General features: G+C 40.7%; 1 protein-coding gene across 1 annotated transcript; it reads left to right on the plus strand.

The window, feature by feature from the left end:
• The first annotated feature begins 27,476 nt into the window (after positions 1–27,476).
• Nuf2 (NUF2 component of NDC80 kinetochore complex) lies at positions 27,477–58,185 on the plus strand. The gene is made up of 14 exons (XM_055624585.1): positions 27,477–27,549; positions 32,400–32,537; positions 33,796–33,870; positions 34,844–34,920; positions 35,427–35,488; positions 40,641–40,738; positions 42,244–42,317; positions 43,912–44,008; positions 45,166–45,228; positions 46,839–46,976; positions 49,780–49,920; positions 50,746–50,921; positions 51,905–52,040; positions 57,769–58,185. The coding sequence occupies exons 2-14, from the start codon at positions 32,415–32,417 to the stop codon at positions 57,901–57,903; spliced, it is 1,395 nt and encodes a 464-aa protein (XP_055480560.1). The 5' UTR covers positions 27,477–27,549; positions 32,400–32,414; the 3' UTR covers positions 57,904–58,185.
• The last annotated feature ends 13,904 nt before the right edge of the window (positions 58,186–72,089 follow it).

The following is a 72,089-nucleotide window of genomic DNA, read 5'->3' on the forward strand; positions in this document are numbered from 1 at the left end:
CCTGGGTCTATGTGTATAAACACAAATGATCAATGAGCAAAATAGCAATAGCTTGTAGTACCCTAGGACCTGCCACACAACCATGGGGCTTTGATTAGAATTATACAGTATCAGGTATGAAATTTCTGCCTGTGGGGAAGGTCTCAAATATAATCAGAAAGCAGTTAGTTGCCCCATAGAATATTCAAGCCTGTGTTCTTAGTGCTTATTGCTCATTGCTATACAGCTTAATGTTGAGCTAAAGATTAACTTAAGTAGCTAAGGTCAATAAAATTTCTCAGTTTTTGCCAATGAACTTATTTATGGGTTGATGAGGATAATAATTTAAATTTAAAAACTGTTTTTTTTCCATAACTCCTGGCACAGAGTGCCCATACCCTTGGATTTCCTTCAGTATAGAATATGCCTTTGCCATCCAAAAATAAACCATCTTGGGAATCACAGCTGAGCTTACACTAATGAGGCGATAGATGGTTCCTAGAAACCCTTAAGGCAGGGCTGGTTACCCAAAAGGACAAGCAATTTGAAGACTGGAACTTTCAGCTTCATTAATCCATTCCCAAGAAATGAAGTGGGACAAGAGGCCTTAGCTTAGGTTTATAAAACTTGCTGAAAATGCAGTCCAGAGATCTGGCTTGGCAAATGTGCCCATATGTCAGAAGGGGGTACATCCCAATTCCTTGTGTACAAGTTTTTGTGCTTGAATTCCTTTGTAGCAAACTGGTAAGGTAAATCTAGTTCTGTAGGCCGTCTTAACAGAGTGTTAAGCATGAAGACAGAGCTTTTGGGAACTCCTAATTTATAGCTGGTTGATCAGAAGAACTGGTGGTCTAGAATGTACAACTGGAATTTGAAGTAGAGATAGTTTTACATGTCTAGACTCTTTAACTTGTAAGGATTGATGCTGGGGTTTTCTTGATATTGGCAGAATCGAGTTGAATTGCTGCACATCTAGTTTATTGGAGAACTGGGTCATGTCAGAAATCATACCTCAGAGTTGGGGAAAGCGCTCCACATGCAGGTTGTTTGCAGGTCTTGGCTCACTTTGACTGACAGTCAAACCACATTCTTTTTGTTTTAATTCTTTATTAATTACACTTTATTCACTTTGTATCCCCCCTGTGGTTCCCTCCCTCCTCCCGTCCCAATCCCTCCCTTCCTCCACCCTCTGCATTCATGCCTCTCCCCAAGTCCACTGATAGGGGAGGTCTTCTTTTCCTTCCTTCTGATCCTAGTCTATTAGGTCTCATCAGGAGTGGCTGCCTTGTCCTCTTCGGTGGCCTGGTAATGCTGCTTCCCCTTCAGGGGGAGGTAATTAAAGAGCAGGCCAATCAGTTCATGTTAGAGACAGTCCCTGTTCCTATTACAATGGAACCCACTTGGATACTGAACTGCCATGGGCTACATCTGTGCAGGGGTCTTAGGTTATCTCCATACATAGTCCTTGGTTGGAGTATCAGTCTCAGGAAAGACCCCTGTGCTCAGATTTTTTGGTTCTGTTGTTCTCCTTGTGGAGTTCCTGTCCTCTCCAGATCTTACTGTTTCCCACTTCTTTCATAAGATTCCCTGCACTCTGCCTAAATGTTGCCTATAAGTCTCAGAATCTGCATTGATAGTCTGCAGGGCAGAACCTTTCAGAGGTCCTCTGTGTCAGGCTCCTGACTTGTTCCCTCTTTTCTCCTTCTTCTGATGTCCATACTCTTTGCCTTTCTGGATAGGAATTGAGAATTTTAGCAAGAGTCCTCTCTTTTGATTAGTTTCTTTAGGTGTACAGATTTTAGTAGGTTTATCCTGTATTATATGTCTATATGAGTGAGTATAAACCATGTGCATGTTTCTGCTTCTGGGATAGCTCACTCAGGATGATCTTTTCCAGATCCCACCATTTACCTGCAAATTTCATGATTTCCTTGTTTTTTTATAGCTGAATAATATTCCATTGTGTAGATATACCACAATTTGTGCATCCATTCCTCCACTGAGGGGCATCTGGGCTGTTTCCAGCTTCTGGCTATTACAAATAAAGCTGCTACAAAGTTGAGCAAATGACCTTATTGTGTACTTGAGACTCTTTTGGGTATATGCCTAGGAGTGGTATAGCTGGATCTTGAGGAAGCACTATTCCTAGTAGTCTGAGAAAGCGCCAGATTGCTTTCCAGAGTGTCAAACCACATTCTTCTGTGTGTCTGCACTAGTTCTGTCAATTAGTGACATGTGATTGGGTTGGGCCATGTCACTCTTTGCTATTCATGGGCTCCTCCAATCAGTTCAGGATATGGATAATTTTATCAATGGCCCTACATACAGCTCATGTTCCGGATTTCACTGTTAAGTCTGAATTTCTCCTGCTTTGTCTTTCCTTCTTTTCAAGCTTAGTCACTTCACCGTTGCTATCTTGTATTTTGTTTTCTTTGGAAAAATTTTGAGAACAATTATCATTAAGGAATTTGCGCATACAGTCAAGTATCTATACGCACAAATACGTATATGTACATATTCAAATTTATCATATATGTAAATTAATTCACCCAGTCTATTTTATCTTATTTTCTATTGCTCTTTTCTTCTTGTTATCATTCATATTGGATGTCATAATGTAATCTTCAAAATAATCTTCCCAATTACCATTCCTTTTATTCTTTCTTGTTCTGTGAGTCAGTATTGTATCTGGCATGCTCTTCCTACCAATAATCATATTTTTAAGTGACTCAGATTCGTTGTGGAGATTTTTTTCAACTTCTTGAGGAATGAGGTCTTATTTTCCCTTTCATTTTTCTTTCCTTGAATCTCTGCAAGCCCAGTTTTCATTGTCTTTATTCTTATTTTTAGCTCACATCTGCAGCACCACATGCAAATTGAATTTTTATGGACTCTGCTTTCTTGAGGAGAGAGTACCCATTATCCCTCTATTTTTTATCTCTATAGTAATTATGCATATTCTCTTTGCTTTTTATAACTTTTTTTGAGGAGGAAATCTGTTATTTGTAGAAATAAAGTGTAGGGGACGAGGCCCCTAAGAGGGAGAGGAAGGACCAAATGGAAGCATTATCTCAGGTCAATGGAGCTGTTGACTCAGAGCTCTTCTTTGTAGTTTCTTTGTTCTTCTAACATTATCACTTTTCTTTCTTTGCTCTATGATGAGTGAAAAAGTATTATGTTTCATACTGAAACTGACTGTCTCAGGATCCCCTCTGCCTTACCTCCAGGCAGTTCCTCTATGAAGAGGGCCAGGTCAATGAAAATCTAACAACAGTCTCTGCTTATGGCCTTATTCGCCACCTCTTCCTTATGTGGGACTTGGTCTGGGTAGAAACACTCCCCAGCCCTGGCCTGTTCCATCTCCCTAATGCTTTCTGTCATCTTGTCAGCCCTCTTGGGTCATTGAGTTATGGAATCCCAGGATGATGCAGGACCCTGCTTTTTACTTTGTAAATAAATTTATACAGTGGGAAGTGTCAAATATAATGGTTATTATACACTCTGGCCTTTGGAATGGACTTGTGTGGTCCAGGTCCCTGGATCACACGTTACAGTTGAGGGCTACAAACGGGAGGCTGCTGAGAATCCCCTATAAGTCTTTTGGGACACAGATCCACACACTTATTTCTTCCTCTTGCTTTTTAGATGTATTCCAGCCCACACGACTCCTCTAATGTTATTTTAATTAACAGAATATTCATTCTCTCTGCTTACATCTATTTGTAACTTCCCAGTGGTGTCTGTGGACGCCATTCTGCACGCACTGTTGGACACTGCACAGTGATTTCCCGTCACTTTACAGAACTGACTGGAATACTTTTGCGTGGCTTCCTTGGATTTCAATTCATTAAACGTAGGGTTTTCTTCTAAATTTTTTGGTTATCATTGTCGGTGTATTTTCTGAAGGGAAGGCTTTAGTTTGTCACTGTAACTTGAATTCCTCAAAGTGATCTTTTGTGTTTTCTGATTACTCTCATAACTGAATATCATTTATTTAGCATAAATCTAGAAAATGTATTAAGGTTTTCTATAGAAATCAGATGCATTTAAAGGCACACGGTGTCTCTAACTCCTCCCTTCAGCTCATTTTCTTTCCTAGTAACAGATACCGTAGAACTCACAGTTTTAGATCCAAGACAGAACTGGCCCTGTGCACAGAGGTTATCGACAAGAGTTCTCTGTTTTTAAACAAACGTCGGTAGGACAAACGAACTTGTAAATATGTTTTTGGTACTGTGGAGAGAATAGGGACACTCAGGCTAGCTCACATTTGGCAATATGAGAGAGAAGAGCCCTGGCGCTACTCATTTGTCACTCCCTTTCACAAGCTATATGCAACATCACGGGTCTGCTTCTGGGAAAAATGATCACATGATTCTGTCAGTAACTCCACAGGTGCTTCCCACATTTTACCAGCTACATCTCTCTGCAGCAGTTCGCGTCGCTGGTGACTGGCTCACGGAATTAAACTCTGAGTCAGCATAGTTAGGAACACTGTTGCTTATCCCCCTCTGATACCAGCTAAATCTGGGTTTTGTGGGCTTTTTAGTAGGGTCAATATTCATTATTATATATTCATTGTTATATATATTTTTATTTTTTTTTAACTCACTGACTACTTTCTGTTTCTTTTGCTTGTTTGTTTTGTTTTGTTTTGTTTGAAACAGGGTTTCTCTGTGTAGCCTTGGCTGTTCTGGACTCGCTTTGTAGACCAGACCTCAAACTCATAGATCTGCCTGTCTCTGCCTTGCCGAGTGCTGGGATTACAGGTGTGTGCCACCACACCTGCCTTCACACATTATTTTAAAGGCTTGGAGACTTCCATATATAACACCTGTACCTTACTCTGTCACAAACTTTAGGCTCACATGTAATATTTTAACAGGCCATCTGAAGATTCAGACCCCAGTTGCTGGTGCTATTTTAGAAGGCTGGGGTCCCTTAAGAGACTGGAGCCTACTATCTGACCCTAGCCTATCAGGTCTCATCAGGACTGGCTGCATTGTCTTCCTCTGTGGCCTGGTAAGGCTTCCCCCTCCAAGGAGAGGTGATCAAAAAGCAGGCCACTGAGTTCATGTCAGAGAAAGCCCCTGCTCCCATTACTAGGGAACCAATTTGGAGAAAGAGCATCTAGGTTATCTCCATGAGTGGTTCTTGGAGGATCTCCCCTATCAGTGGACTAGGGGAGGGGCATAGGAGGAGAAGAGGGAGGGAGGGTGGGACTGGGAGGAGACAAGGGAGGGGGCTACAACTGGAATACAAAGTGAATAAAGTGTAAAAAAAATAAATAAATAACAAAAAACTCATTAAAAAGGAGAGAGCGAGAGTGGAACCTTGCTAGAGGAAGTGGGTTAGAAATGTGTGTTTAAGTTTCACTGCTGGTTCCTACTTCCTTTCTGCTCTCTGGTGCCCGTGTCTCCAAGATGAGAGATAGACCTTGCTGTTCACTCATGCTACTATGAGGACACCTGATACCAGGCCTTTCTCAGCTGCCACAATCTTAGCACCATGGAGCTGCAGGCCTCCATATCTTCATTTCTTAAATAAGCTGTATAACCTCAGACTATATAGGCCAAGGGGGGGGGGATTACTCTGTCTCCTTAAGTTGTTTCCTGTTGGGTATTTAGTTATCAAGAAAAGTGAGTCATACTCTCCTCATCCCTGATAGGTCTATGTCCTCTTAAAATCTGCCCCTCACTGTCACTCAGATGTTGAAAGCTTCTAGCCTGACTTCTGCTCAAGACTCGGAAGTGCCGCTCACTTGGACTCTTTTATTCACTTTTCTTGCACTTTGGAACCAGAATATCAAGTAAATTCACAAAATATTTTCAGATTCAAAAGTCCTTTGCGCTCCCCACTTCATTGTTTCTATAGGTTAAAGGGCAAGTGCCTGCTAATGCGCCTACAGGATCCTGCTGCTGTCTAGCAAGATGCTTGCTACTTCTCGCCTTTTCCCTGTTTATTCCCATACACGAAGTCCCCTGTGCCTTTGTCCCATCGGTTATCTTTTCTAGAATGTTCTTCATGCATTTCTTAGTGTGGTCAATTCTTGTAGCTACTTTCCCTATAAAGACTCTTTCAAGTCTCTAGGTAGGGGCGTTTATGTAACTCAGTACTTAAAATAACGTACTCAAATTTTATTCTACTTAATTTTTACCTCGTGTTTTCTTTACTAAAAATTTAAAGCTATGAAATACACAGAATGTAAGACTCTCTAGTTAGATGGTAAAATAAAAACATAGGTCTTGCCTCATACCATCTTTGCTCTCAAGCTTTGTGTCCCTTAAATGCCATGTGAATATATCATCATTGTTGCTTTGAAGTCAAAAGCAGTTTTGACAATGTCAGAGTCTTTGCTCAGCCAAACTTTAGTCATTCCGAACATCTTCCACCAGGTTTATCCATGTGCTTCCTGTAAAATCCACCTTTACCAGAAGAACCCTGCTAAGCCATTTCAGCCAGAAATCCTGTCTTTGAAATCGGACTAGGTTTTCATCCTTCACCGTCCCCAGAGTACCATCCAATCACCCTGGACTGTTTGTCGAGATTCCATTTTCTTTGTTTTACTCAGAATATCCCATAATCCTTGAGTTTCCACCCCTCCTCCACCCTACTCCTTACTATAAATCCCCGCTTATCTATACTGTATTCAGAGTTAAGCCCACTGTCCCCAACTGCAAGTACTCACCGACTGCAACCATTCTTACATCTATTCTCATGGTCCTAAAAAACATTTCCTTTAACAAATATCATTGTTTTCTTTAACAACTGTGACATGAAGTAATATGATCTTTAAAAGGTTTATCTTTCTGAATCTGATTTTTCAAAGTCTGAGATTCTATTGTTGGGCTAATTGATCTTTTTTTTTTTTTTTTTTTTTTTTAGGCTTCTCCCTGATATAAAATTCTGACTATGTAATTCCATTATCTTCTGGCTCAGTGCATCTCTAAGCTGTCTCACTAAAACACTGTACGATGCTTGCCAGGAGCTGCATAAAATTAATTGTTCACAAACCCAAGCACACAATGTATTTACAGAGATGTTCCTTTAGAATGAGTGAATTATGCCTTTGTTGCTAGTAGAAGTTTATTCTCATACAACAAATCTTATATTAATTTTATATTCTCTCACCTGACGATCAGTCTCAAAAACCTGTTGTTAGTATGCACACAAAGGAACTTCTCAACAATGTGGAGCTTTAGGGTTTCATAATTAGAGAAACCAATATAGGATTTCAAGGGCCACAAAAGCTGATTTTCCTGATTTTTCTCTTATATTTTCACAGAGCAAAGGTTAGATCTGTTATTCTGATCTAACTTCCACTCTAAAACACTTACTTATAATCAAAGGTGGTCCTAAAATGGCTATGATGATAAGAAATGTCACTCAAGTGAAATTCTTTGAGTTTAGGGTTAGGTAGAAAATAGTATGCAGAAGAGTTTAATGAGGTAACAACAGAGAGCAAGTCATTTGCTGTTCTCACAGTCTGTGGACTTTCTTGTTTAGCCATCATTGTCTATACCAGCTAGGTCTGTGGTGCCACAGAAGGTTTCAAAATGTCTATTCTGAGAAAGGGAAACCAACCCTTTATGAGTGAGGGGATAGGATCATAAAAGTATATACTATCTTATTATAAATATCTAGCATATCTTCATTATTTTTCTTTAATTTATGTGAAGTCCAAAGGTCAAAAATGTAGATGTGCTAATGTAGATGTTTTACATATTTCTCACACTCAAACAAGGCTTTGACACTGAAACAAAGAGGGCTGGGCTAATTTCAGGACGTATTCACTGTTATTCTAAATAAATGGGAATTACCGTTTAGTTCAATACAGAACAACCATCTTACTGGTAAGACTGACACGCAGATTCTTAACAGAGCTGATGGAACCATGTTAGGAACAGGGAGAAGGCCTGTGTTCAAGCTTCGTTAGACAGGTCATTTGGAGAAGATGACCTTTATACTTTTACCACTTAATTTTGGCATTTAAAACTGGCATTTGTAATCTGGGAAGAGTGTCAGAAGGAAAACAGACACTTGCTTTTAATTTACATTTTCCATTTAAAATTAACTGGCATAATTTGTCTTTTCAAATAATACTTTGGGGAAAACAAACATTTTCAACGATATTTTGATTATTAAAGTACCTTAAGCAAGTAAAGTATTGTAGGAAATAAACAAAAGCATAAAAGTGTACCAAAAAGTTGGCTACTAGCTTATTGCCGGAGGCAACTAACTCTATCAGCTGGTAGAAATGTTTTGTTGTTGTTGTTGTTATTTTGTGTGTGTGTTTGTGTATGTGAGCATTTGCTTGAGTAGCCCTGCCTCAGGAAAGGAATCTCATATTTAAAGATGAAAACAGAAAATAGGTGGTTCTCTTAGTGAACCTGGATAAAGAAAGAAATAGATTTTAAGGGAAAGGTGGAAAGGGGAGCTTTTAAAGAGCCATAGCAGTGGTGGAGAATCAGTGGTCTCCAACAGAGGGAAAGCCAGATGCATTCCTGGGCTAACTACAGGTTTGGAAGGCCAAAGAAATGAACTCCGCTTTACCTATGACCATACTATCTGAAGCTTTTGTCAGTTGATCCATATACACGTGTGTCCGTAGGGGTGGGAGATGTGACGTGTGCATGACCCATCCCATCAATGAGCCAGTTTAACAGACTGACTCACAAAATAACAGCTATGATTTATAAAAATGATTACTGCCGGTGAGGCCTTGCGTTAAGCAAATACATGATACAATTTGTTTACCTCTTAAAATATTCTTACAAGTCAGAACTATTGTCTTCCTCATTTTTTCGGGTGTCAGATGCACACTGGGCCATCTGTCCCCAGAGGCTTGAACACTAACGACCACATGAGCTTCCCAGGTGGCTAGATGGAAGTTGTCTCTCCCTGTGTCTTTTGAAGGTGATTATACAGTGACAAAAATCTTTTGCTGACATTGACTGCTGTTAATCCCACCAGGTGAGAATAGGTCAACTACCACAATTTTTGAGCCAGATATGAAGCAAACTTTATATAATACTGTCTAGGACAGTATTATAGACACTGACCAGGTCCTTATTCAGAATTCCCAGAGAAAAGCCATAAATTATGTTAGTCAAATGCTTATAAAGGCAAAGCCCACAAGGCTATGTATGCACTTCCTGCCCTTGTCCAAACGGGGGACAACCATACATCCTGATGTAATTCCTGCCTGTGTACCTCCCTGCCTGTGATCAAGCACATTCTGTGCACTTGGGGCAACCAACCTTGTTTACAGAAGTGAAAACACGTGGCTTGTTATCTTTCATGAACAACAGCTCCCAGCATTCCAGGAAGTTATCTGTCCGCAGGCAGGTGGGGCTTACAGGTTAAAGGCATTTTTGTTTCATAGATCTCTTAAGCACAATAATTTAAAACTTAAAACCATTTTAGCCCACATACTGCCTTGTTATTTTTAAGAATTTCATTATACAGTGCTCTACTCTGACTCTACATCCAGAGACAAAAATCTTTGGCTGATATCGACTGCCTCATTATGTTTCAGAATGTGTGTGTGTGTGTGTGTAGAGGTCAGAGGACAGTTTATAGGAGCTAATTCTCTCCTACCATGTGGATTCTGGAGCTCAAACTCAGGTTTCTAGTATCAAGCAAGTGCATTTACCTGTTTATTTTCTGTATATTGGTGTTTTGACTTCATATATGTCTGTATGCCACATGTACGCAGTGTCCACAGAGCCCAGAAGGCTTTAGATCCCTTAAAACTGGACTTATGAATGGTTGTAAGCCACCATGTGGGTGCTGGAAATTGAACCCAAGTCCTCCAGAAATTCAGCAAGTACTCTTAACCGTTGAGCCATCTCTCCAGCCCTATCCACCACTTTTTAAAAATTACTAAATTTTCCTTTTCAAATAAATAGGTAGAGAAGACATAAAGTAGTAAAAGAAAAGGAAACTGTCACCCCACCATAAGAGCTGACAGCAAGTTCTTGGCCTGGCTTTCTAACTTCAGGAGGCTTTAACTTAAGAATGTGTAAAAAAAAAAGTTGCATTTTATTATTATTTACTGATATTAAACTCTTACTATTCCAAATTTATAAATTGAATTTAGGCATAGATAGGAAAAAACAGCATATAAAGATTTGGAATTATTTGGAATTTTGGGAATTCACCAGAAGGTCTTGAAACCCACTCCCTATAGATAAGAGTATTGAATACTCATTCTGTAAACAAATTGTCTGGTAGAAATGGAGGTGACCGCAGAGAGAAAAGCACTGTTATAGTTGAAAACTACAGTATACTTGTTAAATTTTCTTTATCTTTCTTTATCTTTGAGTTTTTGTTATGTGTCTGTAAACTGGACTAGATGATCCATTTTCTGATATCTGTCTAAGATTCTTCAAACCTTTAACCTTTCTTCCTATTTCTGGCCACTGAGAATAAACACTGTGCCTTTCCCAAAGTCTGTAAGCAAAATCTGGACTACTTGATAAACACTTCAGAGAAATCACAGCAGCTCAGATATGAACACACTACAGACATATAGAGTGATGCTCAAACAGCAACATTCCCTAGAGCCCAACATTAAGAAATTTCCACAACTAAGTTTAGAATTTGCTCCAATTTAGGCCATGGTTTTCCACAGTAATCCTTTTCAGTGAGGTGTAGAAGAATGTAATAATCCATAATGTAATAATATGAGCTCTGGAGATCTTTGCCAAGTTTCAGAGAGGAGAATAAGGTTGCCTCAGGACATACAGCCAAAATATTGGCCACAGAATGCAAGAAGACACTATCTTAAAATATGTCTACTTAATGTAGTCATTATATTTTGGTTAATTTTGTAGAATATTTGGTTTTGTGTGTGGCAGTGTATGTGTGTATATGTGTGTGAGTGTGTGTGTGAAAGTATATGTGTGTCTGTGTGTTTGTGTACATATGTGTACATGTGTGTTTGTTGAGTGTATTATGTGAGAGGGTATATGTGTGTCTGCATGAGTGTGTGTGTCTGTGTGAGTATGTGTGTCTATGTGAATATGTGTGCCTGTGTAAGTGTGTGCATACATGTGAATGTGTCTGTGTGTGTATGTGCATGTGTGTATGTGTTTGTGTATGTGCATGTGTGTATGTATGTTTGTATGTATATATATATATATATAGTGCGTGTATGTGTCTGTCTCTGTGTATATATGTATCTGTATGTGTTTGTGCATATGTGTATCTGTGTGATTGTGTATGTATTGTGTGTATGTGTTTGAGAGTGTGTATGTGTGTGTGTGAGTGTGAATGTCTACACCATAGTGCTTGTTTGGAGGTCAGAGGACAACATTTAGGAGTCAAATTTTTTATTTTTTCTCTCTTCTACTCTGGTTCCTTTTTTTTTTTTTTTTTCTTTTAAGCTACCTGCTTATCTTTGAGATAGGAATGTTAGTCACTGAAGTATTTTTACCTACTATTTTATCTTTCTCTAAAACTAAAAACACAAAGATAAATAATTGTCCCCCTAAAGGGGTCAGCACCCAGGATTGAACATGGGTATTCGGGTATGCATGGCAAGTGTTTCTGGTGAGCCATCTTGCTTGACCTTTTGGGGGACAATTATTCATAGCTCTCTTTTCAGTTTTAAAGAAAGATAAAACTGTTTAGGTAAAATACTTCAGTTACTAACATAACCTACTTCAAAGGTAAACAGGTGTCTCAAAATAAAAAAAAAAAAGTCCTACTTAACAAGCTTTATACTGCTTTGGATGGTTAATAAACCCTGATGAAAAAAATGAGTTGTTTCAAGAAATTTTAGACATATAGGAGTATCTCTAAAAGTTGCCCCTTTGTAGGAGAAATATGTATGTTCATTAACCTGATTTGGGCTCTGATGTACCCTTTTTCTAAAAAGGAATTACCTTACTTGGTTACTTTAGCCTTGTTTCTGTGATTCTTTGTGGGACACTGAGATTATCCTTTTCCAATAACATCACCAACATTGTCTTTTCTTGGAGACTTGGTCTGTTTGTCTGGAAGAGAAATATGTCCGCACTTCAAGTACTGTTAACTAGGACAGGTTTGTAGTTTTAATTATTTTTTGTAATTGGTTGACAATTGTTTTTTGATGAAGAGTTACTATGCTAGGCACAGTATAAGAACTGGAGAAAAAACAGGATTGTGTATGAAGTATATCACTTATTTTGAAACAGACACATAGAAGCTATTTTGAGTGAAAAAAATTTACAGACACCTAGAAGCTATTTTGATTGAAAAAAAATACTTTTTAAAGCATGGATGAGGAAATGGAAATATTATCAAGAGCCAGGGGTGGTAGATGACTACAAAGAAACAGTATTTTCCAGACACAACAGGGGACTGAGGCCATACAAGAGAGTCAGTTTTCTTTAAGAATATGGTTCCTGGTAAATCAATGACACTACCCTGGAAGGTCACACATCCAAAAATATATGCTCAACTCAAATTGGACTTGATGGGGAGAAAAAGAGGACACAAAGTTGGGCAGGTTTTAAAATTTTGGTGCATCTTGAGGGAGTCAGAAGAGGGGAGCAAATATGATCAAAATACATTGTACAGAGAACTAATTTTAAAAAGCCAAAAAAAAAAAAAAAAAGGTATTGACTCCTCATGTGGACCGGCCCACAGGGTAACTGAAAACACTCTTAACTTGATGTTTCTGCTATATTTTCCTTGAATGTACAGAGATAAAATAATTATTTATTTTATTTTATTAATTATACTTTATTCACTTTCTATCACCCCATAAGCCCCTCCCTCCTCCCCTCCTGGTCCCACCCTCCACTCATCCCTCCTTCATGCATGCCTCTCCCCAAGTTTTAATCTTTCCTCTTCAGTCATCTTGGAGCTCTAGAAATGCAAACAAGGGTCATTACTCATGAAAGAAAGCCTGCATGGTGGAGAAGAAATTATCTTGTGGGAGCCAGACTGTCCCTTCAAGGTACTGGTCATACCTTGACTAGTACTAATTAATTATGCAAATGTGTTGACCTCCACCCCAAGTTTTCCTCTGTTTAAAGCCAATACAATGTTTTTTCCCCAATACAACCATATTAAATCTCCTTTCTCTGATTTTCACTATTAATTGATAAACTTGGTACTAGTGGCCAAGCCTTGCCTACTGGGATTGTTTTGCCTTAAGGTTGTAGTGTCTATCACTTCATTTGGAGTGGCAGAGTGATAAGACACGCTTGAACATAGCTACAAAGACACCTAACTATACAAAACAATGATTAAATTCCAAATTATTACAATACCTGCTTAGGTTGGTAATTACTTGCTTGGCTGCTTACAGAAAAAAAAATAATCCATGACAGAGATATACAGTCAGGAAGATGGCCAGTTGTTCCCCTTAATATCCTACCTCTGAAATTCTAGAATTAATAAGACACATGGTATATACTCACTCATATAGACATATAACAAAGGATAAACCTACTAAAAGCTGTACACCTAAAAAAACTAATCAAGAGGGAGGACTCTGGCTAAAATGCTCAATCCCCATTCAGAAAGGCAAAGAGGATGGACATCAGAAGAAGGAGAAAACAGGGAAGAAGTCAGGAGCTTGACACAGAGGGCCTCTGAAAGGCTCTGACCTGCAGGGTACCAAAGCAGATGCTGAGACTTATGGCCAAACTTTGGACAGAGTGCAGGGAATCTTATGAAAAAAGTGGGAAATAGTAAGATCTGGAGAGGACAGGAGCTCCACAAGAAGAGCAACAGAACCAAAAAATCTGAGCACAGGGGTCGTTCCTGAGACTGATACTCCAAGTACCATACATGGAGATAACCTAGAACCCCCTGCACAGAGGTAGCCTAGGGCAGTTCAGTGTCCAAGTGAGTTCCATAGTAATGGGAACAAGGACTGTTTCTGACATGAACTGATTGACCTGCTCTTTGATCACCTCCCCCTGAGTGGGGAGCAGCCTTACCAGGCCACAGCAGAAGACAATGCAACCACTCCTGATGAGACCTAATAGACTAGGATCAGAAGGAAGGAAAAGAAGACCTCCCCTATCAGTGGACTTGGAGAGGAGCATGCATGGAGAAGGGAGAGGAAGGGAGGGGAAGAGGGAGGGAGTACAGGGGGGATACAAAGTGAATAAAGTATATTAATAAAAAATTAAAAAAATAAGCTAACAAATAGTGATTTCTCTTTTGTATCTTGTGCTAAGCACTGGAAGGATGCAAAAATAAATCATATGGTATGGATTTTTGAACCAAACATCTCAGTAGAAAGTTCAGTTGTACAATCTCAGAACCATTGGTTAGACATTTGCAGGGGAAGGGTAGATCTTTGAGTGTAAACCTGGTGTCTAAAATGCCAACCTTCTTTCCTTAACTGCTAAGACTATGGAGAAGCCAGCTGAGAAACAGCAACCAAAGCTCCCCCCCCCATCTTGCACATCTTTCATAAATTACTGCAATACCTCAAAGGAGGGATGAGGACCTCAGAGAGGTCTTTGGCAATGAGTGGGTTAGGTCTCTAGTCGGACTAACTGGCGATAGCTCTTTTCACTTCTGTACTTTCAAGTTAAGTTTATTATTATCAGGATTCCTCAATTTCTGTGTGTCCCAGTTTGCCTCACTGGTAAAATAAAGACAACATTCAAACAGGATTATTAGTACAATAAAAAATAGAAGGGCCTATGGACAGCGCATCGTGAGGAAGCTGGAAGCTCATCACTGCATGTGAGGTATCTCCCTGGGCTGCAGGAACCTGAAAACAAGCACTGGGCAGTTTCTCACAGAGAAAAGCTATTAAAGGAATGAAATGTTCTGAGAAATAAAAATTCTTGTTCTTTGTCTTCCAGTAGCTGGCTCTATGGATCCTGAATAAAAATAACCATGCTATCATTTTGATTAAGTAGAAGTAACTCTTTCTTAGATGAAAATAGGAAAACACAGTTCCTTCCCATTAATGATATCTTCAGTGTTTTAAGGAAAAAATTACTACTACTATTTTCAGAAATGGTAGAAATTGACCTTTCTAACTGAATCGTGGTTTTTTGTTGTTGTTGTTAATATCACACATTACTTGAGAATATTAGGTTCTACCTCCAAGTTTACAGCTTTCAATGCTAGCTTTGTCTTCCATTACCTTGTTTCATAAAAAAGCCAGCAAAATTCCCCCTTTTCTAAAAGTGCAGAATGGTACACAGAAGGGAGAGGGCCATTGACTGGCCACTTCCTCCCACAGTGTGACTCAGGTTTTCTGTTCCATGGAGACTCATCGGAGGCCATGGCCTTGTCATTCTCTTCTGGCTAAGACAAAGTCCCCTTGCAATAGAGGCCACTCACCAATGAGGGCCAGTTCTGATGCAGTCAGCTTCTCACTGATTCCAGACATGGAGCATGAGGTGTTTCTGTCTCAAATATAACTGAGCAGAACTCCAGGCTCTGAGAGTTTGCATCCTTCAGTTGTTCTTAACCTTCAAAATGTACTTAATGTTCAAAATGTCTCTCGGTGTGAAAACCCTAGCCGGGTCTTAGAGTGAAAGCCCTAAAGCAAATCACTGGATTAAAATGCTGAGCAATGGGTGTGAACCATCCCTCCCTCCTCAGAGTTAGTCTTTTTCTTCTGCAGGTATTTTAAGGCTGAAGATGGGCTACCCATTACCAAATGAGACCTGTCATAGGCCTCAACAGGACTCATGAGGCTCAAGGAGAGTCATACTGGCAGGGGGGCAGCCATCTTTATCTTATTGGTGATCAATTTAGGAGCCACACAGACATGAATCCTGAATTCATAAAACAAAGAAAGAAGCAGTGTAAAAACGATACCCAAGCAAATGACTGAAGATCCTGTCTTCTGGGACGGATAGAATTATACATGAACTTTGTAGCAGTAAGAACCCTACTGGGTCATGGCTGTTCTCCAACCCAGTCTACTGACCCTAAACCCAACATGTGAGGATAAAGCAAGGACACAGCTCAAGTTGCTGTGCATTGGAATAACCAAACTGCAAGCCTAGTGGAAAATACAAGGCAAAGGGTACTTTTTCCTTAACTGCCAACTGCTTGTGTGTACTCAGCAAGACACGCTGAGGAGAAATGACAAATAAAGCAGGTACTGGCTATTTATTTTTTAATTTAAAAATGCCAAAGAAGGGAGGTACTGTCTACAAACACACAATTTAAGGCACGGTTATTTCAGACTTTGACTGGGCACAGAACATTCTGGATAACGGCATTTTTACTTGTTGTAGTCTATTTTATATAAACAGGGGTGACTGGGGTTGAGTTGGGGACAGGAGTAAAAGCAGGAATGCTTGCAGTTATTCAGAATGAATCTTCAATAGTTATTGATTGGTTGACTGATTGAGTGATTGATTGATTAAATGTACAGGAGTGTTTTGTCTGCCTGCATGGTATGTGTGCCATGTGTGTGCTCAGTGCCTGCAGAGGCCAGAAGAGGGCATCAGATTCCCCTGTGAATTAAGTTATAGATGACTGAGTCACCACGTGGACGCTGGGGACCAAAACTGACTGTTCTGGAAAAGCAACAAGTGCTCTTCACCGTGGAGCCATCCCTCCAGACCCCAGAATGAGTCTTTACAAATAATCCATCCTGTGTCTATGTGCTTATCATCATTCTGGCTTTCCCAGGTCCTGAGCCCAAATGTTCTGCTAAGCTCATCAGATGCTCAGTTTGTGTAAGACTCTGATTCACCCACTGGCTACAGCCTTCAGATGGTTTAGTCAGACCACATAGAGTCAAGCTGCAATTCTGAAGTTCCCTTCAGAATAAAGTAAAGGCACAAGTTCCTCTCAAAAACTCAAGTCTGACTGTGAAGATTTCCAGTCAGGAAGGAAATCTAGGGGTCTTTGGTGTTGAGCAAATCAATTTAAGGAAATTATCCAGACCAAACATTCTAAATATTTACTTGTGGCTTTCTAGTTTTGTTTTTATTTTTAGTCCAAATAGGTATGCTATACTTCATTCAAAATCTCGTTTCTCCTCCTCTGCCCAGCCTGTTTCCATCTGTTTTTGTCATTATGGCACTGGGATTTAACCCAGGCCTGAGACATGCTGAACACATGCCTACTACTGAGCTATAGCCACCTCCTAAAAACAATCCCTCTAAAAGAGGAATGTGACTATTTTGAAATCAAATTTCTACCTATTAGGAGTACATTTGTTACATAAAGTAAGATTCCCTAGTGGCTAAAAGGGACTGAGGAATACGTAAAATGATAACTCACCCAGTAGTGCAGTGAGCCTCCACTGTGTGCCAAAGGTTACTCATAATTTCCAGGCATAACAAGAGCACTGTTAGTCTCTTTTACATATGAGGTCAATTGCATTTCAGAGACAGGCAATGAAATGACATAATGAGAGGGCGTGGTATGTGATTTGAACTCAGGTTATTTCTACATCTAAGATCATGGTTTCCTTCATCAAATTTCCTTTCTACTTAATACATCTCTTGAGGTATATGTTAAAGACAACACTGATGGCCTGAGGTTTCTAACTCTACGTTGGTTTAAGATGTTAATATTAGGACATTTTAGTTTTCAGTGGCTCTATTCAGTTGTGATGGTTCCTTGACGTTGGTCTCCATTAGATCAGAATGCTCAGTTTCTTGGAGAGATGTTTACTTTTCAAAGAAGTCTCACTCCAGCCCTGCCTTTCCCAGAGTCCTGCTGCAGTGCTTTTCTGGGTGTGTGTCTCTCTTGGTCCTGCAGCTTCATGAACTGCTCTGGGGATTTTGCACCCTCCCCTAAACACTGCATGCATTCACAGGGAGCCTTAGGATGATCAGTTCTCTTTGAAGTATTCTCTTTTTTTCCTAAGAAATTTCATTGAATATTTTAAAGGCAGACATCATGTCCAGCTATTCTTATTTTGATTATTTGAGGTCTTAAGGGTAAGTCATACTAGTAAGTTCCTTCCTGCCTTAATAATATCTAAACAGGAGTGCGGCACTCCTCCATGCTTGCTCGTCTCCCAGATTCTTTGGGAAGCCCTCCTCAGACACCTTTATGTGCTCCAGCAGGAGTTCTGCAAAAGTCTGGAGATCTGGAAGATGAGTACAAAGTAAGATGACAGAGATACATTTTGTTGGCATCTCTACTTATTAAGATTCTCTTGAGGACACTCCTTGACCTTGCTTTTAACCACCTGTTCATAACTTTGGATACTGGTCCTCCATCAATGAATGCATGGTGCTACAAAACTGAAGCATGTGAGAATAGCCTAATGCTGCCATGCAAGTAACTCTGTAACCAAAATGATTAAGAGCAGGCTGTACATCTTAAACATGTGCAACCATAAGGTAATTCTTATGTTATCAGCATTTTTGAGACTTGGGCACATATTTTTAAATTGTTTCTCAGCTGTTAGGCTGGTTCCAACTTTGTATTTTTCTGTGCTCTGTGCAGCTTACAGCTTCATAATTCACAGGCACTGCTGATTAAGTAAGTTAGGAAGGGCCTCCATTTCTGTTGTGCAAGGATTGAAGTGCCACTAATTCAATTAATTTCTGTTTGTTCTCTTTGAACATATCCAGACAGTGTTTTTAAGGAGCTATTTCTAAGAAACATAAAATGATTCACATGTGCCCAGCATGTCAATAAGTAATTAGTACTCAATTAAAGAGAGAGAGATAAATCTAGTGATTTTGCTCTGAGGGAGGCCAGTACATTTGTCCTGGCTTGAACCACCAGGCTATTTAGAGATTCAGCCCGAGAAGACTTGGCTTGTGAATCATGGTTATGGGTTGAACTGTGTCTGCCTCCAAGAGACATGTTGGAGTCCTAAACTTTAAACTCCAACGTGTGATAATATTTGGAATTAGTCTTCCTATACAAGGTAAAATGACATCAATAGGATGGTCCATATCTAACATGATTGATGTCTTTATAAAAGAGGAGATTTAGACACAGACACATTGAACTATAAGAAGATGAGGGCAGAAATTGAGGTGGTTTATCTATCAACAAAGGTCAAAGATTGTCAAAGATGTCAAAGATTGCCAGAAACTCATGAGAGGATTAAAAAAAAAAAAAACAACTGAAAATTGATTTATCTATAGAGTTTTCAGGAGTCAGATCAGCTGATACTGTGGGTTGGGGCTTCTAGTTGTGGGACGATGTGGCCTAATGTTATTCAGGCCACGTAGACTATAGCAGATGTTGTGGCGACCTAGAAAGCGATGCACCATGGGACAGCCTTGAACTTGCCACAAGCCTCCCTCCATTTCTCATGTGTTGGTATGACAGGGGCACATCACTGTGCTTGGTCCTGCCTGTTTCTCAGCTCAATGACTTTTTTTTTTTTCCATTTGGTTCCTTGCAGGTAAGAATGAGAGAAACAAAGGCCTTAAGAAATTACTAGAAGTTAATGGATGGTGAGATGACCTGGGCTTCAAAAGTAAGCGGGGGATTCGGCCAACAGCTGTGGTGAGCACAGGTTCCTTAGTTCTTTATATGGGGCTATGGAAACAGCTCACGGCTAAAACACTCACCACAAAAACATGAGGATGTGAGTTCCCCCTGCGGCTTCCACATAAAAGCCAGGTGTGGTGGCGCATGCTTTTAATTCCAGTGCTGGGAAGGGGACGAAACACAGATACTTGACGCTTGCTGGCTGTCCAGCCTAACCCGGCCAGCCTCTATATTTGCTGGCCAAACGCTTTGTGATGTTTGCCATTTCTGATTGGTTAGTGTCAGTTTGAAGATCTCAGCTTAGCCTTCCATCTGTGTGGTTTGTTACTATGATTTCTGCCAAAACTAAAATGACAGTGTAAGAAGGGTGAATGATCCTCATGTCTGAAACGACTGTGTGGCTAGGTCAGAGAAGAGAATTTTCAATAAGTAACTTGTTGTCAGGGTAGGGACACTTGTAGAATAGCAGGCTTATTGCTGTGAAGCTGGATCAAAGTTACTGTGACTAAGATTCTTCAGGTAGGGATTGGAAGGATGCTTGGTCACTAAGAGCATGTGCTGCTCTTGAAGTTGATCACAGTTCAGCTCCTAGCACAGTCAGGCAGCTCACAGCTGCCTTTCACTACATCCCCAGGACAGCTGGCATACTCTTCTGGCTTCCATGGGCATTCGCATATACACAGAGAGACACATAAATAAAAATGACATGAAACAAACAAAAATAGAGACAATTTCCTAAAGCCAAAAAAAAAAAAAAAAAAAAAAGTCAAGAATTCCTCAGCCAAAGAAAAAGTGGCTTTCATAAGGAAATTAACCTTTAGGGTGGAATAAATATTTATTATTATATGTCTTTGTTTTACATACTTGCAGAAAAAAATCTTTGGAGGGATTCTTGCCAACAAATTGAACTGAAAGAAAATACAAACCACAAATAACTAAAGCTGTTACGTGTTTAAGACAAAAGAAGAAAGTGAGAGAGTCCATAATTTCATTCTTTCTCCTTAGAGTGAAAGTGTGGTCTAGAACAGGGAATGCTTTATCTGACAGTCACAGGGATGTCACAATTTATGTCATGAACTGAGGTGGGCAATGAATGCCTACTGAAGGTATTTAAGATAAACCAAAAAAAAAAAATCTGGCTCTGAATATAAAATATTCCAGCCCTGCACAACCAAGACATCCTGAGCTGGGTGAAGGTCACGTCTGTCAGCAGCTAGAGGTCATCCTCGGGTGCATAGCAAGTTTGAGGCCTACCCAGAAAAATGAGAGAATGAAAGTTAGTAATAACTAATGCAGAAAGTCATACACAGAACACCTCAAAGGCACAGAATATCATTGTGAGATAGCTATGCACCCAGGAGCCAGCGGAAGAAGATTGGGTCACCTGAACAACACAGGAGACTAAGGTGATTAGATCAAAGGATTCAGTCACCACCCCCACTCCCAGCCTGTAAAGTTTCCAGAATAAAGCACAACCAAATTAAAGACTCTATAAGGTTGCTTAACTGATTGGAAGCTTCTTCATTTTTTAACTTATTTTTAAGACATAATCTCATGCAGCTTAGAATGGCCTCCAACTTGCTGGGAACCAGAGGTTGACCTTAAACTATCACTGCTCCTTGCTTCACCTTCCCAAGCGCTAGAATGAGAATTCATTCTGAATGTGTGAGCTCCACACCCAGCTTAGAACTTCATGATTGTGCAGAGCTGAAATATTTTAGATTCAGCGCCATATTACCCTGGTTTATCTTAAATCCCCTTAATAGCCATTCATTGTCTACTTCAGTGCATGCCCTAAGATCTTTGTAACTATCAGATAAAACCTTTTAGAATATACTAATGTAGCATAACATTATCTTCCACCAACCCCAATGCTAAGAATGTCATGACATGGAGACACATAGCAGACTTCTCTTGCTCTGCTGTAACCTATCTGATATTCCCACCAATAAACATGGAAAATACTTTGGTTTATGACTTTCTCTTATTCTGTGTGTATAAAACCTTCATGGCTATGGGCATGTGCAACTACTTCTGACATAATTAGCTTTAAAATTGGAATATATTAATTTTTATTCTTTTTAAATTTGAATTTTTTTAAATTAATTTTTTTATTAATTACAGTTTATTCACTTTGTATCCCAGCTGTAGCCCCCTCCCTCGTTCCCTCCCAATCCCACCCCCTCTCCCTTGTCTCCTCCCATTCCCCTCTCCCAGTCCACTTATAGGGGAGTACCTCCTCCCCTTCCATCTGATCCTAGTCCATCAGTTCTCATCAGGATTGGCTTCTTTGTCTTCCTCTGTGGCCTTGTAAGGCTGCACAACCCCCTCAGGGGTAAGTGATCAAAGAGCAGGCCACTGAGTTCATGTCAGAGAGAGTACCTGTTCCCATTACTAGGGAACCTACTTGGACACTGAGCTGCCACGGGCTACATCTATGCAGGGGTTCTAGGTTATTTCCATGAATGGTCCTTGGTTGGAGAATCAGTCTCAGAAAAGACCCCTGGGCCCAGACTGTTTTTCTCTCCTTGTGGAGCTCCTGACCCTTCCAGATCTTTCTACCTCCCCCTTCTTTCATAAGATTCCCTGCACTCTGCCCAAAGTTTAGCTGTAAGTCTCAGCCTCAGCTTTGATACCCTGCAGGGTAGAGTCTTTCAGAATCCCCCCCCCTTTTTGAGAGAGAGAGAGAGAGAGAGAGAGAGAGAGAGAGAGAGAGAGACTCAGTGTATAGTGCTGGCTGGTTTGGAACTCACTGTGCAGACCAGGCTGCCCTCAGTCTCATAGAAACCTGCTTGCCTCTTTCTGTGGAGTACTGAAATGAAAGGCAAGTACCACCACAGCTGGCAGAATACATTAATTTTAACATTTTACTCAGAATCCTTGTCAGCTCCCTTGAAACACTGTAAACATCACAGACTACCATAAAGTCAATATTGAAAATTTACCAGAATATAAAATTTTAACTAATAATCATATTGAGCAAATATTTTCACAATATCAAATCTATCTGACTGATGATTCAGAAGGGTCTCTACATTAACTACATTAAAATAATATTTCTTCATGTGAAATTAAGGAAAGTATTCTAAGGCGTTAGAGCACAATGTCAAATCTGTTCTTCTTTTCATTTATTTAGAGGTCATCACAAACAGCAAGGGTTAAATATTTTACAGCTTCAGACTATATGGTCCTTAAAACAAATACTGCCTAAAGTATTTCAAATGTATAGCTCAATTTCCAAAACCTCTCATAAAGATGAACATGGCTGAGGAGGCAAGCAGATTAACAAGTCTGGAATGATTAAAGAGAAATAAAATGCAGACAACTATTTTGAATTTAATACTATTTTTTTTTCTGGAGTCAGGACTCTTACTATGTACTTTAAAGCATATAAATTTAGAATCTATTTTTTATTAATCCAGAACATTGTGTCCGATGTTTATCACTGTAGTTCTGATTACTTACATAAAAGGAACTGTAACGAAAGGCTATAAGGTTAAAATCAATACAGCAGCGCCACCCAGTGGACATACTGGACACACAATTGTGTCAACTAGAATTTTCCATGTTAGTATGCTGTATTTTCAGTGTAACTATGCTTCAGCTATTTATATGAAACCTTGCTCTAAAACATTAGTTCAAGAATATAACAATCACACCTCTTACCTACTTATTGAAGACCAACAGGGAAAGATATTCAAAGGATATTATAATACCCATGAATAAAGAGTTCTGTATGCTCTGTGTTACCTGTAATGAGAGCAAGCCTGTAATGGCTCACTGGTGAGATGAACTAGTGATTTCACTCATTTGAGACGTTTGGCAAGTGTAGAATCGTATTATTGTATGTTTATGTATTTCCTCATATTCACTGATTTCTCAAAAATGGTAAAGATTTAAATTGGATGTCCTTACTATAAAATGGGTTTTTGTAACTTACTTCACTTCAGATTTCTATTCATGGCTGGTCATCCTTCTTGAGACATTAGTAAATATTATTCATGTTTCAGGAGTGAGCTGAATGACGTTATCAATGATACCACAACAGCATGAATAAATCAACCACTGATGTGATCAAATGCTAACTGACCAGATAGCATTAGAATATCCTACTTCACATCAAACAGTGGGATATTGTTTTCAAATTGGAAAAACTGAGTGATTTTTTTGTCATCCTTTATTTCTCATAGAAAATATGAACATATGAGGACCACAAAAAGAACCAAAGTACATATTATTTTTTAAAACCTGTTCTTGAGGCTATTTAGTATTTCTTTCCCCTGTCAGAGGCACCATTTTCAAAAAGTGGCTCTTGCGCTGATAAGATGGCATAGTGGCTAAAGATGGTTATCACTAAGCCGAGTGACTTTAAGTTCATCCCTGGAACCCACACAGTGGAAAGAGGGCCAGTTCTTGAAAGTTGTCCTCTGACACACACACACACACACACACACACACACACACACAATAATGAATGAATAAATGAATGAATGGGAAAAGATTTGTTGTATTTTAAAAGCAAACGTCAGTTCAATAACAAACACCTGAGTATCAGTGTGTAGAAGATAGTGTCAGGTGTTGGGGAGCCTTGAGTACTAAGAATAAACTTGAGTGGAGACAGACACAAAATGGATCACAATGATATGAAATAATTCTGTTTTGTTTTTATCTTAAATAGAAAAATTCCACCTCTGATATTCCTTGAGTTTCACATCATTTAACTGATTAACATGATCTGGATAGTGTCAGGTGTGTTTCACAGGCATCCAGAGGTAGATATATTTTTAAAACTGAAACCACCAGTCACCCCCAAGTCTCTGTGTTACCCAAATCAGAAAACGGTACCGCAGTTGCCAAGGTGCTAAAGCAAAGAAAATTCATTCACTTGTGGGTATTTATTAAATATCTGTAATATACAGGGAATTGTGCCAAGCTGTGGATACCTGGTAGCAACCTGGGCAATGGGATCCATCCTTGATTTTTCTCCCACTTTGCATTGGTGTTTATAATTTAATCATCAAATTCATCCATATCCATTGCCTAAAATTTTCTGGATCTGCTTCTAGCCATGTAGGCCCTGACCTGTTATACAGGCTGCCGTTTTCATTTACCTGGTTCATTATACTCATCCTCTAACTGGTTTCCCTCCCCCTACTCCTGCCACTCTTCTACTTTTTGGTAGAGAGGCCTGATCCAACCAAATCTCAAGATGCTAAATCTCTCTGGACTTGGATTACCCTTAGGAAGGTGCTCAAATTCCTTAACAGTACCAGAGCAATTCCTGCCCTGGTCCCTATTCCCTCTGGTTCTGTCTAGAGTCTCTGTTTTTGCAATATCAAGCCTTCCCTAATGTCACCTCCATAAAGAACCCTTGTTTTTCATCCTTTAGTCCTAAGAATCCTCTGCTATTCTCAAACACGTAGCCCATCACAATGAATTGCTTCCCGTTGTAAAATTGTGCTTCTCTTTTCCCCCCTATGAGAATATAATTTCTATCAGAGAAGTTACTGGGTATTACCATATTTGCTTGTTTATCAATACACTTCAGAATTTAGTTTACTCTTCAGCACGAACTGGAACTCAATGAGTATATTTCAATAATGAAATTCATGAAAACATGGGGAAAAGTCAACTAATTCCAAATAAAATATAAGAAGAAGCTTCTTGAAACTCTGTGAAAAATAGCTAAGGATATAGAGGAGTTTGACAGTCAATAAAAATGAGGAAATGCAAACATATCTGGGCACAGGGTCTTTTCTGAGATGGACACTCAACCAAAGACCATAAGAGGATAAAACCTAGAACCTCTGCTCGGATGTGACCCGTGATAGCTCAGTAATCAATTGGTTTCCCATAGTAGGGGAACAAGGACTATTTCTAACAGGAACTCAATGACTGGCTCTTTGACCTCCCCACCTCCCAAGGGAGGAGCAGTACTGTTAGACCACAGAGGAGGACTTTGCAGCCAGTCCTGAAAATACCTGACAAAACGTAGTCATATGAAAGTGGAGGAGGTCCTCCCCTATCAGTGGACTTGGAAAGGGGCAGGGAGGAGATGAGGGAGGGAGGGTGGGACTGGGGAGGGAAGGAGGGATACAGCTGGGATACAGAATTAACAAAATGTAACTAATGAGAAAAATAAAACTTAAAAAAAAATGAGGAAATGTCTCAGAGTATATCGAAAACATTGTCAGGAATAGGTAGGTAGAATGGGAGAAAAGAAGTAAATAGTGCCAAGACCCTGAAGGTCCTATCATAGCAGGCTATAGAGCTGGGCTTTATGTTGGAGGTGAGTAGGGTGTTGTGCTGAAAGGTAATGCCAGGAAGAGAGGCTCAGGCTCTATCAAAGAATAGACAGCATATGTGTACTGGCATAGAGGAAGGGAAAGAAGACAGCCAGGGAGCATACAACTGTTCTCAATTATGAAGCTTTCACTTATGACTTTTCAATAATAACAAAAATACACATTTGATAGAAATGGCTTCAAATTTCAAAGGACACCAATAAGAGTGACAGTACTTTCTCTATAGGCTGGGTTGTGGCAGCCATATGATCAAGAGTACAGCATCTCATACTGTGTAGTGTGTTCGTAGATTTTGCTGCTCGGTATGTTAAGCGTATAAAACAAATTTACACAGAACATTTTTGATTTATAATGTGTTTATTGAGATCTAATATCATCATTTGCTGAAGGGCATCTCTGTGTTGGAATGTAACTTTCCACTATAGTTAGTACCTTTACGGTGACAAACAAACCCTAGAAAGTGTATTGTGAGAATTCTGCCGTTCCATCTTTCACCTCAAAAAAGATAAGTATTGGTCTGCTGAGTTAGTCCAGCCAGTAAGGTGAAATAGATTGCTTCACAAGCACTAGGCCTGCATTAGTTCTCCAAAACAGTCATGGTGGTATGAACTTGTAATCCGAGCACTGAGGAGGTGGAGACAGCGTTGGTAAACTCAGGCCAAGGAAAGACTATAGTACAAAGAACACTTTGTGTCTCCAGGACGAAACCCAACACCTGAGGCGGTCTTCTGCCCTCCGTATGCACATATACACATGTGCTTACACAGTCATTAACACACACACAATTCTAAAAAGGGCCATTTTTAGTTAACTGATTTTGGGAGGGAAAAAAATCTGTCTTATTGTTGTAATTAAGAAATTTAAATAAACCATTAGTTTATTTTGTAAATAATTTAAATTCCAATATAACTTCCATCTGTTAAATTTATAGTATATACTTCACATGAAGCAGCTAGGACTATTTCCTTAATCTGTAGAAAGCACTTGTGGTGTCTGGCTCCAGAGGAGAAATTATAGGAGACAGGAAGAAAATAAGATCCAGAGTCTTAGATTTACTCCAGATCATTCCAAGTTCTCGGAGCCGACTTCTTGAATGTGAGAGAGAGAAAACCCGATTAGACAAACTATCTGGCGCCTCCCATCTCCCATTGCTTACCGAGGACTCCGATCATCTGTGCCCAAATTCTAGCTTTTGAACTACTGTAGGCGGCTTTGGGTCACTTACGCAATCTCTTTAATGCAGAAAGTTCTTTTAAGGCAAAAAAAAAAAAAAAAAAAAAAAAAAAAAAAAAAAGTCTATGCAGCCATTCGCGTTCCCGCCCCTAAGCTTTCATGAACCTTAAGTGAAGTGAGGTGTACAAGTATCCAGTGCAGAACCTGACCCCATCAATGCTTATCAAACAGTGACATTGTTATTACTACTTCAGGATTCGCTATAATGCCTTTGACTCACTTGAGAACAACGCATCCTTTGACCTTTCTCACTCTCTGAGCCTAACAGAAGAGGCCAGAAACCGTCTGCCCCCTAACCGGGACACCATAGAAAGTCTCCGACCACCGGGTAAACACCTCCCGGAACTCCGCCCCCAGCAGCTGCGTCTTCCTGTCCGGCGGAGGGGCAGCTCCGACTAGAAGCCACCTCCCTGAACGATGGTTCCGCCGTCCGGGAGCGCGGAGACGCGCTTCAAGCCCCACCTACCGTGGGTTTTCTGAGCCCTCCGGGCACCCGTCGGGAAGGAAACGCGCTCTGCGGAAAGGGGCGGGCTTCGTCTGCGAAGGCGGCTGTTTTGAAAAGTGACAACGGTCGGTGGTTTTGGATTAGTAGCTCGGTTTGCGACTGCTCTTCCGGGAGCTGCTGGGGCCGCAGGTGAGTGCGAGCGGGCGCGGGAGGACGGGGAGGAGGCCAGGGGTTAGGGTACCTGGGTTCGCTAACTTAAGCTGTGTGTAGATTTGAGGCAGTATCCTGTATCCCAGGTTGGCCTCGAATCCTGTAGGTACCCGAGGCTAGTCTTGACTACCGCTTCCGCCTTCCAAGTGATGAAGTTACAGGTGTGAGCCACAAGAGTGACGTCAGTGAGACGTGTTTGGTTGGGAATGTTTGTCAGTTTTCTATGTATCTCCATTGCTCCACCATCTCTTGATTACACACACACACACACACACACACACACACACACACACACACCATGAATCAAAAAGCAAGAATGTTATACTTCATCCAAAAGTCAGGGATCTTAGTGTATATGGCTCTACACGTGTGTAACACAAGGCACTCCCCCTGATTTCAAGGAACTTGTTAATTTAATTCATTAAAATTGGGAGCTGCTTGCTTAATTTCGCATTGCAAAACCAGATGTATAAAATTTAACAGTTATTCCAGTACACGCTGTGCTTCATTTGTAGTGTTAGAAATAAAGGAGAAACGGAAGTCATGAGCGCTGATGTGTTCTATTTGAGCTAACATGTCACAAAGTCATTTTACTGTATTTAGAATACTTTAGTCTGAGCCAGGAGCTCAAACTATGTAGTGAGGAGAGCTTTTCCTCTGTCTGTACACACGCACACGCACGCACTCGAATGAGTTGGAACTGAAATTGCACTGTAAGAAAAAAAAAAAAGACAGATTTTGCATATGAGAAGAGGGCATTATTACTACCAAGTGCAGGTGTAAGCTTCATGGTAGCTTTAGGTTGGGACACTGGTTCTCAGAAATCCCCAGACAAGTGTAATGAAACATTGGGAGTTTAGGAGAAGCCTTGGAAGAGATTATCTTGGACCAGAAAGAGCATTAGAACATTAAAGGCTTTAGAAACTTAAGCTGAATAGGTTGGAGTTTGTGTGGTAGGTGAGTGGATTGAATGTTTGAAAGCATTTGAATTTGATGTTTTATAAGGATTAGTCTGACAGCAGAGAAGGGTGTGTGATTATATATATAAATAATATATGTATATATAATTTTTTATTATTTGGTTTTTCAAGACAGGCCTCTGTGTGTATAGCCCTGGCTGTTCTGGACTCACAGCAATCCATCTGCCTCTGCCACCTGAGTGCTGTGATTAAAGGCATGCACCACCATGCCTGACTCATGTGATTATAATTTTATGCCCACTCTTCCTACTGTTAAATCCTCTGATCTAGGTGTATCTTGTTTTTGCTAGTAACCTTTGTAATGTTCTTACAAGCCACTTCGAAACTGAGACATACATGAAAAATATTGAATGGTTATTTACTCTTTCCCCCATCTGGAAAGCTTGATCATTTTAATCTGAGAAATAAATTGACCTCGGAATATTGAAAGAAAATGCCCAGAATCTAATATGTGTCTAAACACAAAGGAGGAGTAGACAGGCCAGAGCTTATAAAGAGATAGTTAGGGGATAGGACTATGGCTTCTTAGGGAAAGGAAGTGACTGGGGTTTGGAATTGTGGAGGAGGCACACAGCAAATGAAGGCTGTCTTGTTTACTGATGAAGTCTCTCATGTCATTGCACCTATGGTGACCCGTACGTGGGCAGGGATCAGAAGCAGTCTTTTCTTGTGCAGAGAGCTTTCCTGTGCAGAGAGGAAACTATCCCATAGAGAAGCCTCTGCCTGCTTATACTCTTTTTTAATGTAAATATCTATATATTTCTTTCTACAGAAGAGCCTTGCTGGGCCTTTCCTATGTCTGCAGAGGTTCTATAGCTTCTTGAAACACATCAAACAACTGTACTTAGGGTAGGCTATTTTACTTTCCCATACACTCATGCTGAAATAAATGGCTAATGTGTGAAGGGTCCTAATCTAGATCTGAGGTGATTCTAATTCTGAAATAAAAGTTTGCAGTTATGAAATTCAGTAGTAGAAAATAAGAATCATAGCTGGACGTTCAAATAATTATGTAAGAAGAGTGTGGGGGAAATCCAGGCTTTTGTTGAACTCTTAGGGTTTCTTTCACTGGATTGTAAATATGTTTCTACCTGAGTACAGCAGTTACCCACAGTCAGTAGAGGCGGCTCCTAGACTGACTGTGTCTGCGGTGTTGAATTCATTTGATATTATATGTTTAAAAAGATATTGACTGGTTGGGGAAATAGCTCAGTTTGGAAAGGCAAGACCTGGAACCAACTCCTGGGCCCCACTTTTCCCTAAAGTTCTAGGCATGGTGGTATTTACTTATAATGTCAGCATTGTGGAGATGGGGACAGGCAGAAACCCCTGGTGGTCCATCAGCCTAGCCTAGTTGGTGACTCCTAAGCCTGTGAGACCATATCTTTAAATAAATAAAGGAAACATTGAATACTTGAATAAATAATTAAATTAATGATCAAATAAATAATTAAATGCTATACCTAAATAAATAGATAAATAAAGGTGAACACACCTGAGAAACAAAATTGGAGACTGCCTCTTGTTTCCACATGTACCTGCACACAAGCATAGACTAACACAAAGGAATATATTAACAATGAGTAACAATGTAAGCAGGGCTGTGTGATACTGTGAAGTGCACATTTTGTCATTGTCCAGTTCTTGCTATATAGATCCAGAAATCCTTGGAATCCTCGCAGTGATAAGTGAACTTTTGTATGTTAATGGTTAGCTGTTGCCTGGCAGCCTCTGGCTGCTTTAGGGGAAGGACTGGTTACCACAAGACTAAGGCAGTTTATGGGGTTAGACATTCCACTCCCATCCCCTGATCCTGGGGAAGGGAGAGACCGGAAGTTGTTGGCATCGATAAAATCAATCATACGTACATGATAAAACTTTTTGTAAAAATCCTAAAGGGCTGATTTTTGAGGAACTCTGGGATAGCCAGACACCTTGTGGTTCCTGTGGTTTGCAAGTCCCTCTCTCATACTTGGCCCTGGCTGTCTCTTCTTCTAGTATCATCCCTCATGATATCTTCTGTATTGAGCCAGTAGGTATTTTTTTTATTCCTGAGCTGTTGTAGCAGATGAATCAAATCTAAAGATGGCATGCTAGGAACTCCAGTGTTTATGCGGTAGGCTGTCAGAAGCCTAAGGGAAACCACCTGGACTTGTGACCATTGTGTCAGGAGCAGGGTGAAGATTAAACCCTCAACCTGTGGATTCTGACATTACTGACCTAGTGGTGTCCACTACATAATCGCTGTCTGCTTGATACTTGCCGGAAGCCACTTCCATTTTAGGTACAAATCCGTACTGATTTTTGTTGCACAAGTAGGAAAAGGTGTATTTGTCTCTCACAAATGGTAAGGTTTCCAAAAATAGTGACATGAAGGAATGGTCACGTGCAAGCAAGTATTTAATCTTGTAGCAAAGAAGGCTTAGAAGGGACATCACAGCTTCATGTTTTTTTTAAAGCAGTGTCCTGTAAATAGGGGGCGATGCAGTTGAGTGACGAAGAATAGGGCAGTAGTGAGATTACAGCAGCATTTCTCAGCAGTGTAGCAGAGTCTTCTGATTATTAGAGCCACCCAAAATAGAGGAAGTAGCCTTCAGAGTTCCTGGGGTCTGTGGTGTTTTGAAGGGTTCAAGCAAAATCATGATGATATTTGGCAATCGTGTTTTAAGGTGGCATCCTCCATTTATTGGGAGGATAGACACGTTTCCAGAGCTGCTGTTTTAGCCATGCTTGTTCTAAGAAACATTGAGAGTCTAAAGTAAATTTTGAAACTTGTAAGCCATGAGCCATTTCAGTTTGTTTGCAGAATTGAGTATGTCCACGCTGGGTCTCAGCTCACACTGGGAAGTAATGACCTTTCGGATAGACAACTCTGCAGTGAGAGACCATAGAAGCATTGTGGGGAATTTGGCAGAATGCCTGGCCTCTAGCCATTGGATTTTTGTCCTACAACTGAAATAGCTCCAAACACTGCCAAGTTGTACCCTGGGATGTGTAAGGGAGACAGAATTATGACAAATATTATTTTAAGAAGACACCAGGAGGAATAATCTGTTATCTGGACACATAGGGACACATGGGTTTTTGCTGTCTTAGGTGTTTTAAGTTTTGCTCTGCTGAAAGGGATTTCTGCCTTAAAGTTGGTCTCTCACCCTCTCTCCCTACCTCTTCCTCTCCTGCTCCAGCTCTTTCTCCTTCTTGCATCTTAAATCGTATTAGTCATCTCACTATGTGTGTATTGAGTAGGATATCAATACAATCAAATAAAATCCAGTTTTATTTTCCACTTTGTGTAGTGTTGCTTGTATGTAGCTTCTGCTGCCGATACTGCCTGTCTTGAGCTTTGAGAAATAGTTCTCAGCATCTTGTTAAATGCCCTGGCCCTCATGTAAAAAGAGAGCAACATAATTGTTCTATTGTATGTCATCTCAAAACCTCTATCCCTTATGGAAGAGAACATTAGGGAAATTAATAGAAAATGGCTGTTACTTTGCAATAAAAGTTATTTTAGGATAAAACACAAGCTTTCGTTCATTTTATGTTTGTATATGTACAGAGGACAAAGTCTTGTGTAGCCCAAGCTGGCCTTGAATTAGATTTTAAAACTATTTTAACTATTAGTGTGAATTTCTGGTCCTTTTACCTCCACCTCTTAAGTTTTGGGATCACTGGTGTGCATTTCCATGCCTGGCTTAAAATTCTCTACCTCACTCAGATATTTGAAGATAACACTACTATAAACAGTTCAAACACAGCTTGTTCCTTTTTTCTACTAAGTATCTGTTTCCAAACAATAAGAATTATTCATTGTGTATGTTTCTGATCTTTGTTTTTCTTCTTTCAAACTAGGAAGAAACTCCCATAATGGAAACTCTGTCGTTCCCCAGATACAACGTAGCTGAGATTGTGGTTCATATTCGCAATAAATTATTAACAGGAGCAGATGGCAAAAATCTCTCTAAGAACGATCTTCATCCAAATCCAAAGGTAAAATGTGCTTGTCTTTGATTGTAGTTACTGATACTGAAGAATAAAATAAGCTGCTAGGTTTGTGGTATGGGAAGAAAGGCATTTGCCCTCATCTTTGTTGTAGGCCAGTCATTTTTAATCTAGACAAAAATCTCTTACCTGGTGTAATTTAAAAATAACATTAAGTTTATATGTGGGGCAACTTCTCCATTCCCATTGGGAACTCGATTCTTTAATATGGTTGTTTTCCTTAAAGAAAAAAAAAAGGCTTTAAACCATTGCTATATTAAAGTATATTAAATTTTTTATTATTACTGGAGTGGTGGTATGAGGTATCATTTATTGGGGAGCTTGACAGGATTTATTCCAAGTGATTTTCTGCACATTCATGCTTACAAACAGTCTTCTTTGGAAGTGTGCAGATTAATTTTCTTACATTATGCCCCGGGTGGGAATTGACTTATTTTTGACAGGTGTTATTCTTTATATGTTTGGTTATTAAGTGCAAAAAATGAGCTATTTATGTGTCACAACAAAAATCCCAAAGTCTCTCTCCAGTTCTCTGTGTTGGCCTTGATGTTATAATATAGGATAGGAAGACTCCTTTTCTAATACAGAATGCAAGCTTGTTTATCTCAGAGCACTTCAGTTCTTTAAATGATAGGCCTTTAAAGTGAATCATGTAGCTTTAGGAAAACATTACTACAATTTTATTGTATTTTAGGCTTTTCTGTTTCCACAGTAAGGTTGAGTACACAGTAAACAAATCCTCAGGCCAGCATTTGGGATCTACTAACTTAGAGGATAAGGTTTATATCCTGTTATTTCTCCATTAATTTTAAAGTCATTATTCCAAGTGTTGCAGTTAAACTGAAATCTGGGGTCATCTTCTATCCATAGCTACAGGCTAGTCCCTGTGGTCTTTCTTTAAAAAATAAAAACAAAATCCTGAGTGTCCCAGCATTTCCATATTCCTGACAGAGTTCTTGAAGGTCACCTTTCTCCCTGCCTGGGTTGGGTGGATTTATTGGGTTGGGTTTGGATAGGCTAACTCTCATTTAAAAGTAACCAGCTTCCTTAATTATTCACTACATATGAACAAACTGATATGTACCATAAGGTCTCTTAAATTTTGCCTAAACTATAAAGCATTTTGAGGGGAAACAGGTGATTTTCTCACCTTTTCTTTTTTGAATCCATTGACCGCGCATTGGCTGGTGATGAGGGTAATGACAGCTCTCTGCCTAGGACACTGACTGTTGTTTCTCTGTTGTAGCCTGAGGTCTTGTACATGATCTACATGAGAGCCTTACAAATAGTATATGGGATCCGGCTGGAGCACTTCTACATGGTGAGTTAAGAAGAGGTAAAAGTGTGATTTGCTTTCATTTTTACAGCAGTTCTGATCACAGCACATGCTGCCGCAAAGGATGAGGATTGCTTGGCTATTTCCAACAACGGTAAAGGCTTACAGAAAATTGCACTCACAAACGCCTTTAGGCATGATAGTTTACATGAGAATCTTTAATAAGATGAAGACTATAATGAAAGATCAAATGACATATGGGAGTTACTGATTCTTTACAGTTTATTCACAGATATGTAGGTTTGGCTTCAGAGACCTTAGTATACAACTGCCAGGTCTTCAGGAAATAAAAATAAAAAAAATGTTTTCTGTAGGAAGGACTCTAAGACTAAAATCGAAGATAGAGGATAGGTAGTAAGATAGATGCAACTGAAATGAGGCAAAGGTATTTCTAGTAAGAAATACCATTTTTCTTACTTATGTTTCTGATAAAGTTATCAGGGCATCATCTGAGGACCCATGACAATGTCATGCCTGTGGGTTTCATCAGGGTTTCTTTATCACTGTTTTGGTAGCCCGTGCTGTCCTTGAACTCATGATATTTCTGTGTGCTTGAATTATAACCACATACTACCACTCTTAGCTTCTGAGTGGAGCTTTTAAAGATCAAAGACTGCCCTCTTTTTACTGTGTAACTTTGCAAACGTTTAGTTTTGACAAAAGGAGGTATCCCTCTGACGCAGGGTTATAAACGTTAACAGAACCATGAAGTATAGCATAGGGCTTGATGTCACTTCCATTCATTTAAAAATCTTCATTAAGTGCCCACTGGGAACTGAACATTATGTATTACTGTCAACCCCAGCTGTGCCCTAGAAGTTGTGTTGTTTTCAGATTTAGTGGTAATGAATTAATATCATTTTATCATATCCTGTGATCAAAGTTTCTTATACCTCAAGATGCTTCTCATTTCGTCGAATTGACTTGTGACTTAGATCTTCCGATTTATTTCATTCAGATGCCGGTGAACATTGAAGTCATGTACCCACATATAATGGAGGGCTTTTTACCAGTCAGCAATTTATACTTTCATCTGTGAGTAAAGGGTGGTTTGTTTTCCATCTATGTTACATTAAACTCATAGAAGGGTGTGATCTTTGTGAAAGAACAGCTCCCTCTATTTTATCTCAGATGCATTTAGAATTCCCACTTGTATTCAATCTTCCCCTCTCAGACTCCTCAGGGTGCTTTCACCCGACATTCTAAGATGCTTTAAGTCTGGAATTATTTGTTAGCTTATGTGTGTTCCTGAAGAGTCTTAGCATCACCAAGAATATACGCTGTTTATTAAGTCTACAACTACCTTGATACTGCATGAATATCGGTGTAACGTGCAGGAAAAAATAGGTGTTGCATGAATACTAGTGCATTATACAAGCAGATGCCAGTGCTGCAGGGCTGTGCATTGAAGTAGGCTTCTGCCCTTTCCTGGCCCTTGAACACTGAGAAATACATCCAGAAATAGGTTTGAGGATAAGATGCTTGGGATTGTGGGCTTTAGTATCTAATGTCCCTGCTCTTCACTGTTCTGCATCTTCAAGGGATTCATTTATGCCGATTTGCCGCGTGAATGACTTTGAGATAGCTGATATTCTTTATCCAAGTAAGTATATTTCTGATCATTTAGTTTTCCATCTTCTTTTTCTGCCAGTAAATGTAAAAGAAAATTATATGAGGAAAATCTTTTAGAACGTTAATTTCTTAAATTGATTTCTCTTAAAGCTTCATGATTTTTAAATGTTTCTAAAATTCTGGAAGATAGCTTTCTTTCTGTGTTGATATTGCCTTGACAAACATGATGGGTGCTCCTAAAGCTCCCTGGACTTTGTCTAAGAAATGTGACAAGCACCAGCCCAGTTAAGTGAGACAGTACAAAATGGGCAGAGATTCTCTGTCTGCCTGGAGCATGAGGTTCTGATGAGAAACAGTGCTGGTGGCAAGCAGACTAAGCCTCTTTTCCACAGAAGGCTAAGACTACACTGGGGCTTGAGTAGCCGAGCCTAGATGCAGGTCTAAGAGAATGCTGCCTTTTAACAGATGCGAGCAGAGATAAGCGTAAGCTCAAGGTGATCCAGTTCTGAGCCTATTTTGTTATTAAGCAATACAATCACAAGGTTACATTTAAACATAGGGAGTCAAGATTCAAATGATGTGCAGATATGCTGTTGGATAGTGTGGTAATCTGGCCAAAGTTATCAAATTAGCAATTACTCTTTACCATGAAAAGCCTATTTTGAACCTCTGACGCTACCCTGCTGTAGTACACCCTGTAATTGTGCGTAACATTTCTAGGACCTGCAGAAGTTTCTTATGTTCCTTTGCTGTGAGTCCCCTGTGGGCGCCACTCTCTGATAGCACTGATGTGTATGTTATCACCTTGGCCACTCATCCTCATCCATACAGCAGAGTCATATAGTACAGTCTTGTCTGTCTGACTTCTTTAAACAACGCTTTTGAAATTTATTCATATTAACTCGTTATTGGTCCTTTGTTTCTTTCTCTTTTTTGAGTTGTTTCTACTGTTTGGCCATTATTAGCAAGGCAGCTATGAATATTGTTATTTCTAGAGCTGTGTGGATATGACTTCATTTCTCTGTATAAAGACTGAGGAGTGGAGGTTCTGATTCATGTGATAAGTGCATGCCTAGCTTTTTAAGAAGTTCCTAAACTTTTCCAAAGTGGCTGTGCCACCTTGGTTGGAGTATTATGTTTTTAACTTTTGCCATTCTATAGGGTTTGTAGTGGTTTTAGTTTTTGTTTCTGCGACGACTAATAAAACTGAGCATATATTCATATGCTTATTAATTATGATATATCTTCTTTGATAGAGTTCTTTTCGAGTCATTTATTTTTGGTTTTGTTTGTTTGTTTGTTTTTTAACTTAAGACTGTTTTGGTTTTGGTATTTTGCCTGCATGTATATCTGTGTACTGTGTGTATGTGTTGTTCATAGACTTCAGAAGAGGGTGTCAGATTCCTTGAAACTGGAGTTACATAGGGTTGTGAGCTGCCATGTGGGTGTTGGGAATCAAACATGAGTCCTTTGGAAGACCAGTGCTCTTAACCACTAAGCCATCTCTCCAGTACCTTGTTTGTTTATCTTAGTCATGCTTCAGTTATTTTTCAAATAAATTATCTGTTGATAATGGAGGTATTTTCCTCTACTTTGTTATTTGCCTTTTCAATTTTATAGTTATCTTTTAAGAGCAGAATAAATATCAGTTTTCAATAATTGACTTTTAAAAAAAATTATGTTAAGCTAAGAAATCTTAGTTTAATCTGAGTTGCTGAGATTTGCCTCCATGTACTTGGGGGAAGGAAAGTATTGTCTTGCTTTGATATTTAGTGTTTTGATTATTGTATATGGTTGAGTCACTCTTCATATTTTTTCCTTTTGCATGTAAGTGTTGTTAATCTGGCACTCCTTGTTGAAACATTACCTTTCCCCATTAAATTACTTTGATACTTTAAAAAAAAAAAAAGTCAGTTGGAATACTACTGCATATCTATTAAAACTGACAACAAACTCCAAAACATGATGGTCTGAAGTGCTGAGAAGGACTCAGGGCAGCAGGCACCCTAGTTCTTTGCCTGTGGCAGTACGCAAAGGGTGCAGCCACTATGGCAGTTTTAACAAAATGAAACCTGTTCCTGTTGTGTGATCCAGGAGGTGGACTCCTTGGTATCTACTGAAAAGGATTCAAACTGTGTTCACATAAAGCCAAACGAGAGATGCTAGTGGCAGCCTTATTCACAGTTTCTAAATCTCAGACACCATCATGGCTTTCAGTGGGTCAGTAAATAGACTACCTCAAGGCAGCAGAATGTTATTTGGTGCTAAATGAAATCAGCTATCAATCTCTGAGAAAACACAGACAAACCAGAAATGTATATTATAAAGTAAAAGAAACTAAACTGAGAAGGCTACATAGCTGTATGACATGTAAAAGACAAAACTATGTGCCCGAGAGAAAAAAAAAAAACTAGTAATTGTGAGGCTTAGTGGAGAAAGAGGAACAATTAACTAGAACACAAAGGCATTTTAGGACAGTAAAGCCGCCGTGTACTACAGCGATGGTGTTTGCATGCCATTCTGTAGTTGTCACATTCCCCGGGCAATGCAGCAGCAGCTATGCAGATGTGCAGAGAGAACGCTGTGTTGGTGCGGATGCCTCACTCCCAAGGAAAATGCCACTCGTGCAGATGTTGGGAGACAGGGTCTAATGGGATATTGAGAACTACCCAATCCCTGCTCGGGTTTTGCTGTGCGTGGAAAACTTTTGACATCAACTGGCCACACTTCAGAGCTTGCTATTCTCTAGGCTCTGGCTTAATTCTGTCTGGGTATTCAGTTTCCATGCCCGACTCTTGTAGATGTCTGTCTTCACACCAAGTACCCTGCCTTCTGGTGAGACTTGAAATCAGGCGCATGGCACGAGCTCATGCAGCCCGTTTTCTGCCCTTGCTCCACTGTTGCTGTGCAGTAGGCTGCTTCTTTATCTTAGATGGAGCCCGGTGCTGTTTACTTATGTGTTGAGTAGCCCTTCGGTCACTTTTTTTGTGGTTTTTGATGCTCTTCTCTCTCTGTAGAATAGATCTAGTCTTTGTTAGGCTGACTCTTCTATTCTCCGCAGAGGACACAGCGTCATACTCTGCCACTCTACAGTGAGATCTTGTGATGTGGGTTCCAAGTATTGGGACCTGAGTGTGCATCCCCATGGCCTGCAGTGTTCTGCTGCAAAGCATGCATCTGGGTTTTGTCACCCAGTGGGGCATTCCATGTGTTTGCACCAGTTGGTTAGTAGTGTCCCCCAGACTTTCTCTCAGTTGCTGGATTGAGATATTAAAGTATTTTGTGAATTTGTTCTTTTCTTCCTCACTGCCTTTTTTTTTAATTTTTTCATTTTTTACTATTAATTATACTTTATTAATTTTGTATTCCCCCATAAGCCCCTCCCTCCTCCCCTCCCGATCCTTCCTCATGCATGCCCCTCCCCAAGTCCACTGATAGGGGAGGTCCTCTTCTATAGTATTTACCGATTTCCATTTTCTTTATTTCTTACTTTATTTTGGCTATTGGATTTTTTAAGAAAAACAGCTTTAAAAAGATTTATTTTTGTTTCTATCACGTATGCTATATACCATGTGCATGCCTAGTGCCCATGTAGGCCAGAGGAAGTTGTTGGATCCATGGAGCTGGAGTTACCCATGTTTGTGAGTACCGCATGGGTTCCAAGAACCACACTCAGGTGCTTTTAGCCCCTGAGCTGTCTCTCTGGTTCCTTGTTTGTTGTGTTTCTAGACATGGCCTTACTGTATAGACCAGGCTGGCCTAAAATTTGAAATGATCTGGCCAGAGTATCTTGAGTGTTGGATCCTGCTGTGTCCTGACATACATGCTTTACCCTCAGTGTTAAAAGCTAATTTTCATAATTATCAAATTCTAAGTTGACAGCTCTCCCAGTGCTTGAAAGGCCTGCTAGCATTGTGAAACAATGCTATAAGGAAGACCAATAAAAATAAATAAATAAATAGATAAATAAATAAATAAATAAAACCTTGCTACAGGGAAAGACTTATTACTTCATTATATTCTGGTTCCCCTTGTTTCTGACAAGAAACCCATTCTTATCTTTATTCCATTTAGTGTGTCTGTTTTATTTTCTTGTCTTTGCTTTTAAGTTTTATTACTACTTCTTAGCTACCTGAATGTAGTTTTTGTTCCTCCTTTCCGTGGGAGTCCATCACAGACTTCAGATGCTGCTGACCCTGCCTCTGCTCAGAGGTGGTGGTGGCTGCTCTCCTTGCTGGCCTTCATCCCAGAGCTTCCCTTCCCATCTCTTCTTCTTCACTAACCCTTTCATCTCTAGGTCTGCTGTGCTGGTGCTATCCCCATGGCATAATTTTTATTTCAGATACCTTCCGTTTTAGCTCTTAGAGTTGGATTCGGGTATTGCTTGGACCGTCTCTTACCTTCATAAGGCTCCATGTTCTTGACCAGATGGGACATTTTCATGACCCAATTTACTATATTTGTCATTGGTGCTATTTCAGGAGATTTTGATTTCTTTTTTCTTTTATATAGATCAGATTGTTCTGGTTTTGCTTTTTTGTTTTTCTTAGATTGGAAATTTCATGTTATTTAATTTTGGATGCTTTTGTTTATCATTTTAAATATTTCTTGTTATTCTCTTAGCCTTATGTCCACATTCTCTTAGCCTCTCTTCATGTCCGTATGCTGGTTAGAACCAGTTTCTTTGAGACCTCCAGATCTCTTTAACTTTCCACAGCTTCTACCCTGGAAATTCTTAGTTTTGTTAATTCTAGTTACTCCATCTAGAATTAACAAAATTTTCTTGACTGCATAAGACTACGAATTCTGTTGGTGTTCTCTCTTGAGGGCAGGTGCATTCATAAGGCTTTCTCTTGAAAGGTGGTTTCTGTCCCACATTGCATGTGCCCTGCTGCTGAAGTTTTTGTTTTATTTATTATTTGTTTTTTTCTGTTTTAAGATTACAGGGTCATGGTCTCTGCTCTCCTGTGTATAACCCAAACTAGTTTATTTTTCTCCCTCCCTCTCTTCACCTCTCCCCTTCTTTCTATATACAAAGGTAATTCCAGTCTAAGTTAAGAGATGTTCTGCACCTTGTTAAAAGCATATAGTTTTATATGCTGTGAGCCAAGTCTTATAGGAAGAAATGATATATTTATATATTCTGTTGTTTTAACAGTTTAGAGCATTGTTTTCTATTTTAGAAGCAAAACGGACAAGTCGGTTTTTAAGTGGCATTATCAACTTTATTCACTTCCGAGAAGCATGCCGGGAGATGTATACAGAATTTCTTTTGCAAAATGTAAGATTTAAGTATATTTTAAGACACATATCAGATAATCAATCTCATATATGAATTAATAATCTGCTTTGAAATTTTGTCAGATTCAATTGTTGGATAATTGTTAGAATTTAATTTGGTTTTATATTTATACAAGAAAGACTTTAGTTTGGGGATGATATGTTGAAATGTTATATTCTTGGTAACACAGAATTTTGTTTTAATGTTTAGTTGAGACATTATTCCCTGCTTTAGGAAATAGTTTTTTGGGGTTTGTTTTGTTTTTTTCCAGAAGACTACAAAGATGCATAGTGTTATTTAAATAACTGAGATATTTGAAATTTGTTTGCCCTTTTAATCAGAGCCAAATTGGGTTATCTGTGTCACTTTTGCCACCTGGCTTCACTGCATAAGATGCAGTCCAGTGCCATCACATTAACACATAGATTGTTTTCGTTGTACAGCGTACAGATGTTATGACAATTATGCACGATTATTAAGAGATTCATTCCCATTGCTCTTACTGTGCAAGTGCTGTACTCTTAGAAAATACCAGGTTGTATCAGACTGTTGGAGACTCAGCTACACAGAACTGGATAAAATCTTCTCAGTACAAATCAGGCTAAGCTTACACTCCTGAACCTGACAGATTCTCCATAACTCACAAATACTCAGATCCACCCCCCCCCCACACACACACACCCTCACACATGTTTGTTTGGCTATTTATTCTCCTTTTTTAAAAGACACAGCACAGATACTTCATTTCTAAGAACCCGAGTGACTGTTCATCCTGCCACTGCCTATGTGGGGACCGGTGTCTCTATTCCCATTACTTACAGGGCTTTAGGAGGTTGTTTCGTAGCTTTTCACGGGTGGCTCAAAGAGCTAGAACTATGCCCAGGACCAACAAGACTTTTTCTTAAGAATTGTCCATATCAAACAAAGTGTCTGGCCATTTGTGTCAGGTAAAGAAAGTCTTGGGAACAATGCTCAGCGGTTGTACCTAAGATGCACAAGACCTCTCCAGCATTTTAAAATGGAGAAAACCTACTCTCAACTCATTTGTCCTAAGTGCCAGCCACTGTACCTCATTGTTATTATTTTGTGTGTTGGCATGGGTTGGACATGTGTGGTACTTGCATTTACTTGAGTGTGAGGGTGCAGGCAGGAGCAGGGCACCAGCTGGCTTTCTCAATCTTACTGCTATCCTCCCTACCATATTGTTTTGGCACGAGGTCTCTCCTTGGGCCAGAAGCTTGCTCATTTGGCTAGTCTGTCTGACCAAAGAGGGCTTTCTGGATCCACCTGTGTATGCCCACCACTGTCGGGGTGACAGGCATGTTATGTGGGTGCTGGGAATTCACACTTGAGCTATCATGGTTGCAGACCAAATGCTCTTAGAGGCCTGGTCCCAAACTTAATATTTTTGATGGTGAACAAATATTTTGTAGTCTGTGTTTGTAAGTTTTTAAAAATTCTTATCTATTAAAACATGCTAATATGAGGTTACCTTGCATTCGTAGAAATCCTCTATGGACAAAATGCAGCAGTTAAACAGTGCACACCAGGAAGCATTGATGAAACTGGAAAAACTCAAGTAAGTGAAAGCGTTACAGATAAGATGAATACAGTTGCCAGTTTGCAAACCAAGTAGTAAGAGGTTGATTTCAATGCCGCTGTCCTCACCAAGTCTTGCTGTCTTTCTGGATAAATGGCAGGGTATTTCAGTCCCTGTTTCTAAAAACACAACTAGGTTTTCCCTCCCTACCCCTGAGTTATGTTCTCATTGCTTCTTTCTCGTTACTGTGTTGTGCACCTGCCGCACTGAACATGACAGCACAGCAGAGCTTCGTCCCATGGGGAGAGACTGATCACTTTCCCACCAGGAGCTACAGCCCAGATCCGGGCAACCCCCGCCCCCTCTGTCACTCCCTTTTTAAACAGATCAAAATTTGAAGTACAGTTCCTACTGAGTGTGTGCTGTTTTGTGCTATTGTAATTAAATTGCTCTATGGAGCCATTATAGATTGAGGACTGTCTGCGCCGATTTTGAGCAGTCAGGTTTTATTTGTTTGATTCTAATCTGTTGATGTCTTTGAGGTTGTCTGTTTAAGGTCTCTGGTAAAATTGCTTTTGTAGGCAACAGTAAGCTAAGAGACTGAGAATGAGAGACACATACTATAACTTAGCAAAAAAAAAAAAAATTACAAACAAAATCACAAGAAAATGACAGCTGGGAGTAAGTGATGCAAAGCATTGCTACCCTGGTGACGGAACTCATTAGTATATGAAGAATTCTTACAGACTGAGGGGAAAAGTCAGCTTCATAGAAACATACACAAAGGCAGAATCAAAACTGATAACATGTTAGACAGTTTAAAGTAAAACTTCAACCTTTGTGTGGAAGCGACCTGGCTATGTAGACTGATGGAAAGGATGGTAGTGTGGAGAGCAGCTGTCCCTGGACTGGAAACTGTAGTGCTGGGAGCCAGGGCCAAGTTAGGGAAATTAGCGCTGGACAAGAGAGGAATGCTCTGGTCGTTCTGGTAGGGGTGATAGTGGATGGGTATGTGGATGTGGGCCTGGTGAGGTGGTAGAAAGTTGAAGGCTTTCATCTCATTGTTTTCCTTTCGGTAGAAGATAAAGGCCATCTAGTAAATAGTTGTCTTGAAAGTATGTTATTTGGAAACAAGGAATCAGGGGCTGGAGAGATGGCACAGAGGTTAAGAGCACTGGCTGCTCTTCCAGAGGTCCTGAGTTCAATTCCCAGCAACTGCATGGTGGCTCACAACCATCTATAGTGAAATCTGGTGCCCTCTTCTGGCATTGAGGTATACATGCAGGCAGAACACTGTATATATAATCAAATAAATAAATCTTAAAAAATAAACAAGGAATCAGACCCTTTAGTTATCAAAGGCACAGGTTTTATTTGTACCTTTCAAAATTAGGAATTCCCAAACCCTTTACTTGTTTTTATTCTGTGAGTATAAATGTTTTGCCAGCATGCATGTATGTGCATCACGTGTGTGCCTGTTGACGCTAGAGCCGAGAGTGGGGCTGATTGTGAGTGACCACGTAGGTGCTGGGACTCGAACCCCGGTACTCTGCAAAGGTAGCAAGTGCTCTTAGCTGCTGAGCCCTCCCCCTAGCCCCAACAAACCCTCTTATGATCTGTCTTGCTTGTTTAGTTCAGTTCCAGTTGAAGAGCAAGAAGAGTTCAAGCAACTTATGGATGACATTCAGGAGCTGCAGCACTTGCTGAACCAGGAGTTTCGGCAGAAAACGGTATCTGTAGGACCTTTAACACGTGCTGTGTGGGTGCAAGCAGCTGAGGAAAACGTGGCTTTCAGTTGCTGAAGAAACAATGTGCCCCTGCACCTGTCTGTATTGCCAATGCTGTATGCATTCTGGATGCGTAGAATTCTTGAGTATTCTCTTGTGTTTGTGTTGGGGCTGTGGCACCATGGGCCCTGGAGCAAACCCTCAAGAGTCCTTTTCCTAGTCCTGGTGTGAGTCTCGTAAGCGCTGGGTGTTGGGTCAGTTTATTGTGTATTTATGAAAAATATGGTAGTGTTTAGCATTAGCCTACACTAGCTCAAGATACTTAGTTCCCAGCTTCCGTGTTAGCTCGTGGTACTTCCCTGTATATCCGTGAAGCTAGGGTTTGGGGATTTGTCATAATTTGGAAAAAAAAAAAAAAAAAGTACACATCAGTATAAGAGGAAATGATAATTTTGGGGTCTCGGCTGACTGAATGTTGTCTGAAGTTTTGTTACCACACACACCTAATGAGTTAGTAGTTATTGTTTAGGAAGAAACTATTTATTTGCACATTAATTTTTGAAATGCTGCTGTGGCATTAGGACAGATTATGTAGTTATTTATCTTTTTGTATTATGTTTTGCTTTTTCATTATTACTGAAGTATTGAGATAAACAAGGGGAAGCTGATGTTGGCTCACGGTCACAGAGGGGTCAGTCATCATGGATGGGAAGCATGCTAGAGCAGCTTATGTAGCGGGGACAGGAAGCTGAAAGGAGCGTTCCCAACGTGTCAAGGCAGCGCACACCCTCCCGGGGTCCTGCTTCCTCAGGCAGGACGCTCCGTTACCTTAGGAACTTGTTCAGATTTGATCCATCAGTAGGTTGGACCATCGGTTAGGTCAGAGTCCTTGTGAGCTAGTTGCCTCCAGAATGCCCTTCACAGGCGTACTGATTAGTGCCTTCACCAATCCAGAGTGTTTCTTAATCCACTTTTACGCTTACGAGACTCACACCAGGACTAGGAAAGGGACTCTCAGACTCCTGTACTGAAAAAGAAAAAGGAGACCATCACTTTTTCTTCTTTTCAACCTTTATTATATGAGGAATATAATAAAGTGATTTAATTTTAATGTTTTGAATCATTATAACACAGTTGTTTTTTGTTGTTTTTTTTCATAGACACTGCTACAGGAGGGAAATGCCCAAAAGAAATCAGATATTTCAGAGAAAAACAAGCGTTTGGTAAGCAGCTTCTCCTACCTAGCATTTAATGTTTGAGTATACTGCAGTGTTTTGCTGTGTGATTGTCAGTATTTCTCCGTCATATTTCCCCCTGAAATGAAAAAAAATTTTAACTTTTTTCAACTTAAATATAGAAACTATTATAAAAGAAGAAAACAACATTGACATGCAGAAATGTATAAAGCAAGTAAAAAGGACCCAAAGTTAACTATATATGATCTGGTATATATATGTGTTTGTGTGTTATCTATAGCATAAACATAGCATATAATAGACTATTTTTCTAATATACATATATCCATGTGATCTTCCACAAATGATATTATCCTCAACGTGTCTCAGCCTCACACACACCCTTAAGAGTAGAGTGTAGACAGTTAATCAGGAGCTTCCAAATGCCTCTCATGTCAGTGGCTATGCATTATGGTTTCATGGATGCATACGCATTATACTATACATATTTTCACTCTTTTGATAGATTTCCAAACTGCTTCTATTTTTGTTAATTTTATGTGTGTGTAAACATGTACATTTGTTCATCAGTCTCTCCTAAAATACTAATTCAGGATAATTAAAATCGGCTCATGTTGTCAAACTCACATTTAGAAAGATTCTGATTTTTATTTTTAGCAACAAAATATAGGTATGTCTGTTCCCCTACACTTGCTAAAAATAAATGTTTTCAATGTTTGTTCTTTTAGAAGTTGTTCTTACCCTCTGGTAATGGGAAAATCTCATTTTAGTTTGGCTTCTTTTATTCTAGTGGTCTTGGACCAGCTTCACAATTCTTATTATGTGCATTAAGCTGTTTGTGTCGAGGCTTACTGTTTTTATATGTGTGATTGTCTTTAAAATGTTTAGCCGCAGTTTTAGTGTTCCTGCTCTCTTGGCACTGTTGTTTATTCAGGGAGGCGGGGAAGATGTGCTGGGAAGAACTCTGTGGAGTTAGTTCTCTCCCTCCACCGTGTCTGTAGGTCAGCAGACTCGGCAGCAAGCACCCTTACCTTCTGAGCTATTTTAACAGCTCAGGGATATTTTTTAAGTTAAAAATTTGAGAAGAATTATACAAGCCTTACACATTTTGTCATAAATTACTAAAAAAAAAAAATACAAAAGATTTCAAATACAGAGAAAGGCTTCCTTTTTCCAGCCCACATTGGCTGGCCGCACCTTCCTCATGATCTCTTACCTTGCACACACCTTATGTGCTATTACTTTGGGTACCAGAGGAACAAAGTAACTTTTTAGAACTCCAGCCAGGTCATGCAGTTAATATGAAAACATATCGAATGAATAATGTTAATGTTGTGTGTACTTGTGTTGCTTACGGAAAGGATGTAGGAGAGTTTTCATGTATCCATGGATGCTCTTAAGAATAGGATGCTGCAGCATCTTAGGAGGACCATACTGCTCTCACAAATGCCAGCAAAGGCATTAAGTGTCACACTGAGGAACTTGGTCTGTAGCTGGAGCCATGAAGCAGGGCAGGGTGGGCAGAAGTCAGTTTACCCTGTTACAACAGACATGAGCCAAAGATGTTCTGTGATTGAAAGGGAGGGTGAGTAACAGTTTTATTGTCCTACCTGATTGGGGAAAATGCTTTTCAACAGAATGAACTAAAGTTGTCAGTGGTTTCTTTGAAAGAAGTTCAAGACAGCTTGAAAAGCAAAATCGTGGACTCTCCAGAGAAGGTGAAGAACTATAAAGAGAAGATGAAAGACACTGTCCAGAAGCTCCGGAACTCCAGGGTGAGGCCCTTTGTCATGTGTTACTCTCTGAATTTAGTTACTTGTCTCTGACTCGTGTGGGTGGAGGGGAAGAAACTCAACTGCAGGACAGCTGTTGAGTCACACGACAAATCTAAGGCTGTTCTGGTGGATCTGGTGGAATGCTGTGTCCATGAGAGGATCAGTCACTTACCTTTGGAGGAGAAAGGGATCCAACAGTTTTACAAAAAATTAAAAACTACAGTGTGAGCTCTGAACTCATAGAGTGTGTGTGTTGGTGAGCACGGGGAATATATGACACATTTTTGTTTCCCCTGATCGTTTTTTTGCTTCAAATATAAAACTGTGGTAAAATAGTTAAATCGGTTTTTAAAATCAGCATTAAAAAATAGAGGATGCTTTGAAACACCAGAATGAGAGAACTCAGTTTATAAACTATTTGGAGGAATCAGGTGGGAGAGGGGAGTGGAAATTTGTCTCGGCACCTAATCATTCAAGGCAAAGGAAATATGTTCAAGGCCAGGTGCTACTTTGAGAGGTGGACTGAGGTGGGGCAGGACAAAATTAGAGGTGATCAAACAAGTTGTTTGTTCGTTTGCTAAATGTCTTTTGTTTTTATTTTTTTGAAGTAAGGATTTATACATATCAGTAAAAAGAAATTCTATCCTTATTATCCAAGTAATTCTCTATAATAAAAATAGTCACAAATAAGGAGAGAAAAATCACCAGAACAGAATCAGAGCCCAGAAATAGAGTTGAGAATTTATGGGGAATGGCTGGCTTATTTAAAAACAGTTCTGGTGGATCTAGGGTTTAACTAAGTGATAGGTGGGGGTGCTTGCTCAGCTTGTGGACGCCCCGAATCTGACCCACCCCCATCAAAAAGGGTTCTATTTAGTTAGCTGTTCCTCTAAGGGAAATTTAAAAAAGCTGAGCCATTTATGAAGATAAATCTTTATGAGAATTAGAAATTTAAAATCTTAACAGATTTAAAACATTTATATAATCTTCACCAAATGGAATACACACCTTGCCCCCACAGTATGGCTTTTTAGCCTGGACTAACCAGGAACTCCTGAGCCTCCTGTCTCAGCCTCCCGAAGGCTTATAGTACAGTCTAAATGTCTTGAGATTAATATGAAAAGATCTACTAAAACACATTTTCTGTGCCTATGAAGTATTCTGGTTAGTTTGTGTCAACTTGACACAAACCTAGACATATCTGGGAAGAGAACCTCTCAACTGAGAATTGCTTCCATCAGCTTGACTGGTAGGCAAGTTTATGAGACATCCCTTGGTTAATGGTGGATGTGGGAGAGCCTGATTCACTGAGCACTGTGCTGCCCCTGGACCGGTGGGTCCTGGGTCTTCTTGAAAAAGCAGGCTGAGCAAGCCAGTAAGCAGTGTTCTATGGCTCGGCTTCAGTTCTTGCCTCCAGGTTCCTGCCTTGAGTTCTTGTCCTTATGTCCCTTCTTGATGGATTGTAAGTTGTAAGCTAAAATAAACCCTTTTCTCTCTGTGCTGCTATTAAATAATTGATTGATTGATTGATTGATTGATTGATTGATTGCTTAATTAATTACTATTTTATATGTATGGGTGTTTTCCCTGCATGTGTACTATGTGGGGCTGGTGTGTTTGGAAGCCAAAAGAGGACCTCAGATCTTTTGGGATTGAAGTTATTGATAGTTGTTCATCAGCATGTGGATGCTGGGAATTGAACCCCAGGTCCTGGGAGAACTAGTGTTCTTAACCACTGAGCCGTCTTTCCAGAAAACCCAGGTTGCTTTTGGTCGCAGGCTTTATCTCAGCAACAGGAAGCAAACTACAACTTGAAGGCAAAGGGATTAGATCCATTATATACAAAGAGTATTTACAAATTCATTATCGAGAGAAAGAGCGACAGCAGAGGTGAAGGGGGGAGAGAGAGAGAGAGGAAAAAAAATGAGCCCTATGGTTAGGTCTTCAATGAGGAGAAGTTTCACTGGTTAGTAAAGTAAAGCAGGGAGCAACCTAGTGCAGAGAAGGAACGAGGTCTGCCTTGGTGTGTGGTTGCAGTAAATATGTTTTTTTTTTAAATAATTTTAAAAGAGGAGTTTATCTTTTTAAGAATCAGATGTTAATAATAGTTATATTTAAACAAAGATTATTCACAGATAATACGACTTTCCTGTAGTATTCTGAAGTAGTTTGAGAATCAGCAGAACAAGCCTGTGATTGTTTTGGTGCTGAGAATTAAGCCATAGGGCTTCATAGGCACAGGACAAGCATGTGCCAGCCAAGCTCTGCCCAGCCAGAGTGTGCTCCTTCCCTCCCCATGAAGAATCTTTAAGCAGTTAGCAGGGAATTGCCAGGTGGTGAAGTAGTGGCAGTTTTCTTTGTTAAGGATATTTGGCGTTTCAGAAGCATAATTAGGGACCTGGAGAGATGGTTTAGCAGTTAAAAGCTGCTCTGCAAGAGGAGATGGGTTTGGGGCCTAACGGTTGCATGGAGGCTTACAACTGCCTGCAACTCCACTTCTAGAGGATCCAATGCCCTTGTCTGGTCTCCTGGGCACTAGGGATGGACTCTGTGTACAGGCATATATGCAGGCAGATCAAATATGCACATAAAACAAATCAGTAATATTTTAAAAGGGACATCATTATGTGTTTGACGTGTGTCAGTAGTAATGCCTTGCTACTGACCTAGAAATTTCACTGTACATTCTTGAGCTTTCAGTAGCAAATATAGAAATTATTGAAGAGCAAACAAATTGATCTTGTAGTTTCATAAAAGAGAATATCAAACTGTTGTTTGTTTGTTTGTTTTCCCCCTCCCAAAGCAAGAAGTGATGGAGAAGTATGAAGTCTATAGAGATTCTGTGGAATGCCTGCCTTCCTGTCAGCTGGAGGTGCAGTTATATCAGAAGAAAATACAGGACATTGCAGAGAACAGGGAGAAGCTAAGCAGTATTTTAAAGGAGGTTTGTATCGTGCAGTATCTCTGTTACAGAGCTTTGGATCCACTTTCATCTTCCGTTACCATCTTCCTAAACAGAAGCTAGGTTGTTCTCTAGTCGTATGTGCTGAGGAGTAAGGCACCTCCCCCTAACCCTCAGGATGTCAAGATGTATTGTAACCTTCAGATGAAATGAGTAATGAATTAACATGGCACGTGGTAGCGTACAGTTTGGAATGTAGTAATGAGCCTTTTAACTTGTTCTAACAGATATGATCACTTATCATCAGTGGCATACATTCCCCACTCAGTTCCCGGCACTGCACCTAGGGTTAATAGAGATGTCAGGCTTAAGGCAGTCTCCCCTGAGTAATGAGAAGGAGCGTTGCCATTTTGGTTTCTCAGATGCTTGAAATGATTTTTCACATGTTAATCCAGGCCACTCCCAGGATCACTAACATTACAGTAAACGTTTGTTGTTTTTGAGAGAGAGAGAAGTACAGGGGCTAGGAGGTTTTCTTTTCCTAGCATATAGTCTTATCCATCATCTGGGGTCACAGGGCAGATCCGCTTTTGGTTCTGCGGTCTGCCCTTCTCCCTTCTGCTGCCATAGCTCCCACACCAGCACTCAGCCCCAGGTCTTGCTGCTGTGCAACTGTTCTTCATCAGGCCTTCCTGTAGACCAGCAGGGGCAGCTCCTTCCTGCTTGCCGGGCACCTTGGCCTTGCATAGTTGTGTTTCTCTATCATTTTATAACTGTTTTATTCTAGCTCACCCTAGAAAACCCTTTCATTTTGCTTATGAATCCAGTTTGGTTGGGTTGACTTTATATGTTCTTCATAAAACACAGAGCCTGAACTTAGAGGACCAAATTGAAAGTGACTCATCAGAACTAAAGAAACTCAAGACTGAAGAAAATTCACTCAAAAGACTAATGACTGTCAAGAAGGAAAAGCTTGCCACTACGCGACTCAAAATAAACAAGAAGCAGGAGGATGTAAAACAGTACAAGCGGACCGTGATTGAGTATGGGCGTGATTTCAGTAAAGTGGATTAGGACGCAATTAGGAAAAGCTCATGGGCTTTCAAAGCTACTGCATTTTCAAAATAGAATTCTGCCTCTAGTGACTAAGATACGTACAATTCAGTCTATCTGTACAAAGAGGACTACAGCTGGTTTCATTTATTTATTTGGTGTTTTTCTCCTTGTTTAGTGTCTTTTGAGACACATAGTTCCCATTCCTTTGTGTTAATCTTTAAAGGAGTTAGGGGTCTAGTGTTTATTTCAGTGTACTTAAGACGTAGTGACCTAGAAAAAGGTGCATTAGGAAAACTTAATATTATTTAGGTAAAAATTATCACTTTGCTAAGTTCTTTTGTAGTATAGTGAGGATTTCTTAAACCTGTAGAGTCCCCTTGTCAAGCCTAAGAATGTGCCTTTAGAATATGTGCCACAAATATATCTAGGATGTCATTCCTGTAGTCCTTAAGTGTAGCATTGGGACTGTCTGCGTATTTTCATGTAGATGAAAGGAAAAGACAGAACCTGGGGATTGTGTCGCTGTTGCCAGGTGTGCAGAAAAGTTGTAGTAGTCCACATTCCCACTAATAGTGCACAGATATACACACCAGGGCACCGCAGCTGAGCCTCTATTTGGAAGACCAGGCTTTGAGGGCTGCAGTGTAGCTTGGTGGTGGAGCACTTGCCTAGATGTGTCAGCCTCTGGCTTTGAGCCTCAGCTCTGCAAAGTAAAGTGAACGCAAAGAATGCCACCTGAATGAAGTAGTTCATACACCGCGAACCACAATGTAACCACAGTGCAGCACACTGTGGGGTTTTGTGGATTTGTCTGCTTGCTTTTATATCTGGGAATGTTCTGGGTTTGTTGAGCAAGTACTGACACACAGTGGGTCCGGGTTCACTAGTACAGTCTTTGTTGTTTTTTTGTTTTTGTTTTTTTTTTTAATGCTTAATAATAGTTATGTCAGGCATCTCTGTTCTCCTTTAGAGATTGCAATAAAGTTCAGGAAAAAAGAGGTGCTGTCTATGAGCAAGTGACCACCATTAATCTGGAGATCCAGAAGATTAAATCTGGGATTCAGCAACTAAAAGATGCTGCGAAAAGGGAGAAACTCAAGTCTCAGGTGCGTGCTCCTAAGAGATAGAATCTATGAGTTTAAAATGGAAATGATGTCACCCAGGACAGGGTTTTGGGTTCTCTGGGGTAGAACTTGACCCTACAGGCCCTTCGTTTTTATTTTTATTTGTATTACCACCCTGGGTACCCTTTGATAATCTGCAGACATGGGTGTTCCCATGCTCTTCTCCTTACTTGCCTCTTAGCATATCACAGAATAGCATTCTTTGGGGTAAAAGCAGTTGCTTAATAAAGGTTCTGAAGTCACTAGGTAGATGCATTTTACTCTTAATAAAGTGATATTTAAGTAATATCTTGATATTTAAGTAATGTCTTTAAATAAACACATTTTACTAAAAATAGCCATAACTCTTTATTCAGAATCCTCAGGCTTCTTTTTTTTTTCCCACTCATCTCCAGTATCCTGTTTCTGAAACAGCCTGGTTTGTGATAGCTGAACTCTCGCTGCCACTGTCTGTCACTGTCCACACACAGTCTGTGAAGATCCTAACACAAAAGAGACTTGAGATTCTTCATCCTACTTTCTTAAATTGGTCAGACTGTGTTTTCAGTGCTCTAAGTGTAGTTACTGACTGGTTCTTAGCAGATTAAAACTTGTAACTAGCTTGAATTTGAGCTATCTTTGTTAATCACAAAGATGCCCGGTCTACCTTATATTCCTGTTAGTCCTGTGCACACGTGTCTCACCAGCAATATTAGACATTTCCATCGTACCAGTCACGCTTGAAAACTCAGCTCGGCATGTGAAACCATTCCAAAATGGCCTTGGGTATAGTCTGCTTTCCATACATATTTATAAAGTTGAAAGGGCACTGAGCTCTGTGTCTTAAAACTAGCTGTGTGTTAGAATTCAGTGAGGGATTTTGAGTTAAACAAGCCCCCTCCCAAATACATTGAATTAAAATCTCAACAACAGGCCCAAACCCTTAATTGAGTTGTCTATTTATCTCTAGAATAGGATGGCATTTGAGAGCCACCGATGGGCTCTGTGTAATGGTAATTGTTTCTGTGGATGGAGCTCATAGCCACGCAAGCTGTTCTACCACAGCTGCAGTTGTTAAAATGTTATTTCTCATTCGGAATTTAAAATATTCAATGTCTCTACTCTGGTGGACTCAGATCTTCCCTCTGGACTAATCTCTTCTGTTGAATCACCCAGAAGACCATGGTTCTGTGTCCCTTTGGTCTCTCATTTGGGTTTAGAAGCCTCAGCTGTCCAGCCATTCTTTACGTGCTTAATTTTTAGGCTCACTGTTATCCTGTTTGTAGTGACAATTTCTTACCTGTCATTATTTTCTTTGTATAACCCAGTACTAACCGCAGTCTTCCCAAGTAGTTCTGTGGCCCAGAAGACCAGCGCTTCTCTTCACAGAGCTTTGTTTTGGGGTCTGGGTTGTCAGTGGCAGCATCTCGTCTTCTGTTCATGTTCAAATTATGATCAATTAAATACTACACCTTCTTCTCATGCCACTCTGCCAGTTTTTCCCCTTCCCCGTGCCATACTGTGATGAAATGATTGCTCTCAATTCAAGATCTTAGCATTATATCTTGGAGGCTTAATTATATTGCTTTCAACCTAGATTCTCAAAATGCCAAGATCAGTTTAAATCTTGTCCACACTAATTATTTCCCATTGTGTGGTGTCAAAGGCAAAGTTGAGCAGCATGCCTTTTTCTCCAGGATGAAAGAAAGCATTGAGTGGAATCAGAACCTGGCTGCATTGTAGCACTTCCCCAGAGCGCACAGCATTATCATCAGAGCTCTAGGCCAGTAGTGCAGCTTGCTCTGTTGCCATCCGTGTACCCGGTCTGTTGATGTTCACTCGTTCCTCAGCAGCCTGAGAATGTCTGCAAATACGTGGGTGAACTCAAGGATGTTTGGTCCAAGAGTTCTCTTTAAGTTTGTTTCATAGCCACTGTCATGAAGAGGCAAGGTGCACAGATGTCAGAGTGGTCTTCACACAGGGCTGCTGGACCCTCGTTACCACTGCCCTGCTGTGCACATCCCTCTGCGGCTAATTCATCCTGCTTCTGGCTTCAGGTTCCTCTTTATTTGGATAGCTTTAAAGATCTGTTTTCCTCTAGCCAGTCAAAACGAAAATAACATAAGGTTCACAATCTTCTTTATCCCGTCTTCATCCCTCCCCCCACTTTATCTGTTTCATTCAATGTCTTCATAAATTTCTTTTAGCATATTTGATATATTTCTAAGATGACATAAGTTTTTATATTTCTTAACATTTTATATCACAAGGAATTGACATCTTGGACTTGCTGGAGATAACCCTGTCCTTCAGACTCACGCAGTTAATTTTATGACGCTTTTTTCACAGTGTTACTATTCATGACCAGCCAGTTTATCCACACATTCATAACATAATTTGTAATCTAAACTGTTGCAATGCTGTTTCTTCCTTTGCTATAATTTTGCTATTTTAAATCTCTTCATTGAATACTAAATAGTGCCAATTTTATCTTTCTCAAGCAATTTTTTAATAGTGTACTTTATTATTAAATCGGGATCTCCCTATTTTCTTTCAGTTTATGGATTCATTCATAATGAATGGATTACCTAAAATTTCTAGTCAGTATTTTAACAAGTAGTGTATACACCTACTAGGTAGCAGGGTCCCAGTTGGCTGAGGAGTCAAGTTGAAGACAAGAAAGTTGTGATCCCTGCTTCTGAGATTTTGTTAGGTGAGCAGATCATTTCCATCATTTAAGGTCCAACAGAAATTATACCTAACTTCATGTTATACTACAGTCAGTAGCAAAACCAGTGTGGTACTGCCACAGACACTCAGATCAGTAGATGAAGTAGAAGATCTAGACACAGACCAGGCTGCAGCCAGCAGCTTATTTACAAAGACGCCACACATAGTCACTGAAGAAAAGGCAGGCATGTGTGGAAGAGTGAACTCACCCTAACCTCTCAAAGAGTGAACTCACCCTAACCTCTCAAAGAGTGAACTCACCCTAACCTCTCACTCTGCACGAGAAACAAACTCCAAGGACCGTAACATGAGCCAGGTCATTCTGATACTGCTAAGAACTAGGGAAGTACTTGAAGATACAGGCATTGCTAAGGTGTTCTGCTTAGAATTCTGCTTGCTCAGGAATAAGACTGACGTCCATAAATACCACCTTGTGAGGTCAGAAACCTTCCCCAGAGCAGCGGGAACTGCCCACCAGATGAAACACAGCCTGTAGCAAGGGTGTGCTCACCGTGAGCCGACAGAAGACCTAACACCTGGAGCACAGAGGGATTTGAAACACTAACAAGAAACACACATCCACAGGCCAAGACCTAAACAGTTCTCAAAAGAGGAAATGACAGTCACCAATAAATGTTTCTAAAAGTCCTCAGCATCCTTAGCCATCAGGGAAATGCAAATTAGAACTGAGATTCCGTCTGATCCCAGTCAGAATGGCCATCTTTAAGATAATAATTGATATCAAATACTGGCAAGAATGTGGGAGGAAGAAACCCTTTAAATTTTTTTCTTTTTCTTTTTAATGTATAACATTCAATTAAAAGATTGATGTGATAGTTTGAAAAAGTTATTTCATTATTATATGTGTGAGCATATACCATAGCTCATCCTTGAAGATCAGAGGATGACGTTGTGGAGTTGGTTCACTCTTCAATTATGACGTGGTTTTGGAGATCAAACTCAGGTCTCCAGGCTTGTGCGACCAAGTACTTTGCTGCTTTAGTGGTCTGAAGGACTTCTATTCGCTGTTGGTGGGACTGTAAAATGGTGAAACCAGTGTGGGGATGCTTGGTCACCCCAGACACTGATCCACACAGTGGTGGTGGGTGTCGAAAATGTGGTACATGTATACAGTGGATTTGTTTGTCCACAAATAAAAGGAAATCTGTAGGAGTATAGATGTTAGTGGAAAATACCATATCATGTGAGGCAACCCAGGCCCAGAAAGATAAAAACCATATGTTCTAAGTTTTATATGTGTATACTTATGTGGAGTGAGTGTGTGTATATACCTGTAAGTAAAGAAGGGCTCACGAAAGGGGAAAAAGAGGCTTTAAGGGAGACGGCTAGGTTGGGTAGTAGAGCACAAGTAGTATCAGAGTGGAGCAGGAAATAGCAATGGTGGGCTTCAGCGGGGATGAGGTGGCTAGGGCACGGGGGAGGGGGAATCAGGGTCAACAGAAATGTGTTTGTGTAAGCTAACTAAATATGAAGAATAAGTTGCATCTTCGCCGTAACTTCATCTGAGTCCGTCCATGTGTCTGGTTTCTAGCGTCTCATTTACTACGGACTTTTTCCAGACATCCTGGCTCTGTGTTTCTGCGTGGTTGTGTGTGGCACGTGTGCTCACCACACTGGGTTAGGCGAGGTGCTGCGTCTGCACGCGCCTTGTGTCCAGTGCTCAGTGCTGAGTGTAGTCTGTGTGTGCCTGTGGTTCAGAGAGTATGTTTCTTCTGCCATTGTCCTGTTCGCAGAAAATAACCACAATAATGATAATTATAGTATTTGTGTTAGTTAGTATTGGGGTTTTTGAGACAGGTTTCCCTGTCTGTTCTAGAACTCACTCTGCAGACCAGGCTGGCTTCAAACTCCCAGAGATGCACTCATCTGGGGCTAAAGGTGTGCACCATTGTGCCTGGCTTTCATCAATGTATTTCAATTCATGGATTAAATTACATGTGGGATCAGTGGATGATACTGGGTGTAAAAGACCATAAATATTGTAAAAATTTAAATTTCAAAATGAGATGATCAGACCAACACTCACACAAAGCATCACGAGAGTCATGCTCTGTGCCTTTCCATCCTGTAGCTACTGGGTGGGTAGGCACTGTGGCCTTGGGCCTTTGACATGTGTCTAGTGCAACTGAGGGGCTAATGGCATTTTCAATTCAAATTCTTATACATTTAAATAGCACCATGTGGCCAGAGCTTCTATATTGAACAGCACTGGACTAGACTTAGATTTTCTTTACATCCGCAGCCCTTTGCTTTGACTTTAGAAGTATGTGATTTCACGGCAAGACTTTTAATATGTGAGGTTTCGTTGACTGGTCTAAACTTCTACTGTGTGCAGACGTTCATCTGCTTATTCTAAAATATATAGCACTGAGAAAGCCACATCACATCCCCGTTAGCACCTAGGTGTGTGCTCAGGGCTTTGGCTTTGTGTTTTTTCTGGTACTGTGCTGCTGGATTTGGGTTTCCTGTTCTACTCTTGGTGCCTCTGTGTGACTGGTTCTTTCTTGAAAGCATGTTTATTCTAAGGAGAAGAACATTGCTTTGGTGTGCTGAAGTGCTTGCTGTGTATTTGCATTGTTTCTTTTTAGCCACACCTGGTTTTGATGGTTTCTCGAAGGTGATATCTTTCTACCTGACTTATTTAGCATTCCTGTTGTGGAAATAAACACATAGCCTCGTGGAACCAGGAACTTAAAATGATCTATAACTGTTGGATATGCTGATTGCTTAGATAGCATTCACATAAGCCAGTCACTAACACACCTGATTTTTCTTGTACAATTAAAGAAATGAAGTTTTCAGAAACTTTTGTTTCCTTGATGGGTCATAGTCTGTCACAGCTGTAGTCTTTGATCCTGTTTAGAAATCTAAGCTCTCCCAGCCTTGTATCAGAACTAAGATGAACGGCCATTGGAATATTTTCAGCTCGGTGTTAGGCCCTGGCAGTCACGTGCAGTCATTCTTTGTCATTTGCCCTTAGGAAATCTTTGAGAACTTGAAAAGTGCTCTGGAGAAGTACCATGAGGGCATTGAGAAGGCAACAGAGGAGTGCTGCGCTAGAATAGAAGAGAAGACTGCTGAGCTGAAGAAGAGAATGTTCAGAGTGCCGCCCTGATCACTCAGCCCTCCAGGCCTGCCGCCTGTCGGTGTCTATTGAGCATAGTTATGTTGGAACTAGTAGAAACGCCAGCAGTATCATCTAACTAACGTGGGTAACATCGGTTCCCATTTGTCTTTGCTGTCTTTTTATATGATGATGTGCTTCATGTGTTTTTTCCTTGGTGCTGGGATTGAACTCAGGGCCTTGCAGGCTACAATGAGCTGCTTCCCCAGGCTCCAACATGCCCTGTATTATAGGATTTTGCTACAATTAAAATAACTTGTACAGCTTTTGTGTCCCTACTCTGTCTCTTTTTGTATGTACTGGTTGGAATAAACAGAAATAGTTCTTGAAGTCTCTGGGTTTTACTGCTGTTACTGTGGATGTTGTTACTTTGTTGACATTGGATTACCACATTGTTGGTCCTGATTGTGTTCCTGATGTCATCTTGATTGCCTGCTCATTTAATTCTCACTCATCCAGCTCAAGCTAAATATTTTATTGCTCTTCTGTAGGTAAAGAATTGTGAAGATCTCTGAAGACTTATATAACAAAAATTTGAACTAGCACCAAAATTGGAATAGTCCCTGATATACTACACTTTCTAATGTAATTATTTGAAAAGAGTAAGTTTGTAGGCTTTCATCTCTTCCTTGACACAACTGGCATTGTTTTTTTTTTCTGTAGAAATAAGGCAGATATGGACAGAAAATTTAACCTGAACCAAAATAGTTCTTCCTCTTTTATGAATTTATTATCTTGAGGACTTTGTTCCAATAGCACATGGATGCTCAGACATACTGTGACCTTACGCAGTATGTCTTGGCTTCTCCAGCTGTCCTGGCAGAATGTCATCGAGAACTCGCAGGAGCCAATCCTGTAAACTTTTGAAATGAATACAGTGACCCTTGTTAGCTGGCACACACCCCTACAAACTGCTAGTTCAGAGTAGTTTGGACTTTGTTCAGTTGTTCTGCCTTCTTTCCGGTGGTCTGTCCTTACCAGACTGGGTCTTGGTGATTCCTCTGATGACACCACATACCACCGGGCACGGTGGCACATGCCGATCATCCCATCACTTAGGAAGCTGAGGCAGGAGAATCACAAGTTTGGGGACAAACTAGACTATGCAGCACAATCCTATCTTAAAAATTATATACTGAAGATAACAGAACAAAACGGAAGGTAGAAATCTATCAGATGCAATTTTGAGAAATTGTACAGTATCCAGTAGGCAAGATAGCCAATAATTGAAATACTGTGAATTCCAACCAGTACATAACAGAGAGACAGAGTAGGGATGTAGAAGCTGTACAAGTTACTTTAATTGTAGCAAAACCGTATAATACATGAAGTAGAATGAAGGGCCTTTCACTGTCAAGTGGCTGCTAAAGTCTTGGTATCAAGTTGTGTCCTAAGCAGAACAGTTAAGTAACTTTTTTTAACCTTTCACTTACAGCATGAAGTAAACTTGAATGAGTTTCAAGACCATTTGATTCCTGATTCCTGTTTGAACTGTTCTCAGGCATGCTGGACCCCTCCAGCCCACTGAGTGCATTGCACGTTCATGGGCTCACATCCTTCACCCCTTAGTTTATTACAGCTTTACTTTGTGCTGCTGCAAAACATCCGTCTTCTTAGCCTTAGTCCACACACAATACTTTTTAAAGATTAGATGATAGTTTAGATTTGTTTTATTATTTTTAATTATGTGGATATGTGTATGCGAGTACATACAGGTGTCTGCAGAGGTCAGAGGTGTGGGATTCCGAAGAGATGGAGTTACAGGTGGTTGTGAGCTGCCAGTATGACTGCTGGGAGCTAACCTCAGGTCCTCTGGAGGCAGGGTTCTTATCCACTGGGCCATCCCTCCAGTCCCTAAAATTTTAATATCATTTGTTTATTTGGGTGGGGGTGGGGTCATTCATGTGCCACAGTGCACATGTGAAGGACAACTTTCTGGAGTTCTTTCCTCCCCCCATGTGAGACCAAGGGAAAAGACTCAGGCTATCAGGCTTGATGGCAAGCCTGGTGAGGCATCTCACTGGCTCACTTTGGGTTTTGTAACTTTAAGTTTTATTTCTGCTGTCATTTGTATTGTTTTGTGTCATTTCTTAGACACATTTTTCAACATGGCTACACTGTTCTGGAGGCTTGTGACTCCTGTTTTAGCATTTCACCTTTACCACCATCCCAGTTGTATACTTGCTCATCACTCGAGTGTGTACTTAAGGGAGAATCAGTTTTCTTTTTTGCGACTAAATACAGCCACAGAAGCAGGCTTCTCAGCATAGCAGGAAGCACTCTGACATTTCCTCCCACCAACTACATTTTCTGGTGACTGTCTTTAATCATTCCCTTCTGCCTCCAAATAGTTAAAATTTAATCAAAGGCCCTCAGGCATAATCTACTCAAATCCATTTGGCTCTTCTGACTGAAGAATAACTTCTAAAATTTAGAGATTTTTCCTGGAGCCTTCTTAAAAATGCCATTGTTGGTGCCCAACTGGCTTTGTAATGCAGGGAATTGCATACCCCGAAGAAGCAGCTACCATCATGTGTGTATGGCATGTGTGCCCCGATGGCGGAGGAAAGGCTGTACTGCCAGGCTGCAGTCCTCCTTTGTGAGCTCAGCTTCTTAGCTAGATGGAGAGCAAATATTTAATTTCACGTGGAACTGACATATTTCAAGAAGCTAATCCATTTTGTGACAAAGCCAGGGGAGTTGAAATATGCACCTCGCAGGCTGAAGTTAATACATCGGATTTTAGTTTAACTGGATGTTTCCTATTTTTAGTAAGAACAGAAAAGTTTGATATGAAATTCCATTTCAAATTCAGGCCTGCCACCTTTTTCAATTAAGTCGGCACTCTCCCCCTGATTGAAATATGTTTCTCATCTTCCTATCCAGATTGCCACCAGGGGGCACAACACGGCTTGCATAACCAAGGCAAAAAATAATAGCTGTGGATTTTCAGGTTGGAAATGGAAAAGCCAAAAGTCTTAAAGTGACAATGACAACTTGAAAACTAAAAGTAGCAGGGAGGACTTAGAATCCGCCTGTCTGAAATAGGTTTCAAATAATAGCTGAAGTGTCTGAAGGTTTTGCTTTTACTGCTAAGTGTTAATTATGGCCCCACATTTATCTCTAAAGTTACCTAAATGATTATAAGTGGTTCAGAATTTCTAGTTCAGAGTTCACACAACTCTAAAAACTGAATTTTCCTGAGAGGAGTGCTTGAGATCCATGCAATGAGCGAGTCACTTGGAGACTGAATAGAGACCTGGCATCTATAGCTTAGCATGGTATCTTTCTCTCTGTCTTTTTTTTTTTTTTCTAGTATTGCCATCAACCTCTGCCACCAAGAGCTTTCTTCAAATCCACTCTTTCTGCCAACACACATACATATACACAAAGTCTCTAAAATACCTGATCCTGTCTGTATAGCTCTCTCCACAAATCTTTGATGCAAAGCCGTTTAGGACCTGAGCTATAATCACTTAAGGAGCAGCAGTTGGTGGCAGCAGAGTATGGTATTGCCACAGTCCCCAAACTGAGTATGTGCAAACTCTGAAGCAGTTGTTAAACTTGCCACACTGTCTGGTGTGGGTTTCTGTGTTCTGTGGGGGTCTAGCTCCCCCTTGAAATAATGTTTATCCCACAGCTAAATCAAAGTGATTTGTGTGTGTGTGTGTGTGTGTGTGTGTGTGTGTGTGTGTGTGTGTGTGGTGGGTGTTCATGTTGGGGCAGGTCTGTGTGCATGTACATTTATATGTTTGTGCAGGTGGGCATTCACATATGTACATTTGGAAGCCAGAGGTGTTCATCAAGCCTCATTCCTCAGGAGCTGACCATGACTCCGTCTCCCCAGAACATGAACCTGCCTTTAAAAAATAAAAAAATCAAAAACAAACAACAATAACAAAACCCATCCAAACCCAGATTCCCCCTGGGAACAGTTTCCTGACTGAGGCATCACTCCCAACCCTAGAGTGGTTTTAATAGTTATCCTCGGTGATTGCTTTTAAGAGGAAACTCCGATAAGGTTATGGGCATAAACTATAGTCTCCACACTCCTTTTTAATGAGACAGTAATAGCCGATCTGTCTCAAGCATGTAAGGATTGAGTAGCTTCAGGGAAACAACTGTCACACGATAACACCCAACCAACAGCCACGTCCGTTAGGATCACACTAGTTATCTGTGAGAGCCGGTTTCACCTTTGTATGTATGCCCTTACCTCCATCACGATCCTCTCACACCTGGCCCTATAAATATGTGCTGACTTAAAGAATCTAGTGCGCATGACCCACACAGACACAAGACCCTAAAGCAGCCAATTCTTGGGGCAGGCAGGAGGAGTAGCTTTGACTTTTTACTACAAAAAAACAAAGAGGACAGGTGGTTTTATTCCACCAGGGCAGGTAAGCTCAGGGGAGGGTGAACTTTGCTTGGCTCCACAGGATGTCACTTCGGTCTCCTCCTTCCCAGGGGAGCCGAGGTGAGGAATTCATGGCCTTACAATCAGAACCTTCAAACTTTAGGATTCATTAGAATCACTTGAAGATGGAGCCAGGGTTTTGGAGTCAGTATGTTTGGGCAGGCTCCAGAGTTTGCATTTTAATTAAGTTGTTCCCCGGGTGTAGCGGCTGGCTCAGGGATCCACTTGAAAGTAGCACTAAGCTAGAGAGGCACGCTGGCTGGGATGGAGCTTCCTTCACAGATTTATGGCAGGACTCCTCACATTCTGATGCGCCTCCAATTCAGCTGATGATCTTGCCAACCTGGAAACTGGCAATGGGAGCCCCCATTTCCAAAACGTTCCCGATGCTGCTAGAAGACAGCTGGGTCTTGCAGTAGCAAGGAGTGATCCTCATTATCCCCCTCCATTGCTCTTTGCCCTATGAGATGAAAGATGCCCATAGTTAAATGTGCCACACAGCCCCCTGAACTTTAACAAGAGCAATTATCATGAGGTGTTTAGTACAGCAGTGGAGAGTGGACTTTTGAGAGACACTCTTGCATTTCCATTGCAGCTGATTAGTATTGAAATAAAGGGTTTTTTTCCTCTGCCCACTCTAGCTCTCCCAAAATGAGATGGAGACCTGTTACATTTGCAATAAGCTTTAAAGCACTGTAGTGGGCAGATTCTCGAATATCTCTTCTAGCCTGACTATGCTAGCCTGGATTACTTCCCAACCATGTGCCCTGTTACCTGTCCTCGAGTCTCACCTTGGCTGCTCCTGCTCCTGCTCCAACTTTGTCCTCATGGTCACTCCTTGCAGCCCAGCACCTTCCTCTCCCCCTTTTCCTTCTTTATCTCTCCTCCTCTCTGTCTCCATCCCCCTCTCCATGTCCATCTCACTCTCTCTCTCCACCTGGGACTCCAGACTTAGAACTGAAGCCCCTCCCACTGCTGCTCTGCCCAGTCATTGGCTCTTCAGCTTCTTTATTAACCAATCAGAGATGATTGGAAAGTATCCTTTACATAACTCTGGTACAGAAAATTCTTCAACAATCAATGACAATGCCCATGTCCGGACTGCAACCTGATCTCAGGAAAAAAAGATCAGCATCTGAACACATAATGTACAAGAACAGACCTCCAACAGATTAGCTTCATGAACTGAGGCCCAAACAGAACGCTACTCAGGGCTTCTTTCTTCAGCGGCAGTGTCGGTAGTCTTTCCATAGCAAGGCTCTGGCAGAGGTTAAATCAGAGGATAAAGTAAACTACTCAGCACTCTCCAAGGCTGCTATTGCTAGTAAAACCCAAGAAACAGAGGTGACAAGAACAGCTGTGGAAGCTGTTTCCTGAGTTCTTGCAGCCTGCAAGAAATAGAATCTAACTAGAAAACACACACATACACACACAAAACATGGCATTCGTGATCATGACCTATCTATATAGGCCCCTAGTGCTCATTTATTGCTGCCTGGGGTATCACCCGGCAAAGAAGGACTCTGGAGACACAGTAATGCTCACAGTCATCTCAAAGCTTTTGCTGTAGAGAAAGCTACAGAGACATTATCTTTACAAAAGCTCTCAGAGAACAGTTGAGTTTTATCAGGAGGTCAGATTCTTCCTTGTGTCATCAAGGCAACTTCATATCACCACTCTTAAGGTGGTGGGACTTAGCATGTAAAGAGACAAAACACAAGCCAAGTAATAAGAGAAGAAAGTTCTCTGGGTTCTCCTGTTCTTTTCTCTATTTTTCTCTTTTTCTTTTCCTCGCTGCCCAGACTTTGGCCCTGGATGTTCCCCTTTTCGGGCACCCTTCCCTTCAGTCAGTGCAAACCAGAACCACAGTTCTTTACACCTTATACTCAGCTCCATTTTGCCCCATTTTCCCATGCCCACAGTTGGGCTTCCTTTACTCCTCTCTCGGATTTAGACCTGTTCTTCACTCAACAACTCAGGGAACATTTACTAAGACTCTAGTATCCACGGGGCCATGTCATTAGAAGTTGAGGCCAAAGCAGATTGCTGGGACTGGAGAGGTGGCTCCGCCATTAAGAATGCAGTTTGAATCTCATCACCGTGTGACTATCTATGCAAGATCCCACATGGGCCTGTAACCCCAGCACTGGGCAGGATAGAGATAGGAGGATTGTTGGAGCTTGCTGGTTGCCAGATTAAAAAAAAAAAATCCTCCAGATTTGGAGAGAGACATTTCAACAAAGACATAAGGGGAGACATGATAGAAGAAGATACATGTAGCCCCTCATCTGGATATAAACTTGTATACTACATAGATAGTAGATAGATATCGAAGAGATAGATGTAATCCCTGCTTTCAAGCAGTATCTATGACACTATCAACACTTCAAAGACTAGGTAGGAATCTAAATATCACTGATCTTCATTTCTGTCCAAATCCCTGTATTAGTAATCCATTTCTGTATAACAAACCATTCCAATTCTTAGTTGCTTAAACAAAAGTATATTTATTATTGCACAGAGCTCTCACGGGGAAAAAGAATCCAGAGGTAGTTTAGTAGGGTGAGTGCTGGCATAGGGGCTTTCATGAGATGGTAGCCAGTCTGTCTACCAGGCCTACAAGCCCCTGGCAGCTTGCTGAGGGCTGGGGACTCTGCTTCCGAGATGACTCAATCGAGCAGCTTTTGGCAAGAGGTCTCTGTTTCTGAGCGTTACTGGAAAGCCTTGCCTCCTTATCATCCAGGCTTCCTAGGGGAGTTGGACATGGCAGCTGTCTGCTGCTAGAGAAAATGACTGGATATAGATGAGTTAGAGAGATACAAAAGAGCAAAAGAGCAGGAGTGAGAGTGGTAGGCGTGGCAAAATGAGGCTAGCTCTTGTGTGACCTGAACTTAGAAGCGATACACCATCGCTTCCGTGGGGCCTTGCTGATCACGTACATACCGACCCCTCACGCAATGTAGGAGGAAACCATGAAAAGGCATGTGTTTCTGCATTGCTCTATTTTTGTTATCGTTGCCATAACAAAATATTTGAGGGTAGGTAAATTATAAAGAAAAGAGGTTTACTTTTGCTTACAGTCCTGGAAGTTCTAATAGCGTAACACCATCATTTGCTTGGCTTTAGCTGAGGGCCTCATGCAAGATTACATCACAGTGGCAGAAGCACATGCATAAGAAAGCACATGGTAAGTTAGGAAACCTGACGGTGGAGGGGACCAGTCAAACAGATTGCTGCTATTTGTTTATTTGTTTTTATTTTTCTGGTTTGGGGTTTTTGTTTGTTCGTTTCTTTGTTTTGAGATAGGGTCCCTCTATGTAGCCTTGGCTGTCCTGGACTCACTTTGTCGACCAGGCTGACCTCATAGTGATCTGCCTGCCTCTGCAGGTTGCTGCTTTTTAACAGCACACTCAGAAACTAAGACCTGTCCCCCAATTAAGAACTGCACTAATTCCTTCCAGAGGTGGCACCCCAAATGACCTAATGACCTGTCAACATTGCTATACTGGGGACCACAGTTCCAGCTTGATTCCGTGGAGGGACACAATCGAACCATATCTTAACCATGGCAGTTATTAAGAGCTTAAATCCCTTAGGAAGATGACTGTGGGATTGGCTGCCACCATCCCAGTCCTTGTACTGGACGTTCAGATGAGGACAGCTTGGCCATGGTGAGTCAGGAGTTTTGCTCCTTTGATTGGCTACTTACACTGATGAGCACCCCAAGCCACTGTGTTTCCTGCTCATCTCAAGGCACCATGTATCCCTTGCATCCTGCCTCCTTCTGGATTGCAATGTATACCTGTGTGCTGCGATCACAGTGGGGCGTGGTAGAAGACTCATTAGCTCATGTGGAACAGATGGGAAACTTTGGCTCCATGAGTCTCTTAGTGGTAACTAGTTGATTTACTTGCCTGAAAACTAAGACAACTGCCAGTGCCCTTGTTAGTCCCACTCTGAACTACTTAGCTGGCCTTTAAGCCTTCTTAAAACTGGACCTTATCATCTTTGATAAGATAGTTTTATCATTGGTTCAAGTATTTCTTAGGATCCTATGAGTTGCTTGCAAACAGGATCTTTCCCTTGATTCTTAATAAAAAGCAAACATTTGCTGACCACATTTCCAGAATTTAAGAGCCTATTGCCTGAACACTGAACCCAGTGCAGTTCCAGAAATATAAATCTGAAATTTTTAGAAAGTCCAGTTTGACTGCTGAACTTTGGGTTCCTGCAGGAGAACAAATGTGGTTCCTTCCCACTCTCATTTCTATTGTGGCTTTCTGGGAATTACTACCAATCTTCTTGCCCAATATATCTTGGCTCTCTGCAATTTTTCTTCAAGGAATCAAGACTAATAAACAGTAGTTCCAATGATTTAATATTTGTGGACTACCCAAACGGTTGACTTTCCTCTCAAAAGCGACTGCAGTCATAAAGAGGTTGACCCTGCAAGAGAGTCCTGCTTTCATCAACACAGGAGACTCACAGCCTCAGTCTTTATAGCAGCTCATTGTCCTGTGAGGCTGGACATTGTTGTATTGTGGCTGTAGTGGAAGAGGGCTGATTATCACAGCCCCGATTTCTAAGTCCTTACTGTGAGGTTTTTCCAAGCTCACCCAGCTAGCATAGTTCCTTACTATTTTTCTAGAGGGTAGCATCTTTTTCATATTCCTTCTGGTTAAAGGAGAACCTTCTAGAGAATTTTAAGCATGAGACATAGCATTCTGGTCCAGAAATCCCAACAATCTAACTATAAGCTGCCCTTGGACTGGTATTTGAGCACACTACTGTCGCCAAAACTAGCTTGAGTGCAATAAAAACCTGTGTGATATATTTAACCTGAGGTTGGCTAGTTGAATATTTCTCCTGGAACTAAATAGTCAGAATGTCAAACAGACTCTTTAGTTTGATTTTCTTAAATTTGGTTGACATAGTGATCAAAATCTTTACAGGATGATTGAATTAAAATATTTTCTATTTTCTTTTAAAGATGAAAATTTCCACTACAAATATAGTGATGTATTCTCACGTGATTACTTTACTTATGAAAGAAAACGTGGGGCCGACACGATGGCTCAGCGGATAACAGCACTTGTGGTAAACCCTAACAACTTGGGTTTAGTTCCCAGGATCCACATGGTGGAAGGGAGACTCCACCCCTGAAAGTTGTCCTCCACACACACAATGTGACACACATGTACCTACACACATACAAACACATGTGCACAGCCATGCACACACATACACACAGAGGGGAGGGAAGACATGCATTGTGAAAACATTCACTGGATTGTGAACTCCATCAGGCAAACTATTTTCCATTGGTCACTGAGGGCCTCATGCCATGTATTGCACTTCCTAGGCCTTTGAGCTCCTCTTTCTACTTTTACCTTCTACTTCCGAGTCTCTCTTCAGGCAACATGACAGTTGCTAGAGGCAAGAACAGAAGCAGACAAACTACATCCCATGGCCAAACAATCTGGTACCTGCTTTACAAATGAAGTTTTATTTGCACGTAGACACACACTCATCTGCTTATGTTTTCATCTGTGGCAGTGAATGCACCACAATGGCAATGTTGAGTAGGTGTGACAGAAACTCATGGTCCACAGTTTGGGAAGTATTTTCTGTGATTTTTATGGAGAGAGGCTCTAATTTGTGGCCTAGGAGATAAAGCAAGGCTAGTAAGAAGCACACTGTGGTGTGCTTGACTAAAAATGCCCACCGCATAGGTCCTTAGGGAGTAGCACTATTAGGTGTGGCCTTGTTGGAATGGGTGTGGCTTTGGTGGAGGAAGTTCATCACTCTGGAGTAGGCCTTGAGCTTTCAGAGGCTCAAACTGGGCCTAGTAGCTCACCATTCACTTCCTGCTGCCTTCGGACCCAGATGTAGAACTCTCAGCTACCTCGCCAGCACCATGTCTGCCTGTGTGCCACCATGCTTCCCACCATGATGGTAATGGACTAAACCTCTGAACTGTAAGCCAGGCCCCATTAAATGTTTTCCTTTATAAGACTTGCTATGGTCATTGTGTCTCTTCCCAGCAATAAAAACCCTAACCAAGATACATACCATGTGCACATATGAAAAAATGCACCTAATTTCTCTTTAGCCATTTTCTTAACCTTTGCCATTCATTTTGCAGCCCCTTGCCTAATTCCATCTAAAGAGAAAAGAAAAAGCCACAAAATATGCAGGACAATTAAAAAAACAACTTGAATTAATTTAGGCTACACATACTGCCCAGTCCCTAAACACTGTCATCATTCTTTCTTTAATTCACAAATACAGAAATGGAACTAATTTTATAAGATTTTCCTATTCAAGATAGTCTCCTGGATCTTCAAGCACTTAACTGTCTCTGACCCCTCGCCACCTTTGTGACCCAGTGAGTCACTTTGTAAGTTTTGACTTAGGGCTTCGGATACTTGGTAGGAAATAACTGGGGCAAACAGAGAGGGACTAGGTGTGGGAAGGGACTGTGGTGGAGGCAAAGAAAGAGGAGGAAGTAATAAGACGACCCTGCTCGCTGGCTAATTTATAACTTCTGGGGCTGCTGAAATGGCTTTCCAGTTTTGCACTCTGACATTTCTGCAATTTTTTCATGTTCCTGCTGCTGTCCCAGCACATAGATAAGAAACCTTCAAATCTCGCTCTGTTCTGGAATAATGAGATTGAAAAAGAAAAGATCTTTTCCATCTTTTTAACATTAGGAGGAAGAAAAAAAAAAGCAGCAGCTAGTCAAAAAGCCTAGCAGTTCAACAAATATTACTCATGTCGTTGGCAAAAAGAAAAGGAGATTTTTTGAATAGAAAAATGGAAAAGATGAACACAAGAGGCATTGTTTGCATATCGGAAAAATTAATCTACACAGGAAAGTGTAAGAGCCTGCAATTCAGAAAGCAAAGAATTAGGACAGCCCAGCTGAGAATAATTTTCTAGCCAGTTAATTTAATTGCATAAATCATTCCTTTGTTAGCAATAAAGAGATATAATTAAAATGAGATTGCCTCTAGTTTCTATTCTCTGGAAGCTAAAGGAATTGATTTTGGGCAAAGCATTCTTCTAAATACCAGATTGGCAAATTACATTTACCTTTTTTAGAAAAAGCTAAATTATTTTGTGATAATATCATGGTGAGTTTAATTAATTATAGATCTGCCATATGATCTTAAGGAAATAATTTATTTAGTGTCCTTAGAACAGAAGTTTGCAATCGTGTGAATATCCCCTTTGGTAGATGGTTGTGTGGATTCTTACAAACAGGTCAGAAGTTTAACAGGCAGCTGTCATGAGAAATTTGAGGCAGCTTAACGATTGTTTGGGGTTTTGGTTAGCTGTCCTTATTTAAAATAATAATAATAAAAAAAGCCACTATTTGGTGTTGCATAATTTAACTGAACTCATTTAGATTGGCTTTATCCTAAAATTGCTACTAGTAATTATTTGCTGTCTCTGAACCTTTGGGATTTAAAGAGCCTATAATTGTCTATTAAATAGGGGGAAATCAGATCAAAGAGGGATGCGAACGTCTCCCGCTACAAAGCACAGGTCTGCTGATGCGTCAGTTGAGTGTCAGGGAGAATTGCAGGCTGTGACAGAGGGGAGGCTCGTTTTTATGTTAATGAAGTAGAATTAAAAAAAAAAATACTAAGCCACACTTGCTTGCTCCAGAGTTTTGAAGTTCATTGGCATTACTTGGTAACAGGGATTTGTACAGTGATCGTGCCAGCTTTCAAAAGGCCTGGGCCCAGGGAAAATCCTGCCCCCAGGGACTATGGCTGCAGCACTTACACAATGTGTGACCCTCGGAGGGGCTGGTGGAACCCACCCCCACCCCATTTTATGAAGGAAACAGCGAAATGTTCAGAGTCATTTTTGCAGCAGATAAATTGTGCAGTTGGGCTGTTGCTTATGGTCTCACTTAGAACAGGAGCCGTATGACACCAGTTTTGTGTGTTCCTGTGCTTCCTCACAGGGCCGCTTAAAGATTTAGCCTAAGAATGGGAAGGAACTGAAGGGATTTGCATCGCTCAGTTCGCATCTCTTATCAAAGGATATGAGCCAGCACTGAAGACAGATACTCCCCCCCCCACCCCCCGCTGAACACACTCCCTAGGAAGGAAAGATGGCTCTGGGCTTCACTGAAGTCAGTGGAAGGCTCTATGTTCTGTTGGACAATAGGTAGAGGGCTGTCTTGGCTGACAGTGGTTCAGCAGGAGTCAGCTTGCTATGTCCCCATAGAAACAGCCACCCAGCCACTGATCACATACTGAAACTGGAGCCAGAATAGATAGTCTGCCTTTTTAGTTATTTCTCCCAAGTAGCTGTCGAGGGACAAAAGTCTAATGCAGTCTTAGAACTCCACAGTCTCCTTAAATACCTAGCCATGTATCCACATTTTATTATTATTTTCCATCAGATATTGATAGATAATTATCAGATATTACCATCATCTGTGAGCTCCTGAGACTCAGGAAAGAAAGACTCATTCATGATTTGCTCCCTAACACCTAGCCAGTGTCTACCACAAAGACTCTATTATTTAACCGCTGTGTGAGGAAAATACAACATCCTTGGCTTCTCTGACACCCTTCACACCTTTGGCTCTTACACAAAACACACATCAAAAAGTATGTGTATGCATTTTACCCTGTCTATCAGAGGACATGTGTGCGCTTACAGTCATTTAAGCAGGATGAAAGTCATCATGCCTTGTGACAGGCGAGTTTAGAGCAGCGGTTGTCAACATGAAGTTCATGGCCACGTAGGGGTGGCATATCAGATATCCTTCATATTTAGATATTTAGATTACGATTCACAAGAGTAGCAAAATTACAGTTATGAAGTAGCAACAAAATAATTTATGGTTGGGGATCAGCACATCATGAAGAACTGTATTAAAGGGTGGCAGCGTTAGGAAGGTGGAGAACCACTGGTTTGGAGGATGCCTGGTAGGCACATTGGGCATGGGGAACCATCATCCCCCAGGTAACTGCAGCCTGCCATCCCTTAAGGGCCTTACCCCACACCTTGTTTATGAGTCTCATCTTCCCTGGGCTTAAGTTATCTGTAATGAGAATTCCCGAATCCAAATGCCTAAACCAGACCTCTCTCCTGAGATTCAGACTTCTGCCAGTGGCTTTTTTCTAGAAAGGGAGGAAAGAACAAGCCTTCCCTCTGTCCCCTCTCTTCCTTATCCCTGTCATATTCCAACCAACACGCATGTCAGCATGTCTTTCCAAGGGCTTCCAGAACCAAGCTCTTCCCCATCACTTCGACCCACCCAGTATACTGTGTCTTGTAGCAAAATGGGAACATCCTCTTTACAACAAAACAAACACGGACGTAGCTCCCTGAAGTCTCTACTGTCCCCCCACCACTGTGACCGTGGCCTGAACTCCTAAGCACTTTCAAAGCTCGTGGCGACATCCTTGTACTACCACATCCTTGCTCTGCCAAACCTTCACATGGCTCCAGCTCCTCAGCCTGGAGACCTCAGCACAAATGTTACCTTGGAATCCAGCTCCCTGACCGGACGCCTTAAGAGCGCGTCGCTGATCTTAAACCGCTCAGTCTCTGTTCCAACATGTCTGTGCTAAAGTTCCAACACTTTAGCTTACCTTACTGCTTCTATTCCTTCATCTTTCTCCACTAGCGCTATGACCCCCAACCCCATGTGTGTCATAATCCAAGAGAGCTTTCCTGGCATGGAACAGGCACCCCAGTGTATAAGTGAACCAGCTGAAGCCTCTTCTAT

Source organism: Psammomys obesus, unplaced genomic scaffold, assembly GCF_907164565.1.
Source record: "Psammomys obesus unplaced genomic scaffold, mPsaObe1.curated_primary_1811, whole genome shotgun sequence".
NCBI classification, from domain to species: domain Eukaryota; kingdom Metazoa; phylum Chordata; class Mammalia; order Rodentia; family Muridae; genus Psammomys; species Psammomys obesus.

Excerpts from the sequence above, each read along its gene's own strand:
- Nuf2 (XM_055624585.1), top strand. The coding sequence starts at position 32,415 with ATGGAAACTCTGTCGTTCCCCAGATACAACGTAGCTGAGATTGTGGTT. Across the intron at positions 45,229-46,838 it reads CAGAGAAAAACAAGCGTTTG|AATGAACTAAAGTTGTCAGT; the intron begins GTAAGCAGCTTC and ends GCTTTTCAACAG. Across the intron at positions 49,921-50,745 it reads TAAGCAGTATTTTAAAGGAG|AGCCTGAACTTAGAGGACCA; the intron begins GTTTGTATCGTG and ends CATAAAACACAG.